Source organism: Castor canadensis, chromosome 6, assembly GCF_047511655.1.
Source record: "Castor canadensis chromosome 6, mCasCan1.hap1v2, whole genome shotgun sequence".
Classification (NCBI taxonomy): domain Eukaryota; kingdom Metazoa; phylum Chordata; class Mammalia; order Rodentia; family Castoridae; genus Castor; species Castor canadensis.
In genome coordinates this window covers 6,347,918-6,420,006 of record NC_133391.1, presented here as the reverse complement: position 1 = coordinate 6,420,006, position 72,089 = coordinate 6,347,918, and the positions used below count along the sequence as shown (strand labels likewise).

Below are 72,089 nucleotides of genomic sequence, written 5' to 3'. Positions count from 1 at the left end.
TTCTACTGCACGGAGCTACATGAACTGACCTTATCTCAAGGCCGGCAACGCACAGGGGAAAGAGGACAGCCCTGGGGTCATTCACCTTAGTTCCCATCTGTACACAAGCTGGAGTTTTTGATCATTAATTAGAACAAGAGCTTCTGTGATAATCAGATTGAAGTCATGAACCATCTTCCCAAAAATAAACAAGCATTCACCCCTTCTGCATGCAGTTGAAAGGGCTTCTGATGGAGGCTTGTCACTATGGAGCCTGCCAATTACAGTTTGTGCAAGGGTTCTGCCCAGCCTAGGTCAGTACACTCCTGACCTATAGCACAAGATACCCTTTTCTGATTGATTATGTTACCTCCAAAACCTTTGGGTCCACCCTACTAGTCAGAATTGGGTCTTCTGTTGGGTTCTATGATGATCCCGAGGGATAGAACAGTAGGCACAGTGGGCACAAGAGTATCACAAAGTGAGCTATATCTAGAAACCCTAGGTGGGTACTCCACTGCAAGCAAATACCTACAGAGGCACCAGGAAATTAGGAAAGGCAGAGATGAGAAGAAGATCTGGACTGGGGCATAAGGACAGTAGAGAAAGAGAGAGGGCATTTCCCAACAGTGAGAGTAGTCTAGTTATACCACCATCATTGCCTTGTTTATTTGGTGCTATGTTAACAATACTTGAGACTGGGAACATATAGAGTTTTATCATGTACAGTTCTGAGAAGTACGTTGAAGGGTATACCTCTGATGAGGGTCTTCTTGCTACATTAATCATGGCATAAAGCAGCCGAACACATTTTACAAATTAGGAACCCACTTCTGCAATAACTAACACAATATCACAATAGAGGGACTAATAAGCTCATGGTGATAGACCTTTTCAGGGATCACCCCTTATATGTCCCACCTCCCAAACCTGTTGCATTGAGGATTAAGTTTCTAGCACAGGAACATTGGGGGACACATTCAAACCGTAGAGAATTTCATTGTTGAGTGTGTATGACATTTCTATGTTACAAGTCACACTGTACACACTTTTAGTTTCTGCTTTCTTGCCTTTTCTTTTCCTGTAGTTTGGTGCTGCCTGCCCTTTCATGGTTATGTTGGGTTTCACTTTCTGTGTGCAGAATCCCTTGAAGAATCTTTTGTAGTGGTGGTGGCTTTGTGGTCACATATTGTTTTAGTTTCTGCTTATCATGGAAGACTTTTATTGCTCCATCTATTTTTTTATCTAAATTTTTTTTCAAGTAAAACATATTCAAGGGAAAGATTTTATACAATAGGCAACAATTTCTTTTTTAAAGGAAGTATGTTTCCTTAAATTACAATTTTTTTCCAAATAAAAAAATCAGATCTTTTAATTTTTTTCAGCATAGCTTTGTTATGTATCATAAACCTGCAATGAAAATTCCATAAAGGGACTAAATTATGGAAGAGACATAGACTATCAGTATAGCTACATTACATGGGTATGAAAAGATTGAGAGTTGTTCTTCTTAATCTCAGGATTATATTGGCTCCCGGTTTTATTTTCAGAAACATTTTCCAATATTTGCTTCAAATATTTCCCCCAATCTTTTAGATATTTTGGAAGCTTTTTATTTATTTATTTTTTTCTTTTTTATTCATATGTGCATACTAGGCTTGGTTCATTTCTCCCCCCTGCCCCCACCCCCTCCCTTACCACCCACTCTGCCCCCTCAATCTTCCCCCCCACCCCCTCAATACCCGGCAGAAACTATTTGCTCTTATTTCTAATTTTGTTGTAGAGAGAGTATAAGCAATAACAGGAAGAACAAGGGTTTTTGCTGGTTGAGATAAGGATAGCTATACAGGGCATTGACTCATATTGATTTCCTGTGCGTGGGTGCTACCTTCTAGGTTAATTATTTTTGATCTAACCTTTTCTCTAGTTCCTGGTCCCCTTTTCCTATTGGCCTCAGTTGCTTTTAAGGTATCTGCTTTAGTTTCTCTGCATTAAGGGCAACAAATGCTAGCTAGTTTTTTAGGTGTCTTACCTATCCTCACCCCTCCCTTGTGTGCTAAAGCTTTCATCATGTGCTCACAGTCCAATCCCCTTGTTGTGTTTGCCCTTGATCTAATGTCCACATATAAGGGAGAACATATGATTTTTGGTCTTTTGGGCCAGGCTAACCTTACTCAGAATGATGTTCTCCAATTCCATCCATTTACCAGTGAATGATAACATTTCGTTCTTCTTCATGGCTGCATAAAATTCCATTGTGCATAGATGCCACATTTTCTTAATCCATTCATCAGTGGTGGGGCATCTTGGCTGTTTCCATAACTTGGCTATTGTGAATAGTGCCGCAATAAACATGGGTGTGCAGGTGCCTCTGGAGTAACCTGTGTCACAGTCTTTTGGGTATATCCCCAAGAGTGGTATTGCTGGATCAAATGGTAGATCAATGTCTAGCTTTTTAAGTAGCCTCCGAATATTTTTCCAGAGTGGTTGTAGTAGTTTACATTCCCACCAACAGTGTAAGAGGGTTCCTTTTTCCCCGCATCCTCGCCAACACCTGTTGTTGGTGGTGTTGCTGATGATGGCTATTCTCACAGGGGATAGGTGGAATCTTAGTGTGGTTTTAATTTGCATTTCCTTTATTGCTAGAGATGGTGAGCATTTTTTCATGTGTTTTTTGCCCATTTGAATTTCTTCTTTTGAGAAAGTTCTGTTTAGTTCACTTGCCCATTTCTTTATTGGTTCATTAGTTTTGGGAGAATTTAGTTTTTTAAGTTCCCTATATATTCTGGTTATCAGTCCTTTGTCTGATGTGTAGTTGGCAAATATTTTCTCCCACTCTGTGGGTGTTCTCTTCAGTTTAGAGACCATTTCTTTTGATGAACAGAAGCTTTTTAGTTTTATGAGGTCCCATTTATCTATGCTGTCTCTTAGTTGCTGTGCTGCTGGGGTTTCGTTGAGAAAGTTGTTACCTATACCTTCTAATTCCAGAGTATTTCCTACTCTTTCCTGTATCAACTTTAGAGTTTGTGGTCTGATATTAAGATCCTTGATCCATTTTGAGTTAATCTTGGTATAGGGTGATATACATGGATCTAGTTTCAGTTTTTTGCAGACTGCTAACCAGTTTTCCCAGCAGTTTTTGTTGAAGAGGCTGCTATTTCTCCATCGTATATTTTTAGCTCCTTTGACAAAGACAAGTTGGTTATAGTTGTGTGGCTTCATATCTGGGTACTCTATTCTGTTCCACTGGTCATCATGTCTGTTTTTGTGCCAGTACCATGCTGTTTTTATTGTTATTGCTTTGTAATATAGTTTGAAGTCAGGTATTGTGATACCTCCTGCATTGTTCTTTTGACTGAGTATTGCCTTGGCTATTTGTGGCCTCTTGTGTTTCCATATAAATTTAACAATAGATTTTTCAATCTCTTTAATGAATGTCATTGGAATTTTGATGGGAATTGCATTAAACATGTAGATTACTTTTGGGAGTATAGACATTTTTACTATGTTGATTCTACCAATCCATGAGCATGGGAGATCTCTCCACTTTCTATAGTATTCCTCAATCTCTTTCTTCAGAAGTGTATAGTTTTCCTTGTAGAGGTCTTTCACATCTTTTGTTAGGTTTACACCTAGGTATCTGATTCTTTTTGAGGCTATTGTAAATGGAATTGTTTTCATATATTCTTTTTCAGTTTGCTCATTGTTATTGTATAGAAATGCTAATGATTTTTCTATGTTGATTTTATATCCTGCTACCTTGCTATAGCTATTGATGATGTCTAGAAGCTTCTGAGTAGAGTTTTTTGGGTCTTTAAGGTATAGGATCATGTCGTCTGCAAATAAGGATATTTTGACAGTTTCTTTACCTATTTGTATTCCTTTTATTCCTTCTTCTTGCCTAATTGCTCTGGCTAGGAATTCCAGTACTATGTTGAATAGGAGTGGAGATAGTGGGCATTCTTGTCTGGTTCCTGATTTGCTCCATCTATTTTGAATGATAGGTTTGGTGGGTAGGGTATCCTAGGGTTGAAGTTATTTTCATTCAGTCCCCAGAAGATCTCTCCCCAAGTTCTTCTTGCTTTTAATGTTTCTGTGATTTTGATGGGTTTACCTTTGTATGTTATTTGTTTTTTCTCTCTTACAGCCTTCAATATTCTTTCCCTAGTTTCTGAACTTGTTGTTTTAATGATGGTATGTTGTGGGGTAGTTCTATTTTGATCTGGTCTATTTGGTGTTCTGGAGGTCTCTTGCATCTGTTTGGGAATAGCTTTCTCTAGATTTGGGAAATTTTCTGTTATTATTTTATTGAATATATGACTCATTCCCTTTGCTTGCACCTCTTCTCCTTCGATGCCTATGATTTTTGTTTGGTCTTTTGATGGAGTCGGTGAATTCTTGCATTTTCTTTTCAAAGGTCTTGAGTTGTTTAACTAATAGTTCTTCGATTTTTCCTTTAATTACCATTTCACTTTGAGTTCTGAGATTCTATCTTCTGTTTGTTCTATTCTGCTTGATTTGCCTTCTGTTTTGTTTTGCAATCTGTTTCGTTCTTTTTTCTGAAGTTTTTCCATATCCTGGGGTCTTTTCCTTTTTAATGTCTCTTTTTGTCCTGAGTTCATTTATCTGTTTATTAATTGTGTTCTCTGTTTCACTTTGGTGTTTATACAGTGCTTCTATGGTTTCCTTTATTTCTTCTTTTGCTTTTTCACATTCTCTATTTTTGATGTCTTGGAATTTCTTGAGTGTCTCCTGTACATTTTGGTTGACCATATCCAGTATCATCTCTATAAAATTCTCATTGAGTACCTGTAGTATGTCTTCTTTTAAATTATTCTTTTGGGCTTCATTGGGTTCTTTGGCATAGTTTATCTTCATTTTGTTGGAGTCTGGATCTGAGTATCTGTTTTCTTCATTTCCCTCTGGTTCCTGTACTAATTTTTTGCTGTGGGAAAACTCATTTCCCTGTTTTTTGCTGTTTTCCCGTCATTGTCCTTGGTGTTGTTATTGTCCCTTTACTGTGTGCAATTAAGTATATTCTGGCTGTAATAATAGCACTAGTGATTTTTAGAATGGAAGTGTGAGAGGGGGATGGAAAGCAAAGAAGTTAAAGGAAAAGGGAAAAACAAATATCAAGTAGAAAAAAACAAAACAAAGAAACAAACAAAAATGTTTCAAAGATATAAACAGGGAGAGACAGTGTACTAATCAACTGTAAGCTGAAAAGGCATTAGAGAGACAGAGGGAGAATTGAAAATAAAAAATAAAATGAATAAAGATAAGAATAAAAATAAAAAATAGTAAATGAAAGAAAAAAAACTCTCCAAATTCAAATGCAATGAAGTTTCAGTCTTAATAATTTTAGTGTTTGTCCCTCAGCCTCCAATCCTGGAGATGGTGCCTCAGATGTTGTTCTGTAGTTGTCTCATCAAAGGGGTGACATAAAATACAACAAAACCACACAAAACAAGAAAAAAAAACCACCCAGTGTCCCAAGTTCAGATGCAATACAGTTTTAGTAAGTTTTCAGCATGCAGGTGTAGTTCAGTTGTTTTCTCATCAAAGGTAGGGAGAAAAAAAAGAGTCTGGAGACAGGTCTGTGAATTGCTATCTGTGGCTGTGGCTTGCCTGCCCACTGCTGTCAGTCTGCTGTAGCTGGAGGCATTATTTATGCACATCTCTGTGGTGAGTTTAACACTCACCTGGCCCCACAGGCTTTGTTTACTCAGAGTTTTCTTGTGCGTGATGCCACTGCTAGAAGCTTTCTCCTTTCCAAGCACACTGGGGGAGATGACTCTGCACCCGCTTTCTCAGGCCTATGTGTTTATTTACAGTTCACATGGGAAGTGGGTCTTCCCCCCTCTCCTGTGGAGTTTTCCTCCCACTGCTGCTTTTACAAGCTTTCCTGTTCCTGATTGCTGGGTGTGTGATGCTGCTCCTGCCAGCCGGCATGTTTGTTTACAGCTCACGTGGGAGGTGGGTCTTCCCCCCTCTCTGTGGAGTTTTCCTCCCTCCACCACTCTCACAAGCTTTCCCGCTCCTGCTTGCTGGGCGCGTGCCCCTGCTCCTGCCCTCTCTGGCCAGGCCCAGCTTGTTTATTTACAGTTCTGGGAGGGATTTCCCCTCCCCCACTCTTCAGCGCTCAGGGCGCCCCACCCTCTTTGCAACGTGTCTTTATTGTTCTTATTGCTTATTACTCAGTTTCTCTTTTTTCCCCGGGTGGGGGTCAGTCTGTCCAGGGGGCTATGCTGATCTGGTCCAGGGATGTCTGTGGAAGTACCATGTACCACTTAGCTCAGTTTGTGGTCTGCGTCTTCCCAAGCCATCTGGGCACAGGTGACTCATGGCCCAGGGGCCCTCCTGGCTTCTCTGTTCAATGTGAAGTGGAGATGCTCTGCACAGGCTGGAGGTGTGGAGGGGTCAAAGTTTTGCCTCTTCTTGGTGGCCTTGCCTGCAAGGTGTGTCTCCAATGTCTCTCCAAGATTTCACTTTAGGAGGCACACTTTCTGTTTCCTCCCTCTAGCTGCCATATTGGGAAGATCTAGTTTCTGAAAATCAAGAAGTAAATTGGTTCCACTCCAGGCTATGGCTTTATTGCTTCTGTGGCAAAGGCTCAACCATTGACTAGTCAGCAGAGACTTGAGTTTGGGCAAAATCTCTAGATAAATCACTGGGTTTTCTAATCACCACAGGACATATTTTATACTTATATAGTTCTAAGACCTGGATGAGGTTTGCATTCCAAGGATTCATATGTTACAAGATTAGCCCATATTTTGGCAAAATTGAGATGGCGTGAGACCCTCTAGCGGCCTAGCTTAGTGCTTATTACCCTATCACTCTTTGGTATCCCACCTCTCCCTATCATATCTCCCCCTTGCCAGAACTCCCCTCATGATGTCAACCATCATGAGGGAATCTAGGTAGCCTGGCCAAAACCACTGCTATATTATTTGGACTTTCAGAATTTATAACTCTGAGTTAAATATCCACCTTCCTTTGTATATAAATTTAAATTATCCAGACTCATATATTTCATTATAGTAGTGAAGAATAGACTAATAGAGAAATTAGTGGGATGAGTGCAATCACTATACTTGAAAATATTGTAGCAATGTTGGAATGGGGTTTTGGGAAGAAGATTGGAGGAGCAGATGGAAATGTCCATACTGATGACACAATAATAACCAATAAACAGAATCAGCCTAGGTGCCCATCAACTGATGAATGGATAATGACAGTGTGATATATGTACATGGTGGAGAATCACTTAGCTATAAAGAAGAATGAAATCATGTCATTTGTAGGAAAATATGTTGGAATTGGTGATCAGCATGTCAAGCAAAATAAACCAGGCTTAGAAAGACAAATATCACATTTTTTTCTCTCATATGCAGACTCTAGGGCTAAAATACACATACACACATACACTACATAAATGTAAATGGGGAACAGTTTTGGAGGGACAAGTAGGAAGAGAGAGGGAGAAAGGAGGAAGACAGAGTGAATATGACCCAAGTATATTATATGTATGTGTGAAAATATAATAAGACCCATTAAAATTGTAAAAATAAAGGGGGGAGGGGAAAAGAAAGAGTAATAGTGTGAATATGATCAAAGTACATTTGTTCATGGTAATGCCACAATAAAACACAATGTGAGTGATATACGTTCATAAAAACAGTTTTTAAAAGAAAATGCCTATAATGCTGTAAGTATAGAAGTATGGGTAATTCTGATGATAGCTTGGAAAACCAGGAGTCTAGAGACTATGCTCAGGTGGAAATGAGGATCTTCTTGAGAATCAGGGGACAGGTCATCCATGCTACACCTTAGTCATGGACTTGACTGCACTCTGTACATGTCACATGGCTTTATAGAAGGTCAAAATTAAAAGTGGTGGACTAGTTTATTTAAAAGAGCTGAACACTGAAGCTGTAGCACAGGTATTACCATGAAACTGAGACTTGACTGAGATCACATGGGCAGTTCTTGCTTGGGGTCTCCTATGGGTGTAAACAGGCTAGGGCTAGTGTCACCCTAATCGCTGTCTTCACATGCCTCACCAGGAAAGACAGATGATTTATAGATTATATATTAATAAGTGGGTAGGTAGATAGATGTAAATAGATGACACACAGGTGCTAGAAAGATACATACATAGATACGTAAATACACAGGCAGATACATAGATAATGAATAGAAACATACAACTACCTGAATACATAATACAGTTCCATACTTTGAAGATTTTGCATCATCACACTAGATTTTGTGAAGAGAGCAATTCATTTTTGCCTTTTCTTTTTTGGTACTGGGATGGAACCCAGGGCCTTAATCACACTAGGCAAGCAGTCTGCCACTGAGCTCCATCCCAGCCCACAAAGAAGACAATTTTTGGTGTAAGAAGCGAGTATAGAACTTGAGAGAACTGAGGATCTTCCAGGCCCATCCACAATGACCCAGAAAGAAGTATCCCAAGAAGGTGTCAGCCTGCCTGCCACAAGACAGGAAGTGTCCTTGAACTAATGTGCACTTGACCTTGTCCTGGTCCTGTCTGGTATCTTTGACTTGCAGAGGCATAGGCTGATCTCCGCCTAGCATTTCATGTATCCTGAACACAACACAGCCTGTACACACAGGAAAGACTTTCCATAACTCCAGAAGCAGAAAAGAAAGTTCTTAGGGAGAACAGGAGTGAGCCCAGGTTAACTCAGGTGGAAAGTTTAGCTTCCAGCCCCTTCCCAGCCCACTCTGATTTTGACCCCAATCAGAAGTGATCACAAATGAACTCGTTGAGTATAAACATTCATATTACCCTCTGGGAAAATATAAAAAAGCATTCAGTGTGACACCAGTGATTTCACATTTAAATCTCCATGAAGAGTTTCTGAAATTTTACTTTCTAAATTTTTTTGGCAGTATTGGGGTTTGAACTCAGGGCCTTCCACTTGCTAGACAAGTACTGTTCCACTTGAGCCATGTTCTCAACCCTTTTTGCTTTACTTTATTTTTTAGAAACACACTCTCTTTTTGCCTTGGATCATGATCCTCCCCCCTATGCCTTTCATGTAGCTGGGATTACAGATGTGAGCCGCCATGCTCAGTAAGAGTAGAGGATTTCTAAGCCCCAGTGTCTCTGATGTCTCTTCATGGTTTTGTTCAGAGTTCCCTCACTGACAGGAATATTACAGAAGAGATCCTGTGTTCTTTTGACTTTGTCCTGTGAACAATTATCCCACTTTTGAGGCATTCTTTCTGCTTCCTTGATTCATGGGGGTGTCTGCCAGCTGTGTCCACTGTAAAGTTACTCTTTGCCTTTTTACATTTAACTCCTATTCTGAAAAAAGTACACTAAAACTGTGTAATATATTTATCAAGATTGAAGTTTATTTAGTTGTTTACACACTTGCATATGCGCATGTCTTACTATTTAATTCAATGGGCTATACTCTTTTATTTTATACATGGTGTGTTATTAGGTCAGTGGAGGCCCCTTGGTCTCATCTTAATGTCCTTTCTATATGTTTCTGTTCTTTTTGAGCATTTTCATGCGTTGGGGACAACAAAGTATTCCAGGATCATTTTGGATATCCCTGCCCTGGACCTGGAATCAGTCATTTATCTAAATACCCTGCTTCTTAGACTAGAGAAAGAATTCATAATCCAAAGTCTGGGAAGTTGGTGTGCATATAGCTGTTAGAATGACATTATTACCTAACCCTGGCAGTGTAAAGAAGCAGGGAATTTATTATTTATATAGCCAAACATACACACATTTACATCTATCTATCTATCTATCTATCTATCTATCTATCTATCTATCTATCATCTACTATCTCTATCTATCTGTCATCATCTCTATTTATCTATCTCTAGCATCTCTTTATTTCTCTCTCTCTCCCTCCCTCCTTTCCTTCCTTTCTTCCTTCCTTCTTTCTTTCTTCCTATTATCTCTCTCTCTTCTATTATCTATCATCTATCTATGTAACATCTGTCTACTTTCTCCCCCACCCCCTGTATCTCTCTCACTGAAAAAACATAAGTTTGAACAGGCAAATTGCCTTAAAGCAGGTTATGAGACACGAGTTAATTTTATTGCTAGTTAAGCCATAAAATGAGTTTAGGGCCAAGATAAAAGGCCCCATGTGAAGATAACCACCCATTACCACTTCTCTTTGTCTTCTTCTGCAAACAGACTTTCTGCTACAGATGCCCTGCTGCCCATTCCCACCTTCCTTTGTCACCTTCTATAAACACTTTCCAATATAGGCTTCCCTGCTGCTCCTACCTAAAAAATCCCAGGTCCCTAACCCCAGAGTGAGCCCACCTATTAGCAACCACTATGTTCCCTGTAATCCAATCCCCTGCACTGCCCTTTAGGAATCCTATGATTTCACTGCTTGAGGCCCAGAATCTTCAGTACAAGCTCATCTGGGACCACTGGCATAAAACAAAATAAAAATCTGAGTTCTCCTACTTCTCTGAGTGTCACTTAGTTTCTTGTCTGAAAATATTTCCACAACATTTCTGGAGGTCCCAGCAAGATACCAACCATTCTGGCTCCTTGAACCAGCTGGTGGCTGGACAGCACCAGTGTAGGGAGGGACTCGGGGCCAAACAAGGTGGTGTGCCACCCAACGGTATTCTGTGTCCTCCTTTGCCTGGAGTTCCAACACTCTGAGTAGTCTTGCCCCAACTGGACTCCAAGAAGAAGTGTGCCAACTTGCCTGGCAATTTCATCCAAACTCAGTAAGCCTTCAGAGAAAGTCAGCTCTCAGTCAGGTCCCATCCCACTGGGCAGAACTGGAGTCTGATCAACTCCTGGGAATCTATGAGAGGAATTCCATAGATCAGGGACTTCCTCAAAAGGGGGAAGGAAAACTGTAATAACTTCTGGTATGAATGGGTGTGTGAATGTGCAGCCTGATTTGTCCTTGCTTCAGGATTGAGTTTGTGGCTGCATTGCTGAAAGGCTATGGAGTCCAAGTGGGTCTGTCCTTTAGTTCCATGGTGATCCTCGTACTGCTTAGGGTGGCGTTGGGGAAACCCAATCTAAAGTCACAAGACTGACCCTGCCATTGATGCTAAGAGGCACCTAAGGTCCTTTGGGATGTGGCCAGGCAGACATCTGATTGATCTAATCTCTTGAAGGGGCACCCACCCTTGTTTGTCTTTGCACCACTGAAGCGTGCAGGGGAAATACATAGGGTCAATATAGAGGACACCTCTAACTGCCATGGGCCTCAAAACCCACAGTCCTATAGTGTATGCTTAAATATTTTAAGAAGGAATTCTTGGAAGATTATGGGATCAAAATGTCTCCTGGAAGGAGGTGCGCATGCTGTGAGTTGGAGTGGCTCACTTTTGGGATCAACTGGCCCCCTGAAGGTATCCATTTATTGGGTTATAATAGGAACCTCCAGACACCCTGATCAGTTCCCCTCTATTAGCTCCTGGATTTAGGTGGCCCAGACCATGCCCCCTTGGGTCTGATTCTGTGCCAACAAAAAGGGACAGAGCAGTGTTTTTGTGGCCCAGGTAATGAAGCCTAAAGACCAGAAGCTGACCAACTCTGTTCTGCAAAGGGATCCAGAAGATGAAGCACCTGTGCCCCTGCTGTACATTCTCAGCCCCATGCCACCATCACAGCAGCCAGTGCCACCTCTCCCAGACAGTCTGCCACCTTTGGTGAGTTCCCCGAGCCCTGTCAGCAGCCTCCCAGCTCCAGCGATGTTCCACACCCATCCCCAGCTTGGAGTCCAAGACCACAGCTCCTGAGCCATCTCAGGCACTGGCCCCTCAGGCCAGGGCCCTGCAAATGCAGCTCTGTGAGATGCAAGGGCCCCACAGAATGGTACTGACAACATAGTCCAGCCCGGACACTCTGTCCTCTATTACCAGCCTTTCAGTAAACTGGCCTCTTAAATTGGAGGAACCACACACTGCCTTATTCAGAAAAGCCCCAGGTCATGATCGACCTCCTAGAATCCATATTTCAGACCCATCAACCTGCTTGGGATGACTGCCGACAGATCTTCCTGACATTTTTAAACACAGAGGAGCAATGGTGAATCCTGATGGAGGCTTACCACTGGCTCTAAGGGCAGGCCCCAGCAGGAACCCTAGATGCAGAAGCTTGGGAAAGAGAGTGAGTTCCTGATGTTCAGCCTACCTGTGACTTAATACAGCAGAAGGATGAGGAGTCCTCACTCAATATCATGCCACCCTCCTACACAGGCTCAGAGCTGGAGCTAAGAAGCCAACTAACATGTCCAAAACTGCAGCAGTTATCCAGAAGCCAGAGATATCACCAACTGATTTTTATGAGAGACTCTGTGAGGCCTTTTGGGTGTACACCCCCTTTGACCCAGAAGTGCCAGAAAACCAGCAATGGTCAATACAGCATTTGTGGCCCAGTCATACATTGACATTCACCAGAAACTTCAGAAACTTGAAGGATTTTCTGGAATGAATGCCACACAGCTACTAGAGGTGGCAAATAAAGTCTTTGTGAACCAGGACCCTGAGAAAAAATGAAAGGCTGATAAAAGAATGAAAGCCAAGGTGCTGCTTATTGGCTGCAGCACTGGGGAAGTCAGATCCAACCAAGCAGTCATATCTGCTGTAGAAGGGGAGACTCAATGGAAGAACCCCTCTCTGACAAGAACAATGTGCCTATTGCAAGGGGATTGGCCACTGGAAGAATGAACACCCCCACAGCAAAGGACCAGCATTGGAGCCTAACAAGATTAAACCAGGAAAGAAGACAGGATGGTAACCCAAACCAGAGGCCCAGGACCTCATTGGCCTAGCAGGAATTGAGTCAGACTAGGGAAGACCAGGTTCCTTAGTACTAGACCCCTGAGAGCCCACAGTCAAAATGAAAGTGGGGGGCCAACCAGTGACCTTCATGGTGGATTTAGGCACTGAGCATTCTATGGTCATGAAACCTGTGGCCCCACTAACTGAGAACAGAGCCACAGTAGTCGGAGCCACCAGCACCCAAACTGCCTGGCAGTTCTGCTGACCCTGGACATGCCAACTAGGACGGCACATAGTGACTCACAAATTCCTGTACCTACCAGAATGCCAAATTCTTCTTCTGGGAAGGGACTTACTAACAAAGCACAGAGCCCAATCACCTTTACCCAGGGAAGGCCCACAACCTTTCAATAAGAGGACCAAATGCCCTCATCATGGCAGTGATGATGTCTACAGAAGATGAATGGCAGCCCTACTGCCAAGAAAAGGGGGAACTGACGACACCCATATGCCTGCTGGAGGAGTTTCTTGATGTCCGGGCTGAAAAAGGATCCCCCAACCTGGCTTGCAACCATGTGCCCATAATGGTAAATCTCAAATCTGGGGCTCTCCCTATTAGACAGAGACAATATCCTGGGCCATGGGAAGCATGCCTGGGAATTCAGGCCCACCTACAGTGGCCAGAGGATGCAGGGATATTAATAGAATGCCAATCACCATGGAACACCCCACTGCTACCATGAAGAAGGCAGGAGGAAATGACTACTGGGCTGTCCATGACCTATGGGCAGTCAACAATGCTGTTATCACATTGCACCCAGTAGTTCCTAACCCCTACACTCTCCTGAGCTTTCTACCTCTGCAAGCAAGCTGGTTCACCTGCCTGGACCTAAAAGACACTTTCTTCTGCTTCTTCCTGGTCCTGGTTAGCCAGCCTCTGTCTGTCTTTGAATGGGAAGACTCCAATACTGGAAGAAAAACACAAATGGCCTGGACCAGAGTGCCTCAGGGATTCAAAAACTCACCCACCTTATTCGGGGAAGCCCTAGTGGCAGATTTTTCAACTTTCCTGGAAGAAAATCCAAGTCGCACCTTGCTCCAATACATGAATGATCTGGTCCTGGCAAGCCATGACTGGGAGAAATGCTGGGAGTGACTAAAGGCATTGCTAGCCTGACTCTCTGAGGCAGAATACAAAGTTTACTGGAAAAGTCCCAATTTTGCCAGCAAGACATCCAGTACTTTGGGTTCATCATTTCAGAAGGACAGCATGCCCTAGGTCTGGAGAGGAAACAGGCCATCTGCTCCATCCCATGGGCAAAGACCAAAAGGGAGGTCCGAGAATTCTTGGGTGTCTCAGGATTCTGTTGCATCTGGATTCTCAGATATTCAAGCCTGGCCAAACCACTTTACAAGGCCACAGCAGGCTCCAGAAAGGACCCTGTAAACTGGGTACTGGATCAAGAAAGGGCCTTCCAGGAGATAAAGAGACTGTTATCCAGTGCCCCTGTGCTAGGGCTGCCAAATTTAACATGGTTATTCAATCTCTTCATCTGTGAGAAAAATCACACAGCTCCGGGGATCCTCACCCAAACAGTATGTCCATGGCAGTAACTGGTGGCTTACCTGTTGAAACGCTTGGACCCAGTGGCCTCCGGGTGGCCTCTACATGTTTGAGCTTTGGCTGCCATAGTAACCCTAATCAGGGAGGCCAACAAGCTCACCCTGGGACAGGACATTAATGTTAAGGTCCCTCATGCAGTCATGGCCCTAAAGAATGGGCAGGGTCATAAATAGCTGAGCAGTTCCAGAATGACACAGTACCAAGGACTACTATGTGAGAATCCTCGAGTCAGACTTGAAACTGTACAAACTTTAAATTCTGCCACCTTCCTGCCAAATGAGGACTGTGAAGAGATAATTGATGATGTATATTCCAGCAGGCCAGACCTAACAGCCGCCCCCCCCCCAGATTCAGAGATCAAACTCTTCATGGATGGAAGTAGCTTTGTCTGGGGCAGATGGCAAAAGGCCAGGTTTGCAGTTACCATTGCTAATGACATTGTACAGGCTGAAGCCCCACTACATGGATGTTCTGCACAATGAGCTGAATTTTGAGTGTTGGTCCAGGCATTATGATATGCAAAGGGAAAGCAGGTGAACATCTGCACAGATTCTAAGTATGCCTTTGCCACTCTGTGCGTGCATGGAGCAATATACAAGGAAAGAGGACTGCTGATGGGAGTGCGAAAAGAGATTAAGAACAAAGAAGAAATCCTCCAACTGCTGAAAGCAGTCTGGGAACTATCTCAGGTGGCTATTATCCACTGCAGAGGCCACCAAAGGGGCACAGACTTTGCAGTAGATGGAACTGCCTGGCTGAGCAGGCAGCAAGGAGGGCAGCAGAAGAACTAAGCTACCTTGGAGTGCCAAAGCAAACCTCCAAACTTTTGTTGGCTCTGGAGTTGCCTCCCACCCTGAATTACACCAAGGAGGAAGAACAATGGACAAAAGATGAAGAAGGGATAAAAGAAAAGGGTGGCTGGTGGAAGTTGCCTGACCAGAGACTCTTTGTTCTCAGTGCTGTAGCAGCCTCTCTGGTAAAACAACAACACAAGCTAATGCACTTGGGGAAAATAGCCCTGGAAAAACTGCTGGACAAATACTATTTCATTCCCAAGCTCCCCACCCTGTGCATCCAATTAAGTGCTAGGTGCATTACATGTGCACAAAACAATACAAGTCAAGGGCCTAAGCCAAGCCCTGGGATACAAACAATGGGCACCATGCCTTTTGAGGACCTGGGAATGGGCTTCACAGAGGTCAAGTCCTGTTGATACCGGTTCCTCTTGGTCCTTGCCTACACTTACTCAAGGTGGGTTGAGGCTTACTTCCTCACACACAGAAAAAGTACAAGAGGTAGTAAAGATCATTTTAAGAGAAAGTATCCCCAGATATAGGCTCCCCCTTTCTATCAAATCAGACAACGGACCAGCCTTCATGACAGAAATAGTCCAGGGCCTGGCTAAAATTTTGAAAATAAAATGGAAGCTCCACACAGCATACAGGCCTCAGAGTTCAGGGAAAGTAGAGCACATGAACCAGACTCTCAAAATTACCTTAGCTAAACTCTGCCAAGAAACACAATTCCCCTGGATGGCCATGCTACCATTGGCCCTACTCAGAGCACACTGTACCCCTAGATCCTCTGGCTACTCACCCTTTGAGATTCTGTATGGCAGACTCCCTCCCATAATAAACAGGCTCAGAAGGGATCTCAGGCAAATTGGAAATCTAGACATGTCCCTACATCTCCAGGCCCTAGGAAAAACCCTATGTCACATCTCCTAGGGAGTCTTAGAAAGGACCCCAATCCCGTGGGTAACTGGGCCCATCCCCACCCACCCAGGGATATGGTATGGGTAAAAGATTGGAAAAAAGAACCACTCCAACTCAGTTGGATGGGTTCTCATCTAGTAATATTAGAAACACCCACAGCTGTTAACATTACAGGTATCACTCCCTGGATTCATCACTCCTGGATAAAGAAGGCAGCAGCCCCTGCAAGACCCCCCAAAAATGGCAGGCCATCCGTGACCAAACTATCCCCTCAAATTGAGGTTCCAGAAAAATGTCACAACAGTATGCTATCACCTGAGAGAGCTCCAGCCCTGCTCCAGCCACCTCCCAGAAGCTGGTCAATGCATGGCAGAAGCCTGAGGATTCACCTGCCAGAACATAAATGTATCCCCTTTCTGCCACCCTTACCCCATCCTGCTGATTAGCATTGTTGCAACACTGTTCACACTAGGACTGGCTATCACTGCTCCCCAGGATTGAAACATAGGCCAAAGAATATTGCTGGCCTCCTGTTATCTCCTCATAGTAGGAAGACTTACTGCTGTTCAGTGCTATCTGTAACTCAGACTCCAGTCTCAGGTATGAGGTCTCTGAAGTGTTTTTGCCTTCTGACTCTATTACATTTTAAGGTTGTCCCATCTAGAGGCCGGGATGACTGCTCAGATTGCGCAAAACCTTTCTTATTCCAGGGAAAACTATGGTATGTCTTCACCCATTACCAATACCTGTTACCTGCATTCAGCACCTCAATTTCTGAAAGGGAATTGATGAGGGACAATTTACTATAAGGGAAGACTGAAAGGTCTGACGGGGTCCTGCAAGAACAAAGGCACTATAGGGAAGATGGTTTCCTGGAAGAAAGACAGGGACCCCTTAAAGGCATGGAACGATGAAATGACAGGGGAGGAAGTAAACCTCATTATGTCTGGGAATCCTCCCTGACCAGCCCGTCCCCATATCAGTCTACAGGGGGAAAAGTCACAGATACTGAGAGGCCATCCAGAGACAATTACCTAGATGGGTACAAGCCTATAAAAGACATTTATCTGCCACGACGATGACCCCATTAAAGCTTCCTTCTGGGACAGGGAAATTTAACTTGGAACCCCAACTGTACAAGCTGTTAAATGCAACTCACCACCTCCTTAATCTTATGAACCCACCATTGGTGGGTGATTGTTGGCTCTGCCTGTCCTCAGGTCCCCTCCATTATGTAGCAGCCCCAGCGAGCCCCCTTAACTAGAGCTTGCATGATGCTACTCCCAACTCTACCAGCTATCTCAGAGGGCCCCTAATTGTATCTACAATTAAAGAGGATGCTATCCAGTGGGGAACTGGCTAATAGCCAATGTGCCCAAATCCAACACTGTACAACCACCACCATTAGATGTACAAATGACAGACCATAGTGCAACAACCCAGGAATCTTCTTTGAATGTGGGACCCTTGCTTATCAGTGCTTGCCAGCTAACTGGAAGGGCATTTGCACATTAGCAATCCTCACCCCAGATAAACATGGTGCCTAACAATCAGACCCTCCCTTACCTTTGATGGCCCACACACAGTCAAAGAGAGCTATCTGATTCATACCTTTACTAATTGGATTAGGGATAATGGCTGGAATAGGAACAGGCATAGGAGGGATTGCCTCGTTAGTTTCCTACTATAACCAATTATCTACAGACCTAACAAATGACAGAACAAGTGGTTAGGATGCATGAAAAGCTACACTGAGACAAGTTTCAGGGGTTCTTGTGGTTTGAATGTGAAAAGTTCTCTACAGGCTCATTTTTTGAGCACATGGTCCAAAGGTGGTGCATAATTTTGGAACATTGTAGAAACTTTAGGTAATGAATCCTAACTGGGGGAATTAGATCACAGGGAGTGGGGTTTGTGGTTGGGTGGTAGATCCTTGAGTGTATCTTGTCCCTGGCCACTTCTGTAGTCTCACTCTCTCTACTGCCTGTTCACCATGAGTAAGCTACTCTACTATTCATTCCTTGTCATGATGGACTGAACTCTGAAACCGTGAAGTAAAATAAATCCATCTTCCTCTAAAGTTGTCCTCTTAGGTATTTTGTCACAATCATAAGAAAAGTAACTAATATAGAAAATTGGTACCAAAAGTGTTTTTGCTGTGACCAAACCTGACTGAAGGAGGCCAGGAAATAGGGAAAGAAGCTGTGGGCTTTTCAGGCACTATTTGACTTTCCCCAGTGCATTTTTGTTTTCCTCCCTCTATCCTAAGGCTATCCTTGTAGTTGTAAATTTCTTTTCAATTGTAAAATCTTAGCAGTTGCAGAGCACTTTTCAGTTGTAAGTCCCCTGCAACTGTAAGGTAGGAAGTCATGGAAAATTCTGCCCACAATTACCTCTCAGGTAAAAGCACACGTCACATGTGTAATTAAAAGAACCGAGAGCTAGCTTTAGTGCATGTGCATGGAGTGCACCATGTTGCGTAATGAGACCTTGTCAATCAAATCTGTCAATCATCCTAGCCCATCCTGCAAAGACTGCCCAGCTTACCTCCACCTCCTGTTTGCCGTTGAACAAAGACTGGCATGTGGTGTGCTTCTCTCTTATCTGATTGGGGACCATCACTGCCTATGGTAATGTCCTCTCCCTTTCAATAAACTTTACTATATTTTTGTATCTTGCTGGATCTTCTCATGCAGAATATAAGTGCCTAGTTGTTTTCTGACCAAAGCCTTAGGAACCACACATCCAGTAATATGACCACAAGATGTTTAGTACTTTGGAAATGGTTTTCAGGAAGAATTTCATAAAGTTTAGAGATTCAGGTTAGAGAAGCTTTAGAATGCTGCAAGGAGAGATTCATGGACAATTCTGGTGGAAGGCCAGAAAACCAGAATTCTAAAAGAAATGTGGACAGTAAAGATTGAACCCATAAGGCTTCAGATGGGAACAAGGACTCTACTGGAAATTGAACTAATGAACTTTCATTTTATGTTCTAGCAAAGAATTTGTTTACTTTAGTTTATGTCCTGAAACATTAAATGAGGTTGAATTAAAAAAGAATGGATTCCTTAATTTGCTGGAGGGAATTCCAAAAGAGCATAGCATTCAGGCTATGACATGGTTATTTTGCTGCCTGCTATTAGGAAGATTCACAGTGGAAATTGGAAGCAAAGAGCAGGACAGAAGGTTTTGAAAAAGCTATAGTCAGAAAAGGAGCAAGTTGAAAGTTGTGGACAAGGATGGTGATGTTAAAGACATTAGTGACATTAACAAGAAGAGAAGAACTTTAAGCTGGGATCATAGGAGCAATGCTTGAGGGAATCTCAGGAATTGGCTGTGCACCACCCATGGTTGGCTCAAGATCGTATAAAGGTGTCAATTCCTTTGAAAACTTTGTTTTCAGAAAAAAGGCTCCAAGGTGCCCTGCTTACCAAGGACTACATAGGAAAATGTTTTCTTGAATTCATTCACCTAGGCAGTCAGAGGCCACTGCAGCCATGGTCAAAAGGGGCTGGACACTGCTCAAGGCTGTGGTAGACCTTGGTGACATCCAAATGGTGCTGGCTTGCAGGCATGCAGAATGAAAAAGTTATGGCATTGTAGAACCTTCCACCAAGATTTCAAAAGAAGGGCAGGTTGGGATCCCTGCAGGCAGTCCCTGAGAGGACAATGTGGGAAGCTGTGGGGGTCAAGCCTAAGCTGCAGTGAAGACCCCAGAATGTTGTAGAGGTGAGGGCTATGGAAAATCTGAGAAAATTCTCCAGGCAATGAATGGAGTCAGCCCAAGAGAGAGGCCATGTGGCCTGCAAAGGGCAAGACCGTATGGATGGGGATTCCCAAGCGTGTTGGAGATCAAGTCATGCCACCATGTGATCCAGATGGCTGGCATGGATGCATGGGCTGTAATGTTCATTCTGCTGGGTTTTAGTTTTGTTTTGGTTACATTAATCCTTTCTATGCCTCCATTCCTCCATTTTGGAATGGGAATGTGTACTTTGTCCATGGTATATTGTAAGTATGTAATTTCCTTTTTGGGTTTACAAGGGCTCACGGGTAAGAGTTTGCTTTGAATCTCAGAGACTTTGTGGACTTTTTGTTTAATAGCAAAATTTTATTTTGTTTATTAGCATATTATAGTTATACTGGGGGTACTCTGTGACATTCACAATGCTGCTTGCAACATATTCTACTTACATTCACTCCCTCCACCTTTCTCCTTTATCCTTCCTCCCACTGTTCTGAGAACAGTTTCAACAGGTCTCATTGTTCCATTTTCATACATGAAGACATAGTCCTTCCACTGTATTCTCCCACTTTTACCCTTTCCTTATACTCTCTTCCCTCCCACTGGTACCAACAGACTGGACAGGACTTGCTTTTCATTTAAAAATAAAAGACTTTTTAAAATGATGGTTATACAGAAGCTTCATTGTGACATATACACACATGTATATACATTGGTTCATCCCTCCATTAATCTTCCTCCTACTTTAGTTAGTTCCCTTCTTATGGTGATTTCAATTCCTTTGAATGTTCCACATTTATACTTGTGTAGAAAGTATATCAATCATATTCAATTTCTCTACTTTCTTCATTTAGGCCCCTCCCATTAGAGCTTTCCCCTTAGTGTGTGGTCCGTGTTGCATTCTTGTCCTTCATTGTTTAGGTTCAAGTGTCCATTTGTTTCCTACTGGGACTTTTCCCATGGTATTTTACCTGTAAATGTATTGCACCTAAGTCAATTTAACCCCACTCCACTGCACTTCTTCACACTTTTCTTCCATCTTGTGTTGTTCAACAATTTTCTATTGTGACTTGTTTCTACACAGATGTGATATACTTCATCATTGTTCACTATCTTTCCTTCTCCCTTAAGCTCTTCTGCCACACCTACATTTAATAGCAAGAAGACCATGGAGTGAGGTCTTCCAGGCACTGAATTAAAATAACTTCAACCCTAGGATACCCTACCTAGCAAAGCTATCATTCAAAATAGATGGAGCAATTAAAGTCTTCCATGATAAGCAGAAACTAAAACAATATATGACCATAAAGCCACCACTACAAAAAATTCTTCAAGGGTTTCTGCACACAGAAAGTGAAAGCCAACATAACTATGAAAGGACAGGCAGTACTTAACCACAGGAGAAGAAAAGACAAGAGAGTAGAGAGTAACATCAGTTTAGCTACACACAATCAAATCCTTAAACAACTGAGACAACTAAATGACAGGAATCACTACATACCTATCAATACTCAATGTTAACAGACTTAATGCCCCCATCAAAAGACACCATTTGACAAATTGGATCAAAAAGGAAGATCCAACAATTTGTTGCTAATAGGAGACCCATCTCATTGATAGAAATAAGAATAGTCTTAAGGTGAAAGGCTGGAAGAAGATTTACCAAGCCAATGGTCTCTGAAAACAGACAGGAGTAGCAATACTTATCTCTGACAAAGTAGACTTCAAACCTACATTGATCAAACAAGATAAAGAAGGACATTCCATACTAATAAAAGGGGAAATACACCAAAAGGAAATAACAATTATCAACCTATATGCACCCTACGTTAATGCACCCAATTTCATCAAACATACCCTAAAGACCTAAAAACATATATAAACTCCAACACAGTAGTAGTAGTGGGTGACTTTAATACCCCCCATCACCAATAGATAGGTCATCCAAACAAAAATTCAATAAAGAAATCCTAGACCTAAAGCATACTACAGAGCAAATGGACCTAGTTCATGTCTACAGAACATTTCATCCAACTTCTACACAATATACATTCTTCTCAGCAGCCCTTGGAACCTTTTCCAAAATAGAGCATATTCTAGGGCACAAAGCAAGCCTCAGCACATATGAGAAAATAGAAATAATACCATGCATTATATCTGATCATAATGCATTGAAACTAGAACTCAACAACAAAAATAATAACAAAAAACATGCAAGCAGCTGGAAATTGAACAACACATTGCTCAATGACCAACGGGTCATCAATGAAATAAAAGAGGAAATTAAAAAGTTCCTAGAAGTCAATGAAAATGAAAACACAACCTACCAGAACCTATGGGACACAACAAAGGCAGTTCTGAGAGGAAAGTTTATAGCCATGAGTGCATATATTAAAAAGACTGTAAGATCCCAAATCAATGACCTAATGTTACATCTCCAACTCCTAGAAAAACAAGAACAAGCAAATCACAAAACAAACAAAAGGAGAGAAATAATAGAAACAAGAGCTGAAATCAATGAACTAGAAACCAAAAAAACCATACAAAGAATTAATGAGACAATGGTTCTTTGAAAAAATAAACAAGATTGGCAGACCCCTGGCAAACCTGACTAAAATGAGGACAGAAAAAACTCAAATCAGTAAAATCAGGAATACAAAAGGGGAGATAACAACAAACATCATGGAAGTCCAGGAAATCATCAGAGACTAGTTCAAGAACCTATATTCTAATAAATATGAAAATCTTGAAGAAATGAGTAGATTTCTAGATACTTATGATCATCCAAAACTGAACCAAGAGGACATTAATCACCTGAATATATCTATAACACAAAATGAAATTGAAGCAGCAATAAAGAGTCTCCCAAAAAACAAAAGTCCAGGACTTGATGGATTCTTTCCTGAATTCTATCAGACATTTAAAGAAGAATGAATACCAACCATCCTTAAACTGTTCCACTAAATAGAAAGGGAAGGAACACTGCCTAATACATTTTATGAAGCCAGTATTACTCTTATCTCAAAACCAGACAAAGACAACTCCAAAAAGGAGGACTATAGGCCAATCTCCTTAATGAATATCGATGCAAAAATACTAAATAAAATAATGGCAAGCAGAATCAAACAACACATCCAAAAGATCATCCACCACAACCAAGTCGGCTTCATCTCAGGAATGCAGGGGTGGCTCAACATATGCAAAACAATAAACATAATAAATCACATTAACAGAAGCAAAGACAAAAACCACTTGATCATCTCAATAGATGCAGAAAAAGCCTTTGATAAGATCCAACACCATTTCATGATAAAAAGTTCTAAGAAAACTAGGAATAGAAGGAATGTTCCTCAACATTATAAAAGCTATATATGACAAATCTAAAGCTAACATTATACTTAATGGGGGAAAAACTGAAACCATTCCCTCTAAAATCAGGAACCAGACAAGGAGGCCCACTATCTCCACTCCTATTCAACATAGTACTGGAAATCCCAGCCAGACCAATAAGGCAAGAAGAAGAAATAAAAGGAATACAAATAGGTAAAGAAACAGTCAAAATATCCCTATTTGCAGACAATATGATCTTATAACTTAAAGACCCAAAAAACTCTACCCAAAAACTCCTAGACACCATAAACAGCTATAGTAAGGTGGCAGCATACAAAATCAACTTATAAAAATCATTAGCTTTTCTATACACTAATAATGAACAAAAGGAGAAAGAATATATGAAAACAATTCCATTTACAATAGCTTCAAAAATACCTAGTAATAAATTTAACAAATGATGTGAATGACCTCTACAAGAACTATATAAACCTCTGAAGAAAGAGATTGAGGAAGGCTATAGAAGATGGAAAGATCTCCCATGTTCATGGATAGGTAGAATCAACATAGTAAAAATGGCTATATTACCAAAAGTAATCTACATGTTTATTGCAATTCCCATCAAAATTCCAATGACATTCATCAAAGAGATTGGAAAATCTACCCTAAAATTCATTTGGAAACACAAGAGACCACGAATAGCCAAGGCAATACTCAGCAAAAAGAACAATGCTGGAGGATCACAATACCTGACTTCAATCTATATTACAAAGCAATAGCAATAAAAACAGTATGGTACTGGCACAAAAACAGACATAAAGACCGATGGAACAGAATACAGGACCCAGATATGAATCCACACAACTATACCCAACTTATTTTTGACAAAGGGGCCAAAAATATACGATGGAGAAAAGACATCCTCTTTAAAAAACTGTTGGGAGAACTGGTTAGCAGTCTGCAAAAAAACTGAAATTTGATTTATGTGTATCACCCTGTACTAGTATTAACACAAAATGGATCAAGGACCTTAATATCAGACCCCAAACTCTGAAGTTGATACAGGAAAGTGTAGGAAATACTTTGGAAGTAATAGGTATAGGCAAGGACTTCCTCAATGGAACTCTAGCAGCTCAGCAACTAAGAGAAAGAATAGACAAATGGGACCTTATGAAACTAAAAACTTCTGCTCAAACAAAGAAATGGTCTCTAAACTGAAAAGACCACCCACAGAATGGGAGAAAATATTTTCAAGCTACACATCAGACAAAGGACTGATAACCAGAATATACAGGGGACTCAAAAAACTAAACTCTCCCAAAATTAACAAACCAATAAAGAAATTGGGAACTGAACTAAACAGAACTTTCTCAAAAGAAGAAATTCAAGTGGCCAAAAACACATGAAAAAAATGTTCACCATCTTTAGGTATAAAGGACATGCAAATCAAAACTACACTAAGATTCCACCTCACCCCTGTGAGAAGAGCCATCATTAGCAACACCACCAACAACAGGTGTTGGCGAGGATGTGGGGAAAAAGGAACCCTTTTACACTGTTAGTGGGAATGCAAACTAGTACAACCACTCTGGAAAAAAATTTGGAGGTTTCTTAAAAATCTAAACATAGATCTACCATATGATCCAGCAATACCACTCTTGGGGATATACCCAAAGAAATGTGACACAGGTTACTCCAGAGGCACTTGCACACCCATGTTTATGGCGGCACTATTCACAATAGCCAAGTTATGGAAACAGCCAAGATGTCCCACCACTGACGAATGGATTAAGAAAATGTGGTATCTATACACAATGGAATTTTATGCAGCCATGAAGAATGAAATCTTATCATTCACAAGTAAATGGATGGAACTGAAGAACATCTGAGTGAGGTTAGCCTGGCCCAAAAGACCAAAAATCATATGTTCTCCCTCATATGTGGGCATTAGATCAAGGGCAAACACAACAAGGGAATTTGACTTTGATCACATGATAAAGTGAGAGCACACTTGGGAGGTATGAGGATAGGTAAGACACCCAAAAAACTAGACAGCATTTGTTGCCCTCAATGCAGAGAAACTAATGCAGATATTTTAAAGTGACAGAGGCCAATAGGAGAAAGGAACCGGGAACTAGAGAAAAGGTTACTTCGAGAAGAATTAATTTAGAAGGTAACACACATGCACAGGAAAGCAATGCAGGTCAACTCCCTGTATAGCTATCCTTATCTCAAGTAGCAAAAACCTTTGGTCCTTCCTATTATTGCTTATACTCTCTCTTCAACAAAATTAGAGATAAGGGCAGAATAGTTTATGTCTAGTAGCAAGTGCATGGGGGAGAGAGGAAGGGATGGTGGGATAATAGAGGGGGTAGGAGGAAGGGAGGAGAAATGACCCAAACATTGTATGCACATATGAATAAAAGAAAAAATAAAAAAAAGGAAACACCACCACCACCAGGTGTTGGCGAGGATGTGGAGAAAAAGGAACCTTTATACACTGCTGGTGGGAATGTAAACTAGTACAACCACTCTGGAAAAAAATTTGGAGGTTTCTTAAAAATCTAAACATAGATCTGCCATTTGATCCAGCAATACCACTCTTGGGGATATACCCAAAAGACTGTGACACAGGTTACTCCAGAGGCACCTGCACACCCATGTTTGTTGCATCACTGTTCACAATAGCCAAGTTATGGAAACAGCCAAGATGTCCCAATGCCCCACTACTGACAAATGGATTAAGAAAATGTGGTATTTATACACAATGGAATTTTATTCAGCCATGACGAAGAATGAAATCTTATCATTTGCAAGTAAATGGATGGAACTGGAGAACATCATCCTGATTGAGATTAACCAGGCCCAGAAGACCAAAAATTGTATGTTCTCCCTCATATGTGGATTTTAGATCAAGGGCAAACACAACAAGGGGACTAGACTTTGGTCACATGATAAGGCAAGTGCACATAAGGAAGGTATGAGAATAGGTAGGTAAACCAACACCCCCCCCAAAAAAAGATAGCATTTGATATCTTCAATGCAAAGGAACAAATGCAGAAACTTTAAAGCAACAGAGGCCAATGGGAGAAGGGGACTAGGAGAAAAGGTTATTTCAAGAAGAATCAACTTAGAAAGTAACACATATGGACATGGAAGCAATACTAGGTATCTCCCTGTGTAGCTATCCTTACCTCAACTAGCAAAAACCCCTGTTCCTCCTTATTAATATTTATACTCTCCCTTCAACAAAATTAGAGATATGGGCAAAACAATTTCTGCCTGGAAGTGAAGGGGTGAGGGGGGGAAGGGAAGGGGTGGGGGAAGGGGGGAGTAATGACCCAATCATTGTATGCACATATGAATAAAGGAAATTAAAAAAAAGAAAAAATTAAAAAAAAAGCAGACTACTTCAGGCAGGCAATGAAAATGAAATGACTTACACCAAGAATGCACCATTAGGGACTACACCAGTACCTGCCACAAAATGTCCACATTTCCTTAATAGTTTCCATTCTCTCAGAAAACACCTGACAAATTAGACTTAAAAAGAGGATTTATTGCATAGTGTTTATGATAACATTTGTCTGATGTTTTCCTAACGCTGCCTTGCTGACACAATCCTTGCTGAACATTAACCAAAGACCTCAACTGACCACATGAGTCCTAGGAAGTTCAAATTAGAATCAGACTATTTTAGACAGGTTGAGATTATTAAATCAGCTTTCCCGAGGATAACACTGTTAGGGACAGATCTAATAGTCTTAAAAGTAGTCACTTGCATCCCCAGAAAACATAACTTTAAAAGAAAAGGTTCTGTGGGAATTTCCTGAAATATGATGTGCTTATGCCCATTAGACTATGTGGGAGAACTTTTATAAAACCCTAGGGTAGTGAAGTTACTTTAGCAAAAACAAAAATCAGAAAATTTCAAATACTTTCCAGGAAGCAGTCAGGAAATATATATCTGTCATTACTATAATGAGTATGATGAGCTGGTAAAGATGGGTTCTCTGTCTCTCTCTCTCTCTCAACAGTGAATTGAAACATATGAAAACATAAAGGTCTTTGATAATATCAGATAAATGAATACCACAATGTATGTATTATTATAATTTTGGTGTGAGGCTTCACTTTTTTTTGGCAATACTGGGATTTGAAGTCAGTACCTCATGCCTTCTAGGCAGGTGTTCTACTATTTGAGCCACTCCACCCATCTGTACACACAGTATCTTTTCCAACAAAAATGAAATGACAGTAGAAATCTTGAAAATTTACAAATGTGAATTTGGTAAAAGTGAAATTTTATGACATACTCTTAAAGAGCCAACTCAAAAAATAAATGAGAAAATATGTCAAGACAAATTAAAATGAAAATTAAGTGCCAAACTTATGTATATAGCAAAGCAGTGTTAAAAGGAAAATCTGTAACTGCAAATATTTACACTAAGAAAGAAGTGTCTGAAGTCAGAAGCCTGATTTCATACTTTAAGTAGAAAAGAATAAACTAATCCCAAAGATGGCAGATTAACAGAGATGAACGAAATGAAGAATAAGAAAACAATCAAGAAACTCAAGAACACCAAGAATTGCTTTTTAAAAACATTAAGAAAATGGCAAAGTTTCAGTGTGTTAATCAGCTTCCTGTTACTGTAACAAAATAATTGAAGTAACTGACTTAAAAAAAGAAAGGTTTATCTTGGTTCCATTTTTGGCAGGGTCAGGACCTGTTGCAAGGAAGTGAATTGTGGCGGGAAGCAGGTGGTTGAGTAAATCATTCCTCTGAAGACGGGCAAATAAAAGAGACAGACAAGAAAAGAGGCCATGGTCCCACAATCCCTTTTAATGCCACATCCCCAATAATGGGAAAATTTCCAACTTGGCTCCACCTCTCAATGATCACATCACCTGCAAATAACATCATGTGCTTCAGCAGGTGGACATTTTGGGGACGCATCCAAACCATGGCAGGTAGATAGATGAAGAAACAAAGGAAAGACTTAACTGAAATCAGAAAAGAAAGAGGATATGAGTATTAATATTACAGAAATAAAAGGATTCTAAATGTCCTGTGGATAATTGTGCACCACCAAAAAAGGTATCCTAGATAAAGTGGGCAATTTGCAGAAACACATGACATACTGAGACAGAATTGTGAAAAATAGATCATCTTTACTCTAAGGAGATTGAATCAGTGGTCAAAAACTTCCCAACAAAACTGAGCATGAAGGTGAGCACCTGTCTCCCAGATACTCAGGACAGTGAAGCAGGAGGATTGTGAGTGTGAGGCTAGCCCTGGAAAGATAGAGAAACTGTCTCAAAAAATACTCACAGCAATGAAAAATCCGGGAAAGATGGCTTCACTGGTCAATTGTACCAATATTTAAAGAATAATTACCCAATCTTCCTCTAACTCTTCCAAGAAGTTGAAAAGGAGAAAGGGGGATCTTTAAGGCATTGTAGTTTCTAGAAATAGCTCTAGAAAATGTCAGTGGTTTACATGAAGTGCCTGTGGGTGTCCAGAGTACCTGAAATTATCTCAAAGATGTATGTATTTACAAACAGTTTTAAAATTAAAAAAAACCAAATGGGTGTTTTCCTCACTCTGTGCACTTTGCTGTGGTGTGACAAGGCATGTAGAGATGTTCCTGACATATTTTTCATTTGAAAGATTGTCTTAACTTTATAGCAATCAAATAGAAATTCTGAGCTATCAACTGCACATATAAATAGTTTGTAAAAAGAACAAAACAACTGGGACTAATTATTTGTGGGTGGGTGGTGCTGGGGCTGAACTCAGGGCCTTGCACTTACTAGGCAGGCACTTTATCACTGGAGCCACTGCGGAGCCCTATAAACTCTTGATGTCCCTTGCTTGGCATTGAGGCTCTGGGAGAACTTGCCTTTTGGAGTACATGTAGCTCAGGGCATGAGCTCTGAAGCTGGGCCTGTTGACACTGTGGTGAGACTCCATTTAGCTTTCAGTTACCTTGTTTTATATTTAGTAATATAGTTTTCTGCTGCCATTCTCAGTTGTTGAAAAATGGGGGTCAGCTAGTATAAGAAATATTTTTTTACATAACAGTGGTACATTATTAGTGCATATTAATTGTACAAAACATTAGGCTTTACCATGACTATTTCATTTGTGCACATAACACACTTTGATTATATTCACTCCTCTGTTATCCTCTCTCATCTTCCCTCCCTTATGTCCTGTCCAGTTTTAAAGCAAATTGTATAACATTTTACTGTTTGCAAACACTCACTGCATCAATGAATGTTCTAGAACCTTCTGTGAGTAAGTAAAATTTTCAAGTTTAGTTATTTTTTGTGTTTAGAAACTGAAATATTTTCCAAATTAAAAACAAACAGTATTACAAATTAAAAAAAATAGATATCAATCATAACCAATGTGATCTATCATTTTTTCCAATTTCTATCAAAATTCTAATTTTTTCTTTTGTCAAAAATGTAAAATCTGCCATAAAATTCAGTGGATTTGATATATCCAAAAATGGTGGCTCAAAGTCCGGCGATGTTTTCCAGATAAAGAGAGACATGAGGACAATTTGCTATACTGTTTTTATTTCCATTTTGAAGACCTGCACATGAGCCTCCTAGAGAAAAGGTAGAAATACAGGTAATTCACAATAAGTTTGCTGGAGTTCTGGGAGAAGATAGCAAACATCAGTGGTGACAACTGGGTGGCAAACAGTTGTCCTTGATCCCACTAAAAAGACAAAGGCATGGATGTCAACAGCGATAGCACTCACATGATGTTCTCTTAGTAGTTTCTTGGTGTCATAATCTTTGTTGAATATTAAACAAAGGCCTCAGCTGACCACGTGCACCTTCAAGTGGGTGAAGACAGAAATGTACTGAGAAGTTAATAGTAAAAAAATGCAACCATACTTCAAAAACATCCCTGTGGTGAGTGGAGGGTGAGCAGCTGCGGAGGGCAGAGACTGAGTCAAAAGAAGAAAAAAAAGCATCAACATGGGTGGGATCAATATGCAAGACTGCTGACAGACCCCAGAAGACTGAGATCTCACAAGCCTGAAAGCAAACCTTAGGTTCATGTATCAAGGGTAGGGGATCTGGGTAGTCTTCCAAATAAGAGGCTGCAAAAATATAGGCTGACCAAATCTACAACAACCAACTGTTAAGTAAGCATTTTAAAAGTTGAAGTGCAAAACAGACCCAGACAAGTGGGCAAAGAGTTATGCCAGCACACTATTGGGGAAATGCTTTTGCTTTCGTTTTCTTCTCCCCTTCCTTTGAAGTACAAAGTATCAGTGCACAGGACTGCAAACCTAGCCCTGAAAGTGCGTGAAAAGTACTAGGGAGCTGAAATGAATTGACTTTCTAGAGAAGAACATTTCACCAAATAGCCAAAGCTACAATTCCCAGGTTTGTCTAGAGGACAGGAGGTGATCACACATCAGCTCCACATGGGAACACTTCAGAGAACCTGAGTGCCTAACCACTCAAACTGAACCTGACTGCCCTTCCCCGACTCCAGGTGGGGTCTGTGACCAAACAATCTGAGTGGAACTCTTTCAAACCTCCCTGGCAGAGAGGTATCTTAAACTGCCATATACCTCAGCATATTTTTCCAAAGGAGGAGCTGGGATGCATAGAAAGACCCTGCCTAAATGGAAAACAAAAAGAATGACAGTAGCAGCATAAAACCTGAGGTTCAGAAATCAGAGGAGAGTGCCCAGTGCACTCACTGAACACAGAGGAAACCCACTCCACATTAAGGAAGAAATTTGGACATTTAATAAAATTTTTATACTATCTTCTTTCTCCATTCTGTTGTAATTTTAGTTTTCCTAGCCCTTTGGCTCCATTTTCTTGTTCTCCCCCCTTTTTTCTTTTTATTCCTCCCCTTTCCTTATTTTCCTTTGTTCATCCTACTCTCTTCCCCCACCTACTGTCCTTATGTCCTCTGCATAAACCACTCACTAAGTAGTTTATACATCAGCTTTGTGCGTTACTCCCTCCTTTCTACTCCTCTGCAATCCTAGACAGTATTACTCTCAGCCACAATGATTGGACTGCACCTTTACACACAGTAGGGTCTTATTACCCTGTATTCCCCATATCTCACACCTCTTCTTCCCCTCTCCCCATTCCCCTTATTTCCTATCTCTGCTCCCAAATCATCATTTTTAGTGCCAAAGACTAAATCAACTAAGTTTAAATAAAACAACTTCTATTTCCTTAATAAACCTCTACTTATAAACAATACTGCCAAGGATTTTATATATTATGTAAATAACTTTGGCATTGCATCCATGACTTTCTAAATACTAAGTTATATCTCCAGGTCAGGGAACAGAAACCATATAACAACCTAGCTAAAACCCAAGCTAACCAAAATATAGAAATTAAATCAAAGAAAAGATAACAGATGACTAAAACCTCCAAATAACTAATCAACACTGCATAACAAATCTCAAATAGAATCAAGAAGAACAGAAGAAATTGGGGAATAAAACTCCTGAAATTTTAACAATCACACAATAGAGGATTGATGGATGTAAAGGGACGAAACCTCAGTTTCTCGGGTCAAGAGAATAATGACAATGTTAAAGGAGCTCACAGAGGACTTACAAAAACAACTCAATGAATTCCAAGAGAATAAAGATACAAAACAATGGAAGACACAGAACCAAGTAAATGAACTCAAAGAGGATTTAAAAGACATTGGAATGAAAACACAGAAAACAAAAAAGAGATAAACGAAGGCAATACAAGATATGAAAGAGTAGCTTAACAGAGATATGGAAATTCTCCAAAAAAAATCAAATGGAAACAGTGGATATAAAATGTTCATCAAGTCAAATAAAAAAAATAAGATTGATCGTATGTTCTTCCTCATATGCGGACATTAGATCAAGGGCAAACAAAACAAGGGGATTGGACTTTGATCACATGATAAAGCGAGAGCACACAAGGGAGGTATGAGGATAGGAAAGACACCTAAAAAACTAGATAGCATTTGTTGCCCTCAACGCAGAGAAACTAAAGCAGACACTTTACAGCAACTGAGGCCAATAGGAAAAGGGGACCAGGAACTAGAGAAAAGTTTAGTTCAAGAAGAATTAACTTAGAAGGTAACACACATGCACAGGAAATCAATGCGAGTCAATTCCCTGTATAGTTATCCTTATCTCAACTAGCAAAAACCCTTGGTCCTTCCTATTATTGCTTATACTCTCTCTTCAACAAAATTAGAGATAAGGGACAAAATAGTTTCTGCTGGGTAGCAAGGGGGTGGGGGGGAGAGGGAGGGGCGGGGAGGGTAAGGGAGAGAGTGGGAGAAGGGGGGAGAAATGACCCAAACATCGTATGCACATATAAATAAAACAAATAAGTTTGAAAGCCAATCCAGCAGACTGGAAGACATAATTTCAGGATTAGAAGAAAAATAGATATCAGGGAAAAAATAATACATGAATACATAGATTGAAGAGTTATGAAAGGAATATGTAAGAAATCTCACTCCATCAAAAGACCAGATGAACAAATCAAAGGCATTAAAAAAGGATAACAGGTGCAAACCAAAGTATAGGAAGCATAATCAACAAACTAACAACAGAAAACTTCCCCAGTCTCAAGAAAGAGACACCCAACTAGGTACAGGAAGCTTCTAGGACACCAAACAGACATGACCAAAATAGAACTTCTCCACAGCAAATTGTAGCTAAAACAATTAGCACAGAGAACAAGGAAAGCATATTCAAAGCTGCAATAGGGAAAAATCAAATAGCACACAAAGATAAATCCATCACAATAACAGCAGATTTCTCAACAGAAACTTTAAAACCAAGAAGGGTATGGAGTGATGTATTTTGAGCAATGAAAGAAAACAATTTTGAACCTAGGATACTATACCCATCAAAGCTATCAATCATAATTTAAGGAGAAATAAAAACCTTTCATAATAAACAGAAACTAAAACAATATATGACCACTCAAGTAGCATTCCAGAAGATATTAAAAGTAATTATAAAAAGAAATGATTCCCCCCTCAAAACTGTAATTCTACACACAGAAGATAAAAATAAATACAGGCATAAAAGGATGGGAATTTTGAAATCTCAAGAGAAGTGGAGATAATCATTTATAGAGTAATATAGAATTAATTGCACACACAGAAATCCCTATATGCCCAGAACAACAAAAGGCAGGAATTACCACATACCTCTCAATATTGACATGAAATGTTAGCAGTGTCAATGTCCCCACTCAAAGAATTGGATTGACAAGGTGGATTCAAAAGGTAGACCCAAACATTTATTGTTTACAAGGACACCACCTCACAGGCAGAAACAAATCATGGGTTTCAATACCCCAGTATTACAAATAGATAGTTCATTTGTACTAATAATCAACAAAGACATCAGAATTGAATTACACCATTGACCAAATGGACCTGATAGACATCTAGGGAGTATTTCATCCTGAAACAGGGCACTATACATTTTTCTCAGCAGCCCATGTAACTTTCTCCAGAATAGATCATATTTTGTGATATAAAGGAAGTCTTAACAAATAAAAGAAAATTGAAATAACCCCCTGGATACTGTCTGACCACAACAGAATAAAAATGGAACTCAGTAACCAAAAGAAACAGCAGACAAACCTGAAACACTTGGAATTGTTTCATGACTGGTGGGTCATCAAAAAAATCAGGGAGGAAATAAAAAAATTCCTGGAATCTAATTTAAATGAAAAACAAACTACCAGGAACTATGGGATACAGCAAAGACAGTGCTAAAGGGACTGATTATAGTCACGAATGCATATATTGAAAACACAGAGAGATCTCAAATGACCTAATATTGTATCTCAAACTCAGAGAAACAAGAGCAAGAGAAAGCTCAAACCAGCAGAAGGAGAGAGATAATAAGATAATGGCAAAATCAATGAAATAGAGACAAAAAATTACAAAGAATCAATGAAATGAAAAGTTGGTTCCTTGACAAATTGAATAAGATTGATAAACCCCTAGCAAACATGACTAAATGAGGAGAGAAAAGACCCAAATTAATAAAATTAGAAACCAAAGAAGGTATACCATAACAAACATCAATGAATTTGTGTTTTTGAACAATGTTGGCACTCTCCAAACTTTGTGTTTAGCAAACATGACTAAATGAGGAGGGAAAAGACCCAAATTAATAAAATTAGAAACCAAAGAAGGTATACCATAACAAACATCAATGAATTTGTGTTTTTGAACAATGTTGGCACTCTCCAAACTTTGTGCTGGTATATACCTCAGTTTTTGTGGTGTGAGGATTGAGGCAAGACATGAAAATCTAATAAAAAGCAATAGTAAAGTTCATTAGGAAAGGAATTTAGTGTAACAGGATAAAAGTGGGGGAAATGGGGGAGCAAAACAGAGAAACATTTCCTGCTCCCCAAGCAGGAAATGTGAGTAGAGAGTCAAAATCGTGCATCATCACTTAATCTCATACTTTCCTAGTTGGAATACATGTGGTCACATCTGACAATCTCTAATCAATAAGATAATGGATCTGGGTGGCTAAGATGGATGTGAAAACAGGCAGATGTCATTCAGGCCTACAGAAAACACAGGTGTGTGGCTGAATATCATGGAAATATTATGTCCTCATGTATGAAAATGGAAAAATTAAATGTCTTGAAACTATTCCAGGAATGGGGGAAATGGGGATAAAGAAGAATGATGTAGGGGGTGAATTTAACTATGATATATTGTAAGAACTTTTATAAATGTCACAATGTACCTCCAGTATAACAATAATAAGGTAATCATAAATAAATTAAATAAATGAAAAAAAAAGAATTTCCCTCAGGTAGACAAGCCTTTTCCTCTGCTCATTCAAGGATCCTTATAACTTATTCACATCTAAAAGAGGAAGACAGATGCAGTCAACCCCTTTATGTCTCCCTATTCTTGTAACTTAGAATCTAAAAAGAGATGGAAGGGGTGCCTAGGTGATCTGGCTTTTAGTGTCTACTTTCTGGTTTCAGTGTCTAAGCCTGGCTCCTGTAATATATATTAAAATAATAAAATTTCCCTGTCTCCTCATTTGTCTATCCTGCTCCTCCCATCACTCATGACTAACTGCTACCTAACGTTGGAAGTGTTAAGATTTTGGGGATTCTTGGAAGTGGACTATTTAATGAACTTTCACTATGAGACGGCCATAAACTTTTGGAGACTAGGGCTGGAATGTTATGATTAGCTTAGTTTCATCCTCAGTATCAGGTCAGTTGACTGCACCACCAATCCGTCATCTCAGACAGCACGACTATCACCAAGTCTGTGCTCACAGACTTTTTCTAGAACTGCCCCACCACCAGACCCAGATCTGTGACCCAGTGAGGTGGATTTATCTTCAGACCTGCACCATTATGCCTAGCCCTGACATGCAGAGAAGTAGGAAATTTATTGTTTATATACCCAAGTATACACACTTTTACATCTATCCTTCTTATCCATCTATCTATCTATCTAATCTATCATGTCTGTCATTTATCTTCTATCATCCTTCTCTCTTCTATTTTTTTTCTTCTCTCTTCTATTAACTCTCTTTTATCTATCTGACATGTCTATCCTCTCTTTCTCTTCCCTCCTCTGCCCTCCATTCCCCTCCCTTCCCTCTCTCTCTGGAAAAGCATAAATTAACACTGCTAGATTCCACCCCAGACTTATTCCATAGGGTTCTTTCTAGTGTTCTCCCTTTCTGAATAAGTAACTCGCCCTACAAACAGTGACAATCCTGACTTCCATCACTCTTGTTAAACTCACTCACCTGAGTTTTCCACACTCTATTTAGTCAGTGGTTACTCTTTTCAGGCCATGCCTCTGCATGGCTCCATCTCCCCTTGCATGGGCTTCCACACCCAGGCAAGGCTGTGATTTCCTCATCCTATTTGATCTCTGACTTGAAGCCACCATGACTACCTTCTCCACTACAATGTATGCCCACAACCTGTTGTATCCTATCCAATGGCCTTAAGACTAAGTGAGGGAAGGGAAGGAGAAAATAGGGTAGGGAAGGAAAGCAAAAGAAAGGCAATGGGTGGAAAGGTGAAATAAAAGAAACCAGCTGAATCCAATGAGTGCTTTCAGCATTGCTCCAGAAACAATTGCCCAAGAAATAATTTTTATTCAATGTTCATTGTGGTAACATAGTTAGAAGGTAAAGATGGAATACAAAGAAATATAAGAAAACATGTTTTCTCTCTTCCAGAAACATCAGGGGAATGGGATAGAGACTTTAAATCAAAACTAATAATAATAAAATACACTGTCTCAGGACAGTGTTACAAAAATATGTACTTAAAATAGCAGAATTACACTGTAAGTACCCCTTCCAAGCAATGAGCAAAATCACAGTGAATTAACCGCCTATTACAATAATCAAATTGGAGTCCTGAAACAGACTGCACATGACCATTGAATGTGATGTTCACAAATTGACTCCTCATTCAGTTTTATAGATCTCCACTCCCCCACAGAGTTCATGATAGGATTGGATCATTCTTTTGCAGAGTAGTGTTTGGAATTTCTCAATAAAATACTGATTGTAGAATGCTGCAAATGAACTATTTGATGCAAATTTCACTACTAGAGTCCCCACAATAATTCTTATTTTCATTAACAATTGTTGATTAAATTAGTGATAAATGTTTATTCTCTGTTCAGAGCTCAGAAGAATTGATGGTGATAACTGGGGAAGATGGAGATACTTCCATGGATACCAGAGAGGGTGAGGCTTTGCGGTAGTCACCTCCTTTCTCTTACACAGTAGACAATACCCTACACACACACTGAACAAGCTCAACAAGTGTCCAGAATCTCTAATTATTAATCAAGTGCAGAAGATTAAGTTCATCTCCATTTCTGAGTTTTAATTATAAAAATAAATTGTTCAACTTCCTTGAAGAACGTAGCAGGAGTCTTTGGAGAAAATCAGGCTCCACTTATGATCCCATCTCTTGGAACAACCTTTAGAACAATGGGTTTTTCTGCTTGAAGAAGTCCTTGTTTGCCTAATTTCACAGGGATCTGCAACAGGCATGCACAATGATAAGCAATCAATGAAGTGCCACCAATCACAGAAACAATGAAGAAAAGATACAATAAGGACAGTAATGCTTTATAAGCACATGAAAAATACTTGTAACATCACTTATCTTGAATTCCTTCTACTCATTTGTTAAGCTCTATCAAAACTGGGTAGGGACAACATTCATTTGTTCATTGGAAAAAAATATTTTATGAGCACTTATTCTGTGAAAAAATCATGGTGGCTTGCTTATTGATATAATTTTAAGCACAAGGATGAGTTAAAAATTTAAACTAAGTTCTTAGAGATTAAGGCAACCTATTTCTGAAAAGACATAAAAATTTAATTTTGTATGTGTTGCATCTTTTTTTTATAAATTGTTGTGCTGGGTTGGGGTACATTGTGGCATTTACAAAAGTTCTTAAAATACATGAAATATGTCATACTTGATTTCACCCCCTCTACCATTCTATTTGTTGGCTTTTGCAAGATAACTTGGAATAAAAAGTTATATGAGCAGTGCTCAACCTCTAAAGAATCCTGTCATCTCTTTAAACTAAACCAATTCAATTTAATGATTAAATAGAATTTCAGGATGAATTTTTTCCCCTTTTTTGTGGTACTGAGTTTTGAACTTAGAGCCTACACCTTGAGTCACTCCATCAGCCCTATTTTTTTGTGAAAGGTTTTTCAAGATAGGGTCTTGTGAACTATTTGCCAGGGCTGGTTTTGAACCTTGATCCTCCTAATCTCTGCTTCCTGAATAGCTGGGATTACAGGCGTGAGTCACCACCATGTAGTTCATGGTTTATTTCTTTTTCTTTTCTAACATCTTTTAACTGCAAAGGAGAGTGAAAATAGGGAATTTCTGAGACTTTCATTTAACCCTTACTTCATATTTAGTCATTCTTTTATTGGTAGTGAATTCTGTGGTTGAATAATTTTCTGATCTTAGTACAGAGGGTGTAGTGAAGAATAAGGAATCTATCATGAGATTAAGAATCTCCAGCCTAGAAAACACCTGGAGCTTGCCGAGGGTGTCTGTCTCATCCCTAAGGCTCCAGAGCCCTCCATTATCTCAGAATGAACTCCTCTGACTGTACATTAACAGGAGAACTACATGGTCACCTTGCAGCCACAAATAAGGTGGAAATAATTTCTATCTGCCCTTTCTCCTAGCCAAAAGTCTACAGGCATTAATATGTGAGTCCTGGAAATAAGTCACTGTATTCAGGGAGTTTCTTTAAGTTCTTGTAGAGGAGAGCAACACTCAACCTTCATGATGACACTATCACTGTCCATCATGACTGCAAACAGGGCCTCCTAACTCCAGTTGACACTAAGCTGAATTTAAACTTGGCTCAAGTTCAAAGACACTGAACATAATCATGTCATGCTTATTTGCATGACTATGGATAATCTTTCTATTTTTGGTCCTTATAAAGCAAAAGATGTGGCTCCAAAATCAAATGACCTTAAAATATAATAAATGGAACAAAGAAAGATTCTTTGGCTCATAGGATAAAGTATTAAAGGATGAATGAGTGCATACTTTAAAGAACTTCCATAAAGTAGTATTTATTCAGACATTATACTAACCTGTGTTTCCTTGCAAGTTTTGAAGGTGAAGTTCTGTATGACTCTGACGAGAGCGACTTTCATGTTCATGAGAGCAAACCTCATTCCAATGCAGTTCCTGGGTCCATTTCCAAACGGCATGTATATGTACGGATCAATGCTGTCCTTGTTCTGCTTACTGAACCTGGTGCAGCAGCAGTGGATGAGAACATGTTGGTGAAACAGGAAAATCACAAGAATTACATATTTGGGGTTCCCTGCAGACATCCATAACCAGGAGTAGACAGCATGAGTTTCTGGGTTGGTCTTTGAAATGCTGCTGTGGTTTTGCCAGGAATTGTAAGCTACCAAATCCTTTCCTTTCTCCTGATCCTAGAGGAGCTTTAAGTTTTGTTAGAGGTGATGAGTGCTATTTAAAAGAAAATCTATCTTTAGCAAACACTAAAACTCCATTTGTAGTGGAGATGTGTTCATACCCTGAAACACAGGAAATGAGACCAATGGAAGGAAAATATGCTCCTGCCTTAACTTACCCTTCTGTACATCACTGAATCATTGAGGCAGCAGGAAAAATGCCTCCCACCGTTGGAAGTGTTGTTTCTCCTCTTTCCTCTCCATCTTTCCTTCTCCTTCCTCTCTTTTCTTCTTTTTATTTCCTTCCCTCCATCTTCCTTCTCCCTCCTCCTCTTTGCATCTCCCTCTCCTTCTCCTTATTGTTCTTCATCCATTCTTACATCATTGAACAGTTTAAATGAGATAATTTACAAAGGCATAAAATGTTACTCTGCTGTAATATCATCATTAATTTCCTTCTCTAGCTTTTTCATTAGGGTATAAAATACTTGGAGGCTAGACTCAAATATTACACAAATTTAAATTGCCTGTAGTAAAGGGTTTCATCATGACCTTTCCATAATTTTCATCTTTGATCATATTCACTCCCTCTATTGCTATATCCTATCTCCCCTCCTACTGAGTGTTTAAGGAAAAAAGATGACTTGGGGAAAGTGAGAAGGGCATTGTGGTTATGTATTTTAAAAGCTTTTTTGTATTGTGGAAAATCTTATGAAATACATACAGGTGATGTGTTTCACACAGACATGAGAGTCGGGGGGTGGTTGTGGTGGAATGGGGATGATGTGGGTGGATGGTTGCTGAGGAAGGAGGTGGGCACATGGACCTGCATTAAAGCTATTCTGTGGATTTGTTTCTGTAAGTTACAATTGTGTACTTGTCAAGCATTTTCTGTGAGAGATTTATGGCAACATTTTGGTTGATCACAGCCTGGACTCATTCCTGATACATGGTGAACACTTACTGTCTGCTTCATAATTGAGTGAATCTAAGAACTAAAGTGAGTTGGCTCTGATTTTACATTTGCAAGTATACAGGAAGTAGAAGAGCTGACCTAAGAAGAAACACTGAAGTCCTCTTGCCTAGAAAATGGGGGACCCTGTCAACTTTGATTTCTTCTTGCTTCAACAAGTCACTATGTGTAGACTCTGGTACCACTAGAGACACCATGACCAATGACACCACCCCTGCCCTCAGGAAATGCCTAGTAAGAGGCCAGTAAAAGAGTAGATCAGAGGCCTCCTGTTGTAAAACTTCATTATCTACTTTGCTTACCAATAAAATAATGAGAAAATCTAACTATTTCTAGACCATAAATGTGGCCAAGGACCTGCAAGTTTCTAGAAGAGTTTACTCAAGACACCTTCAATTTCTTAGATGTCTAGAAAGCAGATGAGTTAGCTGTGGAAGAGTCAGGAAGTAAACTGAGTGTGAAGGAGCTGGCCCAGGACAGCAGCAGAGACAGGACCAGGAGGACCTGAGGTCTCCTCTGTCCTCAGTGAGGCTGCCTAACCATCAGAGAAGAGGCCTCCTCAGTTCTTCAGCCTGCATTTTCACAAGCACACTGGCCGAGCCAGGAAGGAATTTTTAACCAAACACAAGATGGAAACATTTCTTAATGTTGGTGATACATTTAGAGAGCCAAAAGGAAGTGCACAGAAAAACTGAAAGGAATAAAAAGCCTAAACACCTAAAATAACATAACGTTGAAGAAATTAGGGAAGATGCATACAGTCATCCTAAAAATTTACAAATGTGCACGCGCGCGCACACACACACACACACACACACACACACTCTACTGTCTTTGCATTGAGTCTGTTGGAGATTCGTTCCATGACCGAAACAAAAAAATCCATGAATACTCAAGTCCCTTATAAGAAGTGCTAGAACATTTGGAAAGGACTGAAGCTCATCCTTGAGCACACTTTAAATCATTTCCACATTGCTCATAATACTCAGCATAATGTATAATTTTGAAAAAAAGTGTCATGTTTTTAATATAAAAACCTGCTAGAAATAAAAATACATTCCTGTAACTAATTGAACAATCACACCTATGTCTTCTACACTAAAAGATAACATACACTTGAACCAGTCTGGCTAGGGTAGGTTCCCTTTCCTAGTTAGGGTAGGCTCCCTTTCCCATAGACCCTATACCTTTCAGGGTGGAACTCATCAGGCTCTTGCCACAACTTTGGATCTCGGTGAAGAGCGTAGCTTGGTACCATCACCACAGTCCCTTTGGGAATGAACACTCCATTTATTTCAACATCTGTCTTACAGAGCCTCTCAAGTCGGCCAGCAATAGGGTACAATCGGAGCGTTTCATTCACCACCATGTCTAGATACTCCATCTGTACCAGGGCATCATAGGTGGCAGGTGCCTGGAAAGAAAGGAAGATATTTTCATAAAGCTGAGGAGTAACTTTGAACTCAGGCTACGGAATAAATCACGTTGGTAAAGCACCTGGACATTGACAAAGTGTTTTAACTACCATGTCTGTTGACCTGCTTAACGGCAAATGGGAAGTATAAAGGAGTCATGAATTTGAGAGATCTTTAGGAACAATCCCCATCCCAGGGCCTGAAATCCTTAGCATTAATATGTACTGCTTTTGCTTTCTCACTTGAGGAGATGTGACTATGGATTGTGACGATTATGATAAAGAATGTAAGCCAAAGTGAGTATCACCTTTCAACAGAGAGGTCATAAGTGTTTAGTACATGAAAAGAAAGAAATCTTGTTCCATTGAATTGAAATAGCCTGCAAAGCTATTATTTTGAATATGTAATATGATATAATATAGTATCTAATGTAATGTAACATAATAAAAGACTCTAAAAATCAAAAACTGTATAAATAATTTGAGGAGAAACTAGTCCCTTCTACACCAAATATGACAAAAGAAGGATACTGTCGTGACACACAATTTCAGTTCTAGTAAAGGTTCTACAGAGGATAGGAACCCACACACTCAGCCCCATCCTTGGTTTTAGGACCACTCTCCTGGTTGTTGCTTCAGGACTTGACTGTAAGTTCTGCAGAAAATGCTTTGTGTCCATCTCACAGCCAGACCAGTCATGCCAGTGCCAGAGTCCAGGTAGCTTCACCCCACAGAATCTCAGTTTGGGTGAGTGAAGTGCCTGTCAACTGGTGTTATAGTAGAGAGACCATAATGTAGAGGTTAAGAGTTTGGCGTTGGAGTCAGACAACAAGGCTCCTCTCTTGGCTGCTTCACCTCTTCCTCTATGACTTGAATGTGAGCATGTGTGGGGCACAGCTGAGTCACCTGCATAGCCCAGCCAAGGTCACCCTTGCTCAGCCCACAGCCAGACCAGAGCACACCTCCCAATGTCAACACAACTAATTCTCTAGACACTTGAGTTATATGTGCTTATACTTCCATGTCACTGGGATTTTGTGGATGTTTCTTTCTTGTATTATGTTGGTTGTCAGACAATAGATACAGTTGGGTCAAAATTCTTTTACAAAGGCCTTCTATTTCTATGAGTAGTATCTGATACTTAGGTTCCCCCTTAACTTCTCTCTTCAGATTGTTCCTGAAGTGTTGGTGAAATAATGAATGCTTAACAACTTTTTGCAAAAATTCACACTGGAAATTATGAGTTGTCATTCTTATTAATGCTTCACCTTTTCCCTCCCTATCCAGGTATGATGTCATTCCCTCACCTTGTTGGGAAATGTCACATCAATCTCCTCTTGCAATTTCTTCTGAACATCAGGGTGAGTAGCCAATAAGTATGTAACGAAGGAAAGAGCACTGCTGGTGGTCTCATAGCCAGCAAAGATAAAGATAATTGACTGGGCTACAATCTCCAGGTCAGATAGAACTAATAGAAGAGAACACACATTTTAGATTAAGACAGTCAATACCGAACATCACAGTTTAGATTAAGAAAAACCCAAATAATGGTTTCAATAGGTTACCCTACACCTGTCCATCTTGTGCTCATTTGGCCATCCTCACCAATTTACAGGTAGTTAATTTTAAAAGACAATGTTTCTAACATATACAATGTTATTGGTATCCTCCTTAGATATTTCTGAATAATTAGTTTATATAAGTGAAATGTATAAATAAAAAGGGAGCATTCTCCCTCAGGAAACTTCAAATTATTCTACCTAAACAGCTTGAAACACCTTGCAAGAGTTTGCAACACTAAGGCTTTAGTGTATGGGAAATTAAAAGATCTATTATCTGAACATGTTTGGAGGAACTAAGGGAAAAATATTGGGTAGAAAGAAACTTGGTTCTCAAAGTATGGTTCTGGACTAGCATCCTTGGGAACTTCTTGAAGATTATTAGAAAGGCACAAGTTCAAACCCACAGTAGACCTATCACCAAGTCAATATATGAAATTTCATTAATCATGATGATCAGTGTGCATAAACTAGCTTGGGAAACAAGGATTAAACCTTTGAAGGCATCAGGTATTAGAAGACCTGGGGTACTGGCCTCTTGATCAGGGACTGTATTAGGATGTTTAGTCTGCAGAGCCCTTAAATAATCATGGCACCTACACCAAACATGAAATGGAAATTTAAAAATAATAAGTGAGTGTTTGAAAGTTCTACAGCGTTCACATTGACTGATGATGACTTCAGTGATGTGGTTGTGGGTGGATTCAACAATCAAACTACTTTCTCAATGAGCTTGAACCCCATGAAGTTGAATTAAAATTTACTATAACTTCTGCATTTATAGCTCGACCATTCACTGTGGTAGCTACATTTCACACACGGATATTTGAATTTAAATTAATTAAAATTCAATATAATTGAAGGTCCAGTACTGCAGTGGCACTACACAGACATCAAGTGCTCGATAGCTGCATGAATCTAGGTTACCGTATTGAACCGTGAGACCATAGATTATCTCCTGACCTACAGAAAGACGTATTGAACTAGATGGTTGATAAACAAACAGACACATGACAGAGTGATAGATGTACAACTAGATGTATGTGTAGATGTATTTGCACTGGCAAACTGGAATCAACCTATTACCCTTCTCTAGAATGAGTAAATATTTATTAATTTTGCAGACAGGTGTGAAGGTGTGAAATCACTGGTAGCTTTAAATAGATGAGAAAGAAAGAAAAATAGAGAGGAGAGAGAGAGAGAGAGAGAGAACCTTGGATGCAGTATATAACATTAGAGTGCATATTTTTCTGAAGTTTTGCAAAAATGCTTTTCTACTTGGAAATTGACTTCAGTTTCCAGAGCAAGCCCCACCATCTGAGCCTCCCCATCTGTAGGCTGTGAAGCGTTCTTGGTTACCTTTATGGGACTCTGTGTCTTTGGAATTCTGGGAGTTAATCATTAGCTGAAGGAGATCCACTCGGTGCTGGAAGAGCAAAGAGAAATTTCAGACAGGTCACTCATGAATTCAGAAAAAGGTCAGAGTGTTAAACTTCACCTGCCTTCTGAGCATATGGCCCCTTTAAGTCCAAAAGTCTGCCTGGTATTGCTGATTTTTCGGGGAATAAAACCATCCATTTTATAGACTTTGGAAAGCAGTCTGTTTCCTGAGAGAAATGTAGCTATGTTCACCAGCTTTTCATCTTTGCTGTCCCTGAACCTGAGTTTCTCTGGCTCTGGACACAGACTCCTGGCCAGTTGGTGACCGCCTTCTCCTTTCACACCTGCTTGCTCAGGAAGAAATTATAGACTTCACTCTTTCCCCTGCCTTCATTCTTAATACACAATAATCCCATAGATTAAACTCCATCCATTTCCAGAGAGAATCAGCAAGTTTGCAGCAAGCATCTTGAAATATTTCAACACTCTGGGATCCTGAAACATTTTCAGTGACACCTGGGAGAAACTAGTATTGCCTCCTTGCTCTGTAGGCATCCTTGTTCTGTTGTCCAGGCTTTAGAAGCCCTACAACCACCTTAGGTAATGAGGATTGAAAATTTTCAAATTCATTCCTCTAGCTTTTGGGAATGTACAGTACATCATTGTTATCTGTAGCCACTCTACAATGTTTAGAGGTAGGAGAACACTTAACTCCTATCTAACTATAACTTGGTATGCATTAAGAAACCTTTCCCCATGTCCTTCCCCAGCCTGTGATAACCACCATTGTATCTCCACTTCTATGAGGTAATTTTTTAAGATTCCTCATATGAGTGAGATCACATAGTACTTGATTTTCTATAAAAGGCATGTTTCACTTAACATAATGATTGCCTATCCCAATCATGTTGAACACCACAAAACACAGGATTTTATTCCTTTTAAGGACTGAATAATATTCCTATTCTATATACCACCATACACCATCAGTTGGTGGACACTTAACATTGTTGTCATTTTGTGGCAATTACGATTAGTGCTGCAATGATATGTTGAAACATCACACCAAGCCCCATTAATGTGAACCTTGACTATGTTAATAAAAATGTTTTAAATGGCTCTGCAATTTGAACATAAGAGTGCAGATGTCTCTTAACTATACTGATCTCGTTTTATTTGAGTATATATCTTGTAGGAAGATGGCTGGATCATGTGGTGCTATTTTTAATTTTTTGCTGGGGTTATTGTTCAGTGGTAGAATCCTTGCTTACCATGTGTGAGGCCCTGGGTCTGAACCCCTACACTGCAAAAAATTTAATTTTTTTGAGGAACATCTATAGCATTTTCCTTAATGTCTCCTCTAATCGATATTCCATCAATCGTGTGCAAGGGTTCCTTTTTTGTAGGATGTGGTAAAGTTCTTATCTCAAAATATTTATGCCATGACATTTTAAACTCTTTCTCTCTGACACATTGTATATTCTTATTCCCCACCATTATATTCTTCATTCTCCACTAGAATCTGAACACTCCTGCTTTCAACCTAGTGCTCTCTGTCTAACTTTACAAAACAGGGAAGAACAGAAATAGTATGTATACTTCCCAATAAATTATTTACCACTGAACATCCTCATGGAACCACATCACCAGATTACCTTTGTTTTATCCTGGAGGCGATCTTTTTTCATTCGTTCTACAGAAGATTTTAAAAAATCTGTAACATCTTTTGGAAACATGGAAATATTTAGTGCCTCATAAAACGATGTAAGGAATGGAAACAGTACTATATGGGAAAGAAAGAAGAAAGGAAACCATAGTGAAAATGCAATATTTACCTGGAACAATTACATTTATTCAAACACTCAGAACAGTAAAAGTCATCAGTTTTTCTCTAACAGAAGCCATTCCCTCTGTGATCTTTGGGCTCCAGGCCACTGGCAGAGCAAAGGCATGACACACCCAGGGCCACTGCCATAGAGGGAGGTCATTGACCATTTCTGCCTTGTTGCCATAGAAAAATGACTAAATTCCCCTATTTCTTATATATTTTTTTACATACTGCACTAAACTCTCTGGATCAACCAGGCTTTAGTCTGGGGCTGCAATTCATCATGCTATTGAAATGAGAGTTGCAAAGCAGAAAAAATATAGCTTGTTGTAACAAATCACAATGGAGAGAAGCCAGAAAACAATAATTTGATAAAACGAATCAAAATACTTGTATATAACTAGATCAAAGAAGAATTGTAAAGCACAATTAGAAATGGTTTTGAGTTGGTAAATTGGCCCAAGTTGTAGAGCATCTGTTTAGTGAGCATAAGTCCCTGAGTCCAAGCCCCAGTACTTTCCAAAACAAAGGAAAACAAAAAAGAAATTGTTTAGAAAGGTAAAACTAAGAACACAATATAAACAGCTTGTGAGATGGAGAAAAGGAAGTGTAGCTGATAAACTAAGAAAATGGAATTTCAAGGCAAGCAGGAGTTCCTATACTCATATCTAGCAAAGAAGAATCCAAGACAAAGTTAGTTGGAAGAGATAAAGGAGGTCACTATCAAAAGGATCAATCATTGAGAAGATATAATGATTGCAAACATAAATTCACTGAGTTTACTGCACCAATTTTATGAAAGGCTTGTTACTGGACATAAAGGGATATGTCAAAGGACACAATAATAATATGTGACTTCAACCCCACTGTCATCAATAGATCAATGATTCAGGCTAAGAAAAACCAATAAAGAAACGTCAGAGTTAAACTGCACCATAGATCAAGATGACTTACCAGATCTGTTGAAAGTATTCCAGGAATGAGGGGAAGAGGGTATAAAGAAGAAAGGTGGAGGAGGTGAATTGAAGTATGATATATTTGATGTATTGTAAGAACTTTTGTGGATGCCACAATGAATCCCCACCCAGTACAACAACAAAAAGAAAAATCCCTATATATAGATCATTTGAAAGCATCAAGTTAAATATTTAAATAGTAGCAAGCAATTGCAAATAAATTTTAAAAAACCTGTAAGAATAAATAAATAAAAACTGAAATAAATACATATATCATATAACTTATCAGATCATTTGGAATAAAATGAGAAATAAATACTAGGAGAAACTATATAAATTCATGAGAAGGAACAATACACTATTGAATGATTATTGGATCACCAAAGCATCAGTGAGGAAATTAAACAAATTCTAGAGTCAGGTGAAAAATGAAAACAGGACTTACCTGAACCTTTGGAACACAGCTAAGGTAATTATAAGAAGGAACTTTATAGATGTGTACACACACTAAAAATTAGACATCTCAAATAAGTGACCTACTAATGCACCTCAAGGTATATGAACACAAGAACAAGACAAACCCCAAATTAGTAGACAGAAATAAATAATAATGATCAGGGATGGAATGCACAGAGAATTAATAAAGCAAAGACAGAGTTGGCTCGTCAAAAATATGTAAAAGGGGGAGATTCCAAGATGGCAACTAGAGGGAGGAAGCAGAAGCCGTGCTTCCTAAAGTAAAATCTTGGAGAGACACTGGACATATGCCTGGCAGGAAAGACCACCAAGAAGAAGCAAAACTGACTCCTCCACACCCCCAGCCCGCACATAGCATCCATCCCCTCTCCACATTAAATGGAGAAACCAGGAGGGCTCCCACACCACCAGATGCTAGTTCCCAGACTGCTTGGAAAGACGCAGACCACCAGGTGAGCTAAGCAGCACAGGGTGAATCAGCATAGCCCCCTGGATAGACTGACCCCCACCCAGGGAAAAAAGAGGAATAAACCAATCTGAATAATAAACAAGTAGCTGAAAAAGAAGACATTTAGCAAAGAGGGTGGGGAGCCCGAGCTCCAGAAAGTGGGGGAGGGGCAAGCCCCACTGAACTGGGAATAAAGAAGCCGGCAGGGGAAGGTAGGAGGGGCAGCACCTCCCCCGCAGTGTGCTTGGAGAGGGGAAGGCTTGCAACAGCAGCGAAAGCATAGCAGGCTTCACAGGAGAGTGGGGGAGGGACACCTGCCCATGTGAGCTCTAAATAATAAAAAAAGACTGCCATTGTAACAGGCGGGTAGGGCTGTATACTGGAGAAGACAAAGGGGCATGCGCAGGAGAACTCTAAACAAACAAAGCCTGCAGGGCTAGGTGAGTGTAAAGCTCACTCCTGAGATCTGCATAAATAAAGCCTTCAGTAGCAGAAGGCTGACAGTAGGTGGCAGGTGAGCCGCAGCCCCAGATAGACATTCACACAGCTATCTCCACTCTTTTTTTTGTTGCTATTCTTTTCGTCCTTTGATGAGACAATGACAGAACTAGGACTGGATGCTGAAGGACTAACTGAAACTGTATTGAATTTAAATTCAGGATTTATTTGTTTTGATGTACTTTGGTTTTTGGGTTTTTTTTTTGTTTGTTTGTTTTGTTTTTACCCCTTTGATGAGACAATGGCAGAACTTCTTCCCAGACACCAACACCAGGACTGGAGGATGAAGGACTAACACCAAAATTATTAAGACTGGAACTTTATTGCATTTGAACTTGGGGATTTTCTTTTTTCTTTTTTCTGTTTTACTATCCTCTCTATGTCTCTCTAATGCCTGTATAGCTCATTGTTGATTAGTACATTACCTCTCCCTGTTTATTTCATTGACTCTACTTTTTTTTTTGTGTGTGTTTGTTTGTTTTGTTTTTTTCCCCTTTTTCTTTACCTTCTTTGCTTTCCCTCTCCTCTCACCATTCCGCTCTAGAAATCACCACTGTTATTATTACAAGCTAGATAATATGGAATTACACAGAGTACAGGGACTCTAATAATAGCAAGGGCAATGATGGGAAGATGGAAAAAAGAGGGAAACCACTTTCCCAACAATAATAAATCAGTACAGGAACCAGAGGGAAATGAAGAAAACAGCCAGATCCAGACTCCAACAAAATGAAGATAAACTATGCCAAAGAAACCAATGAAGCCCACAAGAACACTCTGAAAGAAGAAATCCTGCAAGTAATCAATGAGAATTTTATAGAGATGATACTGGATATAGTCAACCAAAATGTACAGGAGACACTCAAGAAATTTCAAGGCAACAAAAAATACAGAATTTGAGAAAGCACAAGAAGGAATAAAAGAAACTATAGAATCACTGTATAAACACCAAAGTGAAACAAAGAACACAATTAATAAAGAGATAAATGAGCTCAGAATGAAAATGGACATTATTAAAGAGGAAGTGACTCAGCATATAGAAAACTACAGAAAAAAGAACGAAACAGAATTGCAAAACAAAACAGAAGGCCAATCCAGCAGACTAGAACAAACAGAAGACAGAATCTCAGAACTCGAAGATGAAATGGTAATTGAAGGAAAAGCTAAAGAACTATTAGTCAAACAACTCAAGACATTTGAAAGGAATATGCAAGAACTCACTGATTCCATTAAAACACCAAACCTGAGTATCATGGGCATCGAAGAAGGAGAAGAGGTGCAAGCAAAAGGAATGCGTAATATATTCAACAAAATAATAACAGAAATTTCCCCAAATCTAGAGAAATCTAGAAATCTAGAAATACAGGTGCAGGAAGCCTCCAGAACAACAAACAGATATGACCAAAATAGAACTACCCTATGGCATATTATCATTAAAACAACAAGTACAGAGACCTGAGAAAGAATATTGAAGGCTGTAAGAGAGGAAAAGCAAATAACATACAAAGGTAAACCCATCAAAATCACAGCAGACTTTCCATCAGACAAATTAAAGGCAAGAAGATCTGGAACCTCAGCAGCTCAGCAACTAAGAGATAGCATAGATAAATGGGACTTCATAAAACTAAAAAGCTTTTGCTCAACAAAAGAAATGGTCTTTAAACTGAAGAGGCCACCCTCAGAGTGGGAGAAAATATTTGCCAGCTACACATCAAGGACTGATAACCAGAATATATAGAGAACTCAAAAAACTAAATTCTCCCAAAATTAATGAACCAATGCAGAAATGGGCAAGTGAACCAAACAGAACTTTCTGAAAAGAAGAAATTCACATGGCCAAAAACACATGAAAAAATGCTCACCATCTCTAGCAATAAAGGAAATGCAAATTAAAACCACACTAAGATTCCACCTCATCCCTGTTAGAATAGCCATCATTAGCAACACCACTAACAACAGGTGTTGGTGAGGTTCTGGGGAAAAAGGAACCCTTTTACACTGCTGGTGGGAATGTAAATTAGTACAACCATTCTCCCATCCAAGTACTAACCAGGCCCGACCCTGCTTAGCTTCCAAGATCAGGCGAGATCGGGTGTGTTCAGGGTGATATGGCCGTAGACAGTACAACCACTCTGGAAAAAAATTTGGAGGCTACTTAAAAATCTAAACGTTGATCTACCATTTGATCCAGCAATACCACTCTTGGGGATATACCCAAAAGACTGTGACACAGGTTACTCCAGAGGCACCTGCACACCCATGTTTACTGAGGCACTATTCACAATAGCCAAGTTATGGAAACAGCCAAGATGCCCCACTACTGATGAATGGATTAAGAAAATGTGGTATCTATACACAATGGAATTTTATGCAGCCATGAAGAAGAATGAAATGTTGTCATTCACAGGTAAATGGATGGAACTGGAGAACATCATTCTGAGTGAGGTTAGCCTGGCCCAAAAGACCCAAAATCGTACGTTCTCCCTCATATGTGGACATTAGATCAAGGGCAAACACAACAATGGGATTGGACTTTGATCACATGAGAAAGCGAGAGAACACTTAGGAGGTATGAGGATAGGTAAGACAACCAAAAAACTAGATAGTATTTGTTGCCCTCAATGCAGAGAAACTAATGCAGATAATTAAGTGACAGAGGCCAATAGGAATGGGGACCAGGAACTAGAGAAAAGTTTAGTTTGAGAAGAATTAATTTAGAAGGCAACACATATGTACAGGAAAGCAATGTGAGTCAACTCCCTGTATAGCTATCCTTATCTCAACTGGCTAAATCCCTTGGTCCTTCCTATTACTGCTTATACTCTCCTTCAACAAAATTAGAGATAAGGGCAAAATAGTTTCTGCATGGTAGTGAGGGAGTAGGGTGGAGAGAGGGAGAGGGTAGGGGGGTAATGTTTGGGGTGGGGGGAAGCGGGGAGAAATGACCCAAACATTTTATGCACATTGAAATAAAAGAAAAAATGTATATATAAAGGGTTGAGAAATCCTTTAGCCAAACTAACCAAAGTAGAAGGAGATGATCTGAATTAACAAAAGCAGAAATGAAAAGGGGGGAAGGCTATTACAACAGCTACCAATGAAATGCAGAGGATCATTAGGGAATACTTTAAATATTTATGTTCCAATAAATTGGTAAATCTAGAGGAAATGGATAAATTTCTAGGCACATGCACCTGCAAAACTGAACCATCTAACTGTCTATAACAATCAATAAGATTAAAGCAATAACAAAGTGTACCAACAAAGAAAAGCCCAGGAATGGATGGATTTACTGCTGAATTCTACTGAACTTTTAAATAAAGCTAACATTAATGCTTTTCAATCTATCCTATAAAATAAAAAGGAAAGAACACACATTATACAAAGCCAGTGTTACCATGGCCAGTGTTACCATAACCAAGTAAGGACACAACAAAAAGAGAAAACTATAGACCAATATAATCTTTGATGAACATAGGTGCAAAAACCCTCAATAAAACACTTGCAAACAGAATTCAACAACACATTAAAAAGATCATTCATCACCACCAAGTGGGTTTCCTTCCATGGAAGAAATGATGGTTCAACTATAATGCAAATCAATAAATGTAATATAGCACATAAACAGAATCAAGAACAAAATCACATGATTGTCTCAGTAGATGTAGAAAAAGTCTTTGACAAAAATCTAACATCACTTCATGATAAAAGCCCCAAAGAAACTTAGAGTATAAGGAACATACTTCACCTTATTAAAGGTACAGATTACAAACACATAGGCAAAGTTACAGTAAATGGGGAAAAATTAAAGGAGCCTTTTAAAAATCATTGAATGAGACAAAAGACATCCTCTCTTTGAATTTGTTACAGTGCTTGAATTCTTATCCAAAGCAATAGGCAAGAGAAATAAGTACAAAGGATGCTACCAAGGAATAAAGAAATGAAATTATACCTATTTGCAGACAATATGAATCCATGCTTAAAAGATCTTAAAGAATCTTTCAAAAACTTATTAGATCTGATCAGCTTGCAGCAAAGTATGAAGATATAAAATTAGCACACAAAAATCAGTAAGGTTCTGTAAATGTCAATAACGAGCTTGATGAGAAAGAAGTCAGGGAGAATAATTTCAATCACAGCAGTCTAAAAAATACCTAGGGTAAAGGGAAGACTTCTACAAAGAAAACTGAAGAAATAGAATACACTATAGGACTAAAAAGACTTCTCAGGTTCATGCATCAGTAAATTAATATTGTAAAAATGGCTGCATTATCAGAAGCAATTAACACATCCAATGACATCCCCATAAAAATTCCAATGAAATTCTTTACAGAATTAGAAAAAAAACCTAAAATTTATATGAAAGTGCAATGACCCCAGAAAACTGAGGTAATCCTGAAAAAAAAAAGCAATGCCAGAGGTATCACAATAGCTGATTTCAAATTCTACTACGGCGTCACATAACAAAAATATCATAGCACTACCACATAAACAAACACCAATGGCACAGAACAGAGTACCCGGATATCAGCACACACAGCTACAGCCACCACCTGATTCTCAACAAAGGTGCCCAAATTTATGTTGGAGAAAATCAACCCCTTTTTATAAACTGTGCTGGGGAAACTCGATATCCACATGCAGAAGACTGAAACTAGATCCTTACATATTATTATGTACAAAATCAATTCAAAATGAATCAGACCTTAAAGTTCAACCTGAGACTTTAAAGCTATTCCAGGAGAACAAAGGAAGACACTTTGAGATGTCAGCACAGGCAACGACTTTCTGAATGAGACTCCAGTAGCTTAGGAAATAACAGGGAAAAAATTGACAAATGGAATTGAATCAAATTATAAAGCTTCTGCACAGCTAAGAAACAATTACCAGAATTAAGTGAGAGCTCACACAGGTGGTCAAAAGTCTTTTCCAGCTACCCATCTGATAAGCAATTAATATCCAGAATATATAAAGAGTGCCAACAACCTAACACCAAAGAACAAACGACACAATTAATCAATAGGCAAATAAATGAGGCAGGTTGCAAAAGAAGTACAAATGACCTGAAGAAACATCCAAAATCCTTAGTTGTAAAGGAAATGCAAATCAAGCTGCACTGAGATCCCATCTCCCCTCACCCCAGATGGTCAGAATGGCTGTCATCAAGGAAATGAACAATGAATGCTGGCAAGATGTGGAGGAAAAGGAACCCTTGCACACTGTTGGATGGAATGCAAATCTTTGCAGTTCTGTGTAAAAGCAATGTGGAGGTTCCTCAAAAAGCCAAAAACAGAACTACCATAGGCCCTGATGATACCACTTCTAGAAATATGTTTGAAGGAATGTAAATACAGGATAGAGATAATGTGCACACCCATGTTTATTGGAGCGCTATTCCAAATAGCCAACCAGTGGAGGAATGGATAAAGAAATTGTGGTATACAATCACAATGGAGGGTTATTCAGCCACTGAGATGAATGAATTTAATCATTTACACTGGAGATCATCATGTTAAATGAAATAAGCAAGGCTCAGAAAAATAACACATTTTTTGTCATGTATAAGCTAGATTAAAAACATATAAAAGAGATATAACATAAAAGTGGAACTATTTGTGGAGTAGGGACCAGGAGGAGGAGGATAGGGTATAAGAGAGAATGATGGGGAGTGAATGTAATTGAATTACACTGTAAATACTATGAAATTGTCATGAAGAGGCACAGTATTTTGCACAATAAAAAAGAAAGAAAATGGCCAATGGCGTTCACCATTGTTATCATTAGGGATATTCAAATCAGAATCACGATGTGTGACTCCTCCATGTTAATTAGGATGTCTGTTATCAAAACGATGGAAAAAAACAAATGAGAAGTTGAGATGTGGAGGAATTACAACCTGTATCCATTATTGGTGAGAATTTAATATGGTGTGGGCATTACAGAAAATAGTTTAGAACTTAATTACTTAAACATAGAACTGCTATACCATTTAGCACTTCCACTTCTGAGAAGTTACCCCAAAATAACTGAGAGCAGGTGTTCCAACACAAACTTGTATAAGAATATTCACAGAAATACAATGGTCAAAGGATGGAAGAAATCCAAAATGCCCCCAGCTGATAAATGGGTAAACAAATGTGCTACATCTATACAGTGGAATATTATTCAGCCCTCAAAAATGAGGTACTGATCCATGCTTTACGGTTCAACCGACAAACCTTAGAAACATAATAATACAGAAGACAGAAATAAAGGCCACAGATTGTAGAATTTCATATATATAATCCATAATAGGCAAATCTATGCAGTTGGTATGTAAGGGATTGCTTAGGCATGAGGGAAGTAGAGGAGGAGCTAGTTAAAAGGGTTTCTGACTTGATGAAAATTTCAACTATTGACAGTGGTAATGTCTACACATATCTTTGAATGTAGTAAAAACATTGTGTTTTATAGGTTAAGTAGGTTACTTATATGTAAGTGAATTGTATCTCAGTGGACTGTTATTTAACAAGGGAAAGAGAGTGAAATGGTAGTTCACATACCTACTGAGAAGAGTATTGGGTCAAAGAAATCAAATTTTAAGAGTTTCTTGGTTTTCTCAACAAAAGGATCCTGTGGGTTGTTCAGAGAATCGACATTCACTCCAAATGAGGTGCCAGTGATCACGTCCATGCTGTAGGCCCCAAAGATGCTGAGTAGAGAGAGACATGGAGAATTAACACCTGCATCTCTTCCCAATTCTTCTGCAACACAGGCAGCGAGAAGAGTGGGGTCATTCACACACCAAGGCAAGACAGACAGAGTGCCAACGGTGTTAGAAATACTTAAGGATCATCTGACAAATCTATGCTCCTATCACATGCCCCCCGAGGTGTGCATCTGGTACCAGTGATGCAGCTGTTCTTGTCATGGGCGGCAGGGACACTAAGGTGAGTTAGACTCATCTCTAAGCTCAAGGAACTTGGAGAGACAGAGACTCATAACCAGACAAACTACAGCAGTGCGAATGGAGGGTGGGTGATAGCAGGTGTGCCATCACTGTGCTTAACAGGACAAAGGTCGAATAAGTGACTCTACCTAGGGGACTCAAAAAAGAGGACAGTTATCTAGGTATAGCCTAAGCACAGAGTGTGTGCCCAGAGCTGGTTCCTCCTTAGCTCATTACAGAGGAGCAACAACCTGTTTTGAGTAGCTGTAATATCACTCTTTCCCCATACCCACCGCCCCCACCCCCCCACCCCTGCTCAAGATCCTGACAAAGCTGCTCTTTCCCAACTCAAGAGGGGTGAGGTTGCTATGATGGTAGAATAATTTCTGTAGGCTGTAAAAATAAATAATATTCCTGGTAAGAACACAAAAATCTGTTCAAAATGGACTTGGGTGGATCCCATAGCTAAGTGACCATATGTCCTCCATGTATGAGCCCAGGGCAATAGCAGTTTACACCAATGTTTCATGAAAATTGAAAACATTCTAGCTTACACAATAAATGATATGATTTCCCTACCCACAGTCTCAAAGAGAAATGGTAGGAAGATTTAGTATTTCACTGGTAGTCTCAATAAACCCATTATAGATTTAAATTATTCTAAAGTTCCACATTGTAACTTTCCTGGTCCATATACCATCCCCATACATACTTGGTGTCTTGTCCTCACAATATTTCCTACCCTGTACACTCACAACTTTGGTGAGGTCATTTTTCTTCTTTCTAAACTATCTATTTTGTCTTACAGAATATCAAAAATGGCAGTTAAGGAGATGAAGTAATCACGACTCTTAGACAGAGGGAAGATGACCTTTTCATCCCAGCTTCTCTGCTTTCTCCTGGGAGCTTCCCTTCCTGTCTGCACCACTGCAGCTGTAACACACCTGCTTTTGTCTGATCCCTGGAGAATTCAACAGTGGGAATTTCAGCTCCATGGTGGGCAGCTGGAGGATTTCCCGACAGAGATCAGAACACCACAGGTGGCCCTGCTACTCACTCTTTCATGGTGACGGCATTGTCTTTCTCTGCTTTCATCCTCAAATTTTTCACCAGCATATCTGCATATTGGGTAATGATGGGTAACATCTGAGCACAAAACAAAATAACACACATAATTAAATGAGGATACTGCAATCCCAAAGGCCATGGCTTTCCCAAAGAAAGCATGTAAATTTTATTTATAGTGTCTTAGAATATCTCTTCTGGGATCTAAGGAGATGCCATCACTTTTTGGACATTCAAATTCAGACAACTGCTTAGATAAGGACTATATTCTTCATATCTACCTGTCCTGAAATCCATTCTCAGTTCCCAATTAAAAGTCTTTTTTATCTTATTACCTCCTTGAGTTTCCCACTGGTGAAGGTTGGAGACAGCAATGTTCGTATTCTCTTCCATTCTTCATCCTCAGATATGGAGACAGCTTTTTTCATAAATCCTATTGGTCCAAGAAACTGATTCCAAAGAAAATTAGAATTTGCCTTCCATAAGTTTTGAGATCTCCTTGTTTGAAAAAAAAATTGTTAAATCCCTTATTTAAAGAAATATTTAGTGACTGCCTAGACAGTGTCTGGTTTTATATGAAACACCAAACAAATATTTATCCCAAATGATTAGGCACCTGTGAGGGTGGAGGAGTGTAGAATTTTAGGTTCAAAACTTCTTTTAGAAAGAAATTTACCACTTGACTGAGGACCTGTTGCTCCAGGGATATCAACAGAACAAGAGCAAACACAACCATGAGGGCTGTGACAAATAAAAAGGGATTGGGACATAGTAGGTGGCCTTGTCCAACTGTAAGTTTCCTTATATCAGTTCCGTCTTTTCATGTATCTATTGAGTAAGCATGTTGATACAAGGATGCCTTCATTTGGTGATTTCAAAAGATAATAATGCTAAAAGGATTAGTATTCTAATTGTTATTCTGAGGAATCAACGTAATTCCTTATTCTCTCTTTTCTCCTAATTTTTTCTCCAAAGACAGATGAAAAGGAAAGATGGTTTTATTTCTCATCTTCAGACAGACTTGGGACCACATCCTTGAAATTTGTATCTATTATCTAAAAATAAAATTGCATAAAACCTATACTTGCAATCTTCATTCATAATAAAAACTGAGAAAACTAGGAAGACAGGAAAATTCCTCAACCTGATGAAGAGATTCAAAACAAGCCTTCAGCTAGCAACACCCTTTTAGGTGAAATATTGAGTGCTTTCATTCTAATGATAGGTAAAATTCAATAATGTCTTCTAAGTCAGACACAGAAAGACAAATAAAATACATCCTGAATGCAAAACAGTGATTTCTACAGATGGATCTGGATAGAAGGGAAGACCAGATAAAGGAAGGCTGAATTTGTTTAATGTATGATGTATGCATGTGCTGAAATATCATACAGAACCCCATTCATATGTACAATTAACACTAGTAATAATTTTTTTCTTACAGGTATAAGTTGTATAGAAAAATAGAAAAACATATCAGCTAAAATTAGGTTAAGTTGTAGAAGATTAAAATTGGCATCTTTCAAAAGCAAATGTCCACTCTTATCAACCTTCTACTGGAACTTTCAGCTACTGCAATAGGATAAGAAAAAAATAAATGAAAATGAGAAGTATGTAGTTGAAGAGAAAAACAATTCCCTGTTTTAGGTAAAATATTGTCAAGTTAGAGAATCTGCTGGTGCATATAAAAAACCCCTCTGGTATTTATGAGTCCAGCAAGTTTGTAGGATGCAAGGTCACACACAATAATCAGGCACATTTACAAGATAAATAAGGAATATATAAAAAACACCACAGACACACAATCCCTTTCACAATGGTTACAAAGAAAATTAAATGGTTGAAGGATGACTCTAATAAAACATGTGCAAGATCCATGTACTGAAAACTACAAAATGTTGATGAAGGAAATCAAAGAAAACCAAAGGAGTAGAAAGGCACACAGTGTTCATGGATCACAAGACTGAACATGCTGAGGACACTGTTTTTCTTCAGGCATCAATGACTTGATTTCAATTTCTATAACAGTATAGGCCAGGCACCAAAAGCTTATTCTGAATCAGTATGAAAGGTGGAATGATTCATTGCAAAGTAAATGAACTGGGAGGAAGGAAGCACTCTACATGACATGATTCAGTCTGTTGCTACAATAGCCAAGACCGTGTGGTATTGCAGGAGGGAAAGTCACAGGGATCAAATGGACATGAGAAACCTATCTGACCACATGGCCCCAGCCAATTCTCTTCTTCCTTTCTTGTTTTGGTGCTCCTTGGGTTTGAACTGTAGACCTTGTGCCATGTCCCTGGACCTTTTTGCTGCAGGTATTTTTCAGATAGGGTCTGGTGTATTTTTTTCTGTGTGATCACACTACTTATGCTTTCAGCATAGCTGGGAATCCAGACATGGATCACCACACCTGGCTTGTATGTTCAGATGGGGTCTTGGTGGTCTGGCCTTGAATTATGAACCAATTGATTCTCTGCATCCAGAGTAACTGAGGTTAGAGGTGTGAGTCACATACCATCTTTTTCCTTCCTCCCTCCCTCCCTCCTTCCCTCTCTCCCTCCCTTTCCTTCCTTCCTTTGTCCCTTCCCCTCTCCCTCCCTCCCTCCCTCCCTCCCTTGCTTCCTTCCTTCCATTTCTCAACATAATGAATTAAGCCATTGGACTGTCTCTCTCTGTTCTAATCTGGTATCATTCAACATCAGAACATTTTCCCAACTGATTTTTTTTGTTGTGCTGGGGGTGAACTGTGGCATTCACAAATATTCTTGCAACATATCAAATATATCACAGTTGAATTCATCTATCTAACATCCTCCTTTACTCCCTTTCCGCAAATGATTTTTGACAGGAATAACATGGTGTTTAAAGAACTGCAGAGTCACAGGTCAAAAAAAATGAAAGAAAAGAAGAACTTTGACCTGAACCTCATACATCAAACAACATTTAACACCAAATAGATCATAGACTTAAATGTAAAGTGCTTAAACTGTAAAAATTTTAAGAAAAATAAACAACAGTACAAGAGATATAAGGGACAAATTTTCAGACTTACTGCCAAAAGCACAGTCCAAATACAGGTGGATTGTCCACCTCCAAATGGAAGACTTTCTCTAATAAAAGACTCCCATTATGAGAGAAAGACAAGTTACATCTGGTGACTACAAAAGACTAACAAGGGGGAGCTTTATGGTGAAAGACCACTTCTGTATCATGACTGTACTGGGTATAGCAGACATGTGTGCACATGGTAAATTTGCAGGGAGCTACACACACACACACACACACACACACACACACACACACTACACACAATACACAAATGAGGGCACAAAAAATCGATGAACAGTGAAGAATGTCTGTGTATTGTATCAATTTCCTATTGCTAGAGTAAGAGGAACATACTGTTTCTATAGTTATACAAGATATTATCATTGGGTGAAGCAGAATAAAAGGTACGGGAAACCTGCCTGTACAATTTTAGGCAATTTCCTGTGAACTTCTAATTATTTGTGATAAAAATTGAGTAAATAAATATTTAAATATTTAAAAAATGGATGCCTACCCGCCGGTTTGTGAAGACAGAATAACATTCTTTCACAAACACCGTTTTGATCATATCTGTATCTGTGATAGCTAGCACAGGCTGTCGACCATCATATAACCTGTGTTGGAAAAACAGAGTTGATTAAAAAACCTAAAGGAGCTGGAATCACACCCAGAAATTCAGATTTTGTTCCTGGTGTTACATCATCCACACCCCAAGTCCACAATACACAGCAAGATGAGCTCCTAGTTCAAGTAGAGATTCTGAGCACAGAAGCCATTGGAGTGTTGACAAAATGAAGGTAATTAAGTAGGGAAAAGACACAAAGTAGCTCTTCATACAGATTATGACTAGATACCATTGGAACTTTTGTGGTGCATGCATATTGCATTAGCCATGGTTCTTTGCATGTTCAAAATATTGGATTATCAAAAGGGATATTAGGTCAGTTAAAAACTGAAGACAAGTACTTGATTGAGTGCTCAGAAGTGCTAACTGTTGCAAGGAGCAGTTGAGTTAGGATATGTAAGGCTCTCTCTGTGACTCTGTCACTAAATCACAAGGTCTTCATGAGTCATGTCAACTCACAGACCCTGTGGTTGGGCCTGTGGATTCTGAGGATTGGTTTGTAAGAGAAGAGAAAGAGATAAGAGGTGGCAAAGCCTCCTCTCACTCGCTCTTAGTGGAAAATGACTACTCCTCTTCCAATGGTCTCACCAAACCTCCCACAGCTCTGAACAGGAAGAGCTGCTTCAATGATCTGAGCCATCATTCAAGATTATAAACTGCATGGAGTCCACAGGGAACACAGCTGTGCAGCTATGACTTACATAAGTTCTTAAAGGGCAGTAGAACCAAGGAAAGAAAGAAAACCTGCATATAATTCCATTGAAAATTCTTGGCTGTAAAGCAAAAACGAAATGAAAGAAAAACTGCACCCATGCAGAGAAAGTACAAAAAGCTTAGCATTAATGATTTTCAATTTTGCTTACTATGTCTCCCAGACTTTCTTTCAGAAGTGCATGCTAAATACATTTTTTTTGCGGTACTGGGATTTAAACACAAGGCTTTGCACTTGCTTGTGGACATTTTCCTGCTTGAGCCATGTCTCCAGCCCTTTTTACTCTGCTTATGTGAAGATAGGGGCTTGATTTTTTGCCAAGATCAATTTGGACTGTGATTCTCTTCACTTCTTGCAATAGCTGGGGTGACAGGCATGCAATACAATGTCTAGCTTTTTCCTTTGTTGAGATGGGGTCTCACAAATTTTTTTGCTCAGGCTGACCTGGAACTGTAATTCTCCTGATCTCAGCTTCCCAAACAGCTAGGATTATAAGCACCAGCCACTGGCACCTTGCTTTTTAAACAGAAAATTTAAATACAGTTGTTTAGACTTGAAATAAAAAAGAAACTAGTGTAGGGGAAATATAATGATGAGCACACAATAAAAAGGTATCAAATGATGCATTTTATGTAATTAAAGTGGAAGGTAAGATGGAGAAGGAGAATAGCCAGATTCTTGACAAAAAATTAGACTCGTAGTCTCCCTGCTATCAATACCCACGGAAGAGTCATAAGATGCATCAGTCTTAGCCTAATTCTTGACTGTGGACCTCGACACTTGGTGACATGTGGGATCCTTGTAAGGAAAAGACTCCAGAAACTTCATAATACATGGCAGCTGAATCTGAATTGGTTCTGGGTTGATATCGTTCCAATGCAGTGGGTTTCTCATCCTAACAAGTCTCCCCAATGGGACTTTCCAGAATACTCACCCCCACATTTTTCCGTATTTCTTATAGCACTCTATGTCAAAATCTGCAAAACCCTGGGAAGAGAAACCATATGACATCCCATTATTATTCTAACGGTACTGATCCCATTTCTAACTGGGCCTCAAATGACTGAAATCCTGTGAGCTCAAGATTACTATTCCTTGCTAGAAGAATGACTTTCAACTCAGAGAGCTCAGAGGGGGAAAGAAGACACAATTCAGGAGATACTTGACAAAGAAATTTGCAGTCACTCTTGAGTTTTTTCCAGTATTTCAGTACACAACTCCTTACCCTTCTCTATGAAAAATAACTGACTCCTTATCTTCCTAAGGTGTGTTTGCTTCTGCTTCTGCTGTCTCTGAAATCCTGGAACCCTCTGAATTATTCCTTCCATTTGCCTATGATGAACCCAAATCTGAGGGATCATTTATTTAATGAGATCTCATGAATTCTGGTGGAACTAGGACATTGAGGTCACCAGTGACCTCTTTTAGTAATATAAGTCTCAGGCATGTTAATAAGTGACAAAGTGAGAGAGCAAGAGGAGACAAAGGGCACTTGCCTTCCAATGCTTTTAACTCAATGAGGAAATATGAGGAGATGCCACTTCTACACATAGCCCCCCACAAATTACTCGTTCTGAGATTTCACTTCTAAAACTAAAAAAGACATCTTCCTGGTGTTAAGTTTCAGTGGTGATGTTTTAACTGTACAAAAAAATAGATCCAGAGCTGTGCTATGATTAGAACTTTCTGGAATCTTCTCCAGTGGAAAAAAAAAGAAAATCCTCTTAGAAGCTCACAAAGTCTGACCATCAAGTTACCAACACAAGTGCTGACATGCTAGAGATCTGAGTTCATCAGCTGATGAAACCTGATGCTTCTGGCATTGGAAACAGAGCCCTGCAGCAAACCTGGTTATGCTCTGTCTGGGTGAGGGCCAAGAAGTCTCTGAAAGTTTGAAACCTCAGAACTTCCTCCCAAAGAGCAGCATTTTTACTGAGGGAACTAAGCAACCCTACAAAGCAAAATAAAGGTCTCAAATAACACTCACCTTGCGGTAACCAAGAATAGTTCCCAGAAAAGGCAGAGGTTTGGGGCCAGGGATTCCCAACTTCTTAAACAGTCCATGTGAATGGGTCCCATATCTATAAATATGAGAAAATCAAGTCATAGAGATCATCAGTACCCTCTTTCTCTCGTCTCTCCCTCCCTCTGTTCTCCGCTCCTTCCTTCCCAACATACAAAGGGAGGCTGCCAGTCACTAACACAGGAAATGGGATGGCTGAGGCAGGTAGATAAAGTGTAGTCAATAAATAAAGCAGTATCTATAATTAATTTTCCTCCTCCACTCCTCTCCCATGTTCACTGAGACCCCGAAAGTCACAAACATTAGCTAAAGGCAGCTGAAGTCTTCAGCTCCCAATTCTAGAGTGGGTAGTTGGTAAATGTTCCCAAACTTGAGTTTGAGTGTGCCTGTGAGATTTAGGCTAGAATTCTTCCAGGTCATTTCATTTAGGAAATGTGTCACCTTAGGAAGGTGATTTGAGGCCAACACATCTTCCCCCAGTGACCTTCAGCAGTTTCCCGTACCCATAAGTATCTCTAGGAGTTCTTCCCTGAAGGGAGAAAAATATTTTGTTCTAATTCCCACCTTGGAGTACTTTATTTCATCACTGGCCCGCCCTCTTCCTTACTCACGTATGTTGAGACATTAAGATGGCCTGCTGGACAGGTATATCAAAACAGATGAATTAAAGTCACCTGCCCAGCAGGTGTATTTTCACATATATATGCAATCCATGTCATACAAGTGCATACATAACTTCAAACCCATGTTATGTCATCACTCTAAAATGAGCTCATTCTAATCATGTCTGTTTGAAATACTGAAACCAGCAGCCCTATTTTCACTTTTCAGAGGGATGATATTGGGCGTATCTCAAAGAAATTCTAGGATTGAATAGAATGAAAATAAGCAATTTCAATTAATTCCAAAATATTATGCGATGTAAACATTAACTCAAGAGTGTATTTACTATTTTCACATCATTGTGAACTTCAGATAGAAGCTGACATGTGAAGAGCATATTGACTCCACAGTAAAAAACAAAACTCCCCCCTCCACCTGCTCACAGTGCCAGGAATCTGACAATTTTATTTTTGCAGCACTGGGGTTTTCAAGTCAAGGCCTTGTCTTTACTAGACTAGTGATCTACCTCTTGTTGACCCATATTTCCTTCCCTTTTATCTTTTAGGTTTTGTTTTCAGATAGGGTCTTGTGCTTTTTCCTTGGGCTGGCCTCAGACCATGATCCTCCTACCTATGCCTCCCTTCTATCTGTGATTAAAGGCATGATCAACAATACCCAGCTTGTTTTTTAAGATAGAGTTCCACTAAGTTTTGTACAGGTTGGCCTTGAACCTTGATCATCCTGATTCTGTGTCTAAAGTAGCTGGGATTACAGGTGTGAGCTACCATGCCCTTTTCTTTTACATGGTTTTGATTTCTGCCTCAGAGTGGAGCTTAGAGGGAAATTGTTTTGGGGCCCCCGCCTTTTGAGGCTGCCAGTAGATTTCATATCAGGGAAGAAATAATTCTCTATAGTGATGTTTAGAGTGGGAGGGAAAAGATGAGAAACAGAATAAAAATTCAAAACTTTTATCAAAATTCCTTGCTCCTAATAGTAATGACTTAAAGTAGAATAGTTCTGCACATTATTGGATAAAGGAATTCAGTTATAGGAGTGAGGGGAGCTCTGGGGAAGAATAACAGAACAAAGGGTAGAGTGGGATGTGAAACTACCATAAACTCTGGGTGCACTAGGTGCATTGTGTAAATGATGCTGAGGGTGAGAGGGCAGTAGCAGAGTTCACCTGTGTCCATAGGGTTCAACCTTTCTACATGGTCTTGCAGCAGACACAGAACACAGAGGCAAAGATAATACACAAAAACTAATGAAGACCCCTGTCACCCCCGGGATTCCTGAAATCTTGCTGCGTGTGCACCCCAATGTACACATGATCTCCGTAAATCCTCCTAGACATAGAAATTGGATGTTTTATGGGAGGTGAATGCTTACTAACTCCTTCATGGATAAGGTCAATAATAAGTCCTTATATTTTGTAGCATGCAACTCTTAAGCAATTTCCTGTTCGTTTTCTTTTTAGATCTTCCAAATAGATAATAAATAGAGCATATTAGTTCTCACCCCAAGTCCAAGGTGACAGAGATCAAGAACTTAGACAGCTACTTACAGATAGAGGAGCACCAGGCTGGTAGCTAGGAGGATCCAGGTTTCTATGGAAAAGTTCGGGATCAAGTCCATGCTCACTTTCCTGCAGCAATTCTCTCCTATGAGTTTGCTTTCAGCTGTGGCCTTTGCTCTTTGGGGAGCTGTAACTACTGAGCTTCCTTTCTCCCCCCAACTGTGACTCCGTGAGCCCAGCCTGCTGTTTTTATGTGCTGAGAAAGGAGGTGGGGCTGAATGTACAGCCAGTAGGAAAGCTACCTGTGTGCCACCCACAGTGTATGAGTCAGATGTCCTCTCCACCTTGCCAATTGGCAAGGACTCCTGGATACACATACTCTGATCTTTGAATACACATTTTATAGACATATCAATAAGTAATGCAATAATTGTTACTATGGCCAAAAGTTATTGCTTCTTATCAAAAATTCAAGTGAAGCCAATGGATTTAAATCTCCTCTAATCTGTCTTTGTCTGCAGGGTATTAGTATTCTAAAATATGTGTAACGCTCCCAAATGGGATACATCTGTAGATAACTACTGATATAGATTTTCTGCTTAGAATGTACCCATGATCTGATTTTTTGATGAATGGCTGATTGCACAGTAGGTGGAAGAGAAGACTCTAGGACCTGGTTTAGAGTCATACTAGAAAGAGCAGTTGTCACTTGTGAGCTCTGTACCACATTCCTGATGGGAGAAATACTGTGACTGGTTCTATGGTAATTACACTTTCTCATTATCTTAATTCAGATGCATGTTCTATGTCTCCTTAGCTTGAAAAACTAGAGGATTAGGTGACAAAAATCTTAAAGTTCCTACAACAGAGAAGAAATAGAAGACATTTAAGCTGTGCTTATGCATTTCCTTGTTTTCTATTGTCCACAATTCTGCAGAAACTGACACTCACCCTTCACCAGCTCTTCCCATACCTCTGGATGTAAATTCCCAGGCTCTCCCAACTATTATAGTTTGGGTATAAACAATGCCCCCAACCAAAACTCTTTGTTCAGGCTTGATCCTTAGCTGGTAGTGTTGTTGAGATGTGGTTGAATCATGAAGGCAGTAATTACAGCAGTGGATAAACCCATCATTGAGTTCATAGCTGAAAGGGTATAAGAAGTAGAGCCTTGTTGGAGGCAGTAGTTAGGTTCATGCCTTTGATAGGTATATCTTGTTCCCGGGCTCTCTCTTTCTCCCACCCTCCCTCAGTCCTTCATTTTCTCTCTCTCTCTCTCTCTCTCTCTCTCTCTCTCTCTCTCTCTCTCTCTCTCCTTCCTTCCTGACCACCATGAGATGAGATGAGAAGCTTTGCTCCATTCCATGCCATAATGTTTCAATCTTGCCTCAGGCCCACAATGGAGCCAAATATGAATTAAAATCTCTGAACCCATGAGCCAAAAGTCTCTTAAGTTGTTTAGTAATTTGTCACAATGATGAAAATCAGAGTGTGCCACTTTTGCTGATAGCTTTCATCAATAGGCAAGCTGCTGTTGTAAAGTGCAAAACATGGATACACCTATTTATTCATGCTTAATTCAGGTGTAGGTATTGTGATGGATGTACACTGGGAGCCACACAGTTCTGTTTTTCAAGGGAAACCTCCCAGTGGAGTGAGAGATTAAAAAATGTGTTTGGTCATTGCTTGTGGCACACTTATAGACTCTCCATTATGAAGGAATGCTACAGGGTGGTAAATAAGGAAAGAAATGGCAGGAGGTCTGAATATCAATAAAAGACAGAGATAGTAAGCTGGGGACAATACACAGGGAAAGTGGTACTTAAATTCCAAGGAATTCTATTGCATTCCTATCACCTTTCGTTCACTTCACTGTGCATTGTCAAATAGGTTCATGCTACCACATGAAGTTTATAGATGTAGAAACTGAGGATCAGTGACTGCAAGTGGCTTTGCAATAGATGACTTTTAAAAAACACAACAAAATATTGTTTATGAAGTTAATCAAAAGGAAGACTGAGAATTGCTCTGGTATACCAATATTCAACACACACAGTAGAAAATAGGTAAAAGACAGAAATAGTCAATTTAGTTGGGATTCTGGTTGCTACATCTGATCACTCACCCAGCATTTCCTTCAGGTGTCTTCTAAAACTAAGAGCTATCACATGTCATCTCAGCATGCAGAACAAGAGGCAAGTCATGCCAACATGAAGGCATTGTGTAGGATCTCTGTCTATACTCATAAGCCCAGAGATGGATGGAATGCATTCAAACAGGATAAGACTACATTGTTTCCAATAACTATTGGGTCATCCAAACCAAAGCCTTTTTTGGACTGTTTAGCTATAAAACCTCTGTGGAACTAAGTTACCTCATCTTACTCCAAAGTGCATATTTGGATAAAATAATGTCATAACTAAGGCTAATATGACCTTCCACCTGTCCTAGCCCCCTCCAAGCCTAGTTTAATCAGTTGGGATTTATACCAATAAAGACAGTCTGGTCATTCCTTGAGACTAAAACAGAACTAGGACCATTTCCTGACCAATGGAAAAGATCTTGCTCTATAAAGGACCATAAAAGGAGAGATGTTTGGGTGAACTTAATTTCTTATAAGGTATTTACATACGAAGAGCTGTAGTGTATGTGTGTAGGAAGACACTATGTGCCAGAAGAATATTCCAGTCACCTCTGTTCTGTCATGTGTTCAGACATCTATTGAAGGAGCCATGTGACTTTAAAGGTCTGTTACAGAGATGACTAATAGCCATACAATATTCTGGTTGCAGATGGACACATAAAAGGTGATAATTATAGTACATTAGGATAAAATTAATCAAACAGGTATTAGAAACATACAGTCCATATTAATATCCAGTGGCTTATCTTCTTTTACAGTCTCCCTAACAATAGGTTAAAGTTCAATCTCAGATCACATCCAGGGATGCATTAGACTCAGATATCACTATAATTGGACTGTTGATCCACATACTCTTTGATGTAAGGATCACAGTCGGATATTTCTGTACATTTATATTGTTATCCCAAGTGGTTCCCCTTTGGAAAGCCTGTCCTGACTGCTACTGACTGAGAGAATTGCTCTAAGTGTGTGTGGGAAGCATTGCTCTGGAATGGTCTGCACAGTAAATTCAAAATTTACAGCTCACAACCTTGAATTATGTAAAGAAAATGAAAGCAAGACTGTCTAACTCAGCTAAGTGTCCATTCTTCTCATTTGTGTAAAATTTGGTCTTGCAAATTTTGGGGATAGCTGGTGAAAGCTGGGGGATGGAAGAGTCCAATTATTCTGTTAATCACAGTTGGATTAGTGTGGAGAGTGTCAGGTCCCACACATTGAGGTGGGGTCCTCACCTCAATGTCATTGTATGTGTGCTTGACTTTATGCTTCCTGTGTTCAGGACATCATCTAGCACTAAAAACAAGAGGATCTGAATCTTTGGGCTCATGAAGTCAGTGAAGTCAATAGGGTAGAAGAACACTAAGCAGATAAGCACATAAAGAAACAAGGAGTTATAAATTGGGAAATGTTTTGAAATAAAAGAACACAGTAGGTTCCAAGATGGCAAATTAGAGACAGCCACCACATTCCTGCATCTCCATAGCTCTGAACTAAAACTTTATATATCTGGCTACAATAAATGGGAAGTTACTAGAGAACATAAGAATTACTGAAATTTAGAGTTATAAAAGAAACAAAGGGAAATTTTCCTCAGTTAGAACCTGGAGCTCTTTTGTGCTCTAAGACCTCTGTCCAACTAGCTGAAGGAATAGGCAATCACTGAAGACCTCTGTCCTGGACTACTCCATCCATAGACCTCTTTTCCTTCCCCATGGCCCTATCTGTGCTGGACAATACATTACAAATAGATCATTGGACTGGTGGTCTAGCTGGGAGATGACAACTTCATTGATGAAGCTAGAACTACTTGGTACCCCTGAATCCCCCACCCAGGGGAAGCCACAGGCACCGGCCAAGCTGCACACAGATTCCACACCCCCTATCTGCTGAAATGCCTGCCTGTATCCATATCACTCTCTACCAGAACATCAAATTACATTTCTTGAGATGAAATGTTCAATAAACCAAACAGAAAGTTAGTTGAAAATCTCACTAATAAACTTGGTCAAGTTGAACATAGACTACTAATTAGGACATTCAGGTAAACAAACAATAATAAGGCATGAAAGACATCTTGCACACCATTAAATGACAAGAATATAGATTATGGGCAGAAAAGAGGAAAAGCTGCAATCTAAAGGCATAGAACACATATTCAATAAAATAGCAGAAAATTTCACTAATCTTGAGAAAGAGATGGTCATACATTTTAGAATTCTTTTAGGAAAACAGACAATATTAGAAAAGAACTTCTACTCATCATATAACAGTTTCAAAAGTCGAGCATACTGAACAAGGAAAGAATATTAACAGCTGTAAGAGAGAAGTACCAAGTCATATAAAGGCAAACCCATCAGAATAGCAGCAGATTTATCAACAGAATTTATAAAAACCAAGAGGACATTGGAAAAGGTGTTCCAAATCCTCAAAGAAAACAACTGCCAACCTACATTACTGTATCCTGCAAAGTTATCCTTCACAATTAAAAGAGGAATAAAAACCTTCCATGAAAAATAAAAGTAAAGGAATTCATGACCACTGAGAAAGCACTGTAAAGACACTTAAAGGGATTCTATATACAGACAAAGATGGTAAAAACAAGTATGAAACTATTGGATAGAATGAAGTTCATGAGACAAATAGACAAGAAAATGAAGATTAGGAAATAGTTAAACAGTAGAAAACAGAACAACATGGCAGTAATTACTACACAGATTTCAATAATAACTGGATATTAATGGTCTCAACTCTCTAATCAAAAGGCACAGACTGGTGGATTGGATTAAAAAACAAGACGCAACAATTTGTGGCCTACCAGAAATGTACAGAAATGTACCAAGACAAAGAGAGGCTTCAAATTACATATAAAATGAAAATATTCCAAGCAAATGGAGCCTGAAGGCAAACAGAACTGGCTATATTCATATATGACAAAACAGATGTCAAACCAAAACTAGAAAAAAGATCACTTCATACTGACAAAGGAACCAATATCTCAAGTAGAAATCATTGTAATCATGTTCATACCAAATCCAATTTCAATGCACTTTTTTCATAAAAGAAACACTACTGAACACAAAAACACAGATAGACCACAACACTGTAGTAGTGGGTGAACTCAATAACTTATTGTCATAAATAGATAGGCCATCCAGACAAAAACATCAACAAGGAAACTTCAGAATTAAATAACACTATAGATCAAATGGATTTGACAGACATCTACAGAATATTTCTCCAACAGGCATAGAATATACATTCTCAGAAGCTCATCAACTTTCTCCAAAATAGGCCATATTTTAGTATATAAGGCAACTCTTAAAAATATAGGAAAATTGAAATAATTTATGTTAATTATCTGACCATAATGGAATAAACCCAGAAACTAATAGTAAGATAAATTACAGGAAATATATAAACACATAGAATAGTACACTTTTGAATGATCATCAGAGAAATGAGGAAAATGAAAAAATTCTTAGAAGCAAATTCAAATGAAAACACAACTTATCCAAAACTTTAGGATACAGAAAAGGCAGTGGGAAGAAGAAAGTCTGCAGCTGTGAGTGCTACATTAAGAAATCAAGCAGGCATGGTAGCTTATGTCTGTTATCCCAGCTACTTGGCAGGCAGAGATTGATAGGGTCACAGTCAAGGCTAATCCAGGTGAAAAGTTTGCAAGACTCGCATCACATTCATTAAGCTATGGATGATATGCGCTGGTGATCCTAGGTACACAGGAGGCCATAAAAAGGAGGATTGCCATCTGAGGCTTCCCCTTGGCAAAAATGTGAGAACTTGTCCACTCAAAAAATAGCTGAAGTAGAGAAGGATTTGGGGAATGACTCAAGTGGTAGAACACTGGCCTTGAAAGTGAGAGATTCCAAGTTCAAACCCCAGTACCATCACCATCCCCTAGAAACCAGAGATAAATAAAATGATCTAATGATTCACCTAAATTTCTAGAAAAACAAATACAAGTAAAGTCCAATTTCAGTAGAGAGGGATAATAAAGATGAGGGCATAAATTAATGAAATATTAACTAACAAACACTACAAAGAATCAATGAATATGAGAAAAATCTTATCCAGCTGTTCATCGAAATGGGATCAATATCTAGAATATATAACAAACTCCAGAAACTAAACACAAAAGAACAGATAACTCAACTAATAAATGGGCAAATGAATTGAATGGACAATTCACAAAAGAAGTAAAAATGGCCAATGAAGAAATATTCAACATCAGTAACCATAGAGGATATGCAAGTAAAAATGACATTGAGATTCCACTCACCATAGTCAGATTGACTATTAAGAAAATAAACAATTACAAGTACTGGTGAGGATTTCTTATATACTGTTGGTGGGAATGTAAATTAGCGCAGCCACTATGGAAACCAGTAGGTTGATTCATTAAAAAAAAAAACAAAACTAAAGATTCAACTTCTATAGGATCCTGTAACAGCACTCTGGGCTTATATCTGAAGGAATGTAATTCAACATACAGTTAAGATGCCTGTATACACATGTTTATGGAAGCACTCTTCATAACAACAAAAATATGTCATCAGCTTAGGAGCCCACCAACAAGTGAACGGCTAAGGAAAATGTGAAATGTGTTATCTATACACAATGGAGTATTATTCAGCCATAAAGTTGAATGAAATTTGGTCATTTGTAGAAAAATGGGAGGAGATGGAGAGCCTCATCTTAAGC

At 39.4% G+C, this 72,089-nt stretch overlaps 1 protein-coding gene across 1 annotated transcript; it reads right to left on the bottom strand.

The window, feature by feature from the left end:
- Positions 1–36,287: 36,287 nt before the first annotated feature.
- Positions 36,288–65,460, bottom strand: LOC109702004 (cytochrome P450 3A9-like). Its single transcript, XM_020187445.2, has 13 exons — positions 65,276–65,460; positions 63,073–63,166; positions 62,020–62,072; positions 60,263–60,362; positions 57,030–57,143; positions 56,687–56,775; positions 55,244–55,392; positions 46,150–46,277; positions 44,474–44,540; positions 42,863–43,023; positions 41,329–41,555; positions 38,836–38,998; positions 36,288–37,235 (listed from the first exon to the last, which is right to left on the bottom strand). The coding sequence occupies exons 1-13, from the start codon at positions 65,344–65,346 to the stop codon at positions 37,140–37,142; spliced, it is 1,512 nt and encodes a 503-aa protein (XP_020043034.2). The 5' UTR covers positions 65,347–65,460; the 3' UTR covers positions 36,288–37,139.
- Between the last annotated feature and the right edge of the window lie 6,629 nt (positions 65,461–72,089).

Excerpts from the sequence above, each read along its gene's own strand:
- LOC109702004 (XM_020187445.2), bottom strand. The coding sequence starts at position 65,346 with ATGGACTTGATCCCGAACTTTTCCATAGAAACCTGGATCCTCCTAGCT. Across the intron at positions 63,167-65,275 it reads AGCCTGGTGCTCCTCTATCT|ATATGGGACCCATTCACATG; the intron begins GTAAGTAGCTGT and ends TCATATTTATAG. Across the intron at positions 60,363-62,019 it reads AAATACGGAAAAATGTGGGG|GTTATATGATGGTCGACAGC; the intron begins GTGAGTATTCTG and ends TTTCCAACACAG.